Source organism: Pipistrellus hanaki (assembly GCF_964339955.1).
Source record: "Pipistrellus hanaki genome assembly, chromosome: 5".
In the NCBI taxonomy this organism is placed as follows: domain Eukaryota; kingdom Metazoa; phylum Chordata; class Mammalia; order Chiroptera; family Vespertilionidae; genus Pipistrellus; species Pipistrellus hanaki.
In genome coordinates, this window is record NC_140507.1 from 91,142,302 (window position 1) to 91,210,305 (window position 68,004).

Below are 68,004 nucleotides of genomic sequence, written 5' to 3' on the forward strand. Positions count from 1 at the left end.
TGGGTGAGTGTGTGTGTGTGTGTGTGTGGGTGAGTGTGTGTGTGTGGGTGAGTGTGTGAGTGTGTGTGTGTGTGAGAGTGTGTGTGAGTGTGTGTGTGTGTGTGAGTGTGTGAGTCTGTGTGTGTGTTTGTGTGTGCGTGTGTGTGTGTGTGAGTGTGTGTGTGTGTGTCTGTGTGTGAGTGTGTGTGTGCGGGGAGTGTGTGTGTGAGGGTGTGTGTGTGTGTGTGTGTCTGTGTGTGAGGGTGTGTGTGTGGGGGGGGTGAGTGTGTGTGTGTGTGTGAGTGTGTGAGTGTGTGTGTGTGTGTGAGTGTGTGTGGGTGTGTGTGTGTGTAAGTGGGTCGGTGCCACCCCAGACGGCTCTCCATGGTGACGGCTCCGGAAGCCATTGAGCTGGCGGAGGCGGGGTTGTGGGGGAGGCCGGGAGGGAGCCGTTTTTTAAGTTAAACTTTTCACTCGCCTCCCTGGGAAGGGTGTTTTCCTCCAGGACCCGCTTGTGTAGGTGAGCGCTGTGAGCACCAGGGGGCGCTGTGCCTCAACTTTCCGGTTCCTTTGCCCCTTCGCGCCTGTCTGGGAGCCTAGGTGACTCCGATTAGAAACATCGGGTAAGGCGGTCAGGTGTACTCAGTAATGAGCCCCAGCAAAACTCTGTTGCATAACCGCCTCGACTCTTACCCTTTATTTATACCCAGATATGTATGTCTCCAACCTGAGGAGATATATTATAATTCAATCTTATTTTTAAAATATATTTTATTGATTTTTTTACAGAGAGGAAGGGAGAGGGATAGAGTTAGAAACACCAACCAGCTGCCTCCTGCACGCATCCCACTGGGGATGTGCCCTTGACTGGAATCAAACCTGGGACCTTTCAGTCCGCAGGCCGACGCTCTATCCACTGAGCCAAACCGGTTGGGGCAGGATATTTTGACTATACGAGTATTCATGAGCCCCTATGGGCCACAGCAGCAGCGTCCCAGGCTCTGACAGCGTCCCAGGTCTCAGGCCAAGCCCTCCATGCTCATGACCCAGTCCTCAAAACGTTCCTATGAGAATAAAATCCAGCCTCCCTCTGCGTCCTGTGAAGTCCCCTCCCCAACTCCATTTCCCACTTCAGTCAGTCACAGCTGCTCCAGCAACACTAGAGTCCCTGCCACAGGGCCTTTGCACCTGTTCTCCTTGCCTACAAGGCTGTTCCTCCTAATTTTCGCATCCCTCTTTCCTCCCCATCTTAGTTCCAATGTCACCACCTCTGCTTCACTTCCTCGGGGGCATGTTTTCTTTGGGGTTCTCCTCCCATCCTGGGGAACGGGCCCCTTTCTGGGCTTGACTGGATGCTTCCTTGTGATCTACAGCCTGCTCCTTGGGCTTTCTCCATCCCAGCCGATGAAGGGGTAGCTTTAGTCTCCACCAGCTCTCCACACGGCGCTGCTAGCAGCCATCTGTTCTTGCCACTGGGCCCAGGATCTCTTGAAGATGATTTTCAACCTTACATTCCTTCTGCTGGAAAAAATGAGGTCCTTCTCAAAAGAGCTGCCTCTCAGCAACTAGTGGGTTTGTATGGAAACCCGCTAGTTGTATGATTTATTTTCTTACAATTCAAGATCCCCAGGAGGCAACTGGACACGTGAGCTCACCAGGGAGGCCTGGGGCAGGGTCGGATCTTCGAGTCTGCAGTGGTCACATTATAAGCATATAGGAAGCACCCAGGAGCTACATAGTAATAATATAATAATGTAGATTATAACAATATATTCTTGAGATAATAATGTTATGATTATTTAGCACTCTAATGGGGGCAGCCCTGGGCTGGGCAGTGATTCCCAGTGTGCTATGAAGTAGGCCCACAAGTGAGAAGAGAGGTTTTCTCAGGCTAATGTCCATGCTGTGTGCAGTCTAAGGGCTTCTGGGATGGAGGAGCACCCATGTTCTGGAGGTCAGGAACACATTCCAGAATGGGGGTGCCCCACCTGTGCTGTCTACACAGGGGCTCCGTCTAGAATAGGGGTGTCGAACTCAATCAGAGAAGGGGCCAAAATCTAAAATCCAGCCTAAATCGCGGGCCGAATGGTTTACTGAACAGTCATAAACTGACAATGTCATAAACTGACAGCGGAGTGCAGTGATGACAGCGCGGTGCGGGCCACATTGCAAGGCCTGGCAGGCTGGATTTGGCCCGCGGGCCTTGTGTTTGACACATGTGGTCTAGAATAATATCCAAGTAACAGGAGGGAAAGATCTGGGGACTTGAACTGCTCAACCTGAAAAATGTGAGGATCCTGGGCCAGATGGAGCTGCCAGGTGATGGGACGGGGAAACCTGTGAGGGGCCCTGGGGGAAAGGGGGCAGAAGAAGACAGGCGAGAAGTCTGCAGGGAGAGGAGCTTTGGGGCCCCAGGGCAGGAAAAGGAAGTGACTGTGAGTTCATTGTTAGGGTTTTGGCCAGTGACTTAGGCTGTGGAGGAATTCACAGCTGAGAGAAGAGATGCAGAGAGAAAGCTTATTTTACTTTCCCTGAAGAGAAAGGGCCAGTATTGCTAGCCAATACAGAGGCAGGTAATGAGCAGAGGCCTACTCTTTTAAAGAGTAATGGCTGCTGTTGCTAGGTGACAGGGAGGGAGGAGGGTTTGGGGCTGAGACAGTCTGGCAGATGTCCTGGGGAGGTGTCTTGTCAGTATTTCCCCAAGCCCGTAAAACATGCTGAGAGTAAAGATTATGAGGAGTTTAAAAGAGGCTTGTTTGAAGGGGGTTAGGGGAGATTTCTATTAACTAGAGACTCTTGGTGCAAATTATCCCTGAGTTGTAAAACAGCAGGGGGGAGGGGTATGCAAGAATGTAGCCTTGAGAGTAGCTTATCTTGTCTTACAGTTTGAACCAGAGGAGCTAACAATCTTAGGGTTTAATTATGCAAGTGCTTCTCATAAATTGTGCAAGGCCACAGCAAGGGAAAAAGGGCCTTCTTCTTGTCCTCACACTCACACAAATGAGCCAAAGAAAGCTTGTGGAAGTGAAGAGAGGGGAGGCCAGCGTCCTGGAGGAACCCACACATCCAGGAAGCAAGGCAAACTTCCTGGTTTTTTTTTGTAAAGTTGCTCAAAATCTTAAAACACAAGTTAACCAACAGTTACTGTCAAGGACATTGTGAAAAGGCGTCTGGGGTGAGGTAAGTGCCCTGCTAGTGGGAACGTTCTGCTCTAATGAGGCCAGAGATATGCACATTGACAGTACCTCTGCTACACCCAAAAGCCAATCAGGAGCAAGTATGCAAATTAACCCAACCAAGATGGTTGCGGCCACAGAGAGAGCAGGAGGCTTGGGTTGTCCTGGGCGATGGAGGAAGCCAAGCTTCTCGCCCTGCCCTGGCTGGCCCTGGCCTCCACTCAAAGCTCCAAAGTTTCAATTATAGAAGATAAATAAATCCCAAATACCAGGGCCTCTGCTTGGATTGCCAGGGGATGTGGCCGGCCTGCAAACGACCACATGCCCCTCGCCCAGGCCACCCCATTCCCCAAGGGAACCCCCACCCTGATCTGGGACACTCTTCAGGGCAAACCAGCTGCCCCCCACCTGTGTACCAGGCCTCTATCTTATCTAATAAAAGAGTAATATGCAAATTGACCATCACTCCAACACACAAGATCAAGATAGCTGCCCCCACGTGGTCAAAGATCCTGCCACCGTGTGGACACAAGATGGCCACCACAAGATGGGAGGGATCAGGCCTGCAAGGGAGGGCAGTTGAGGACAATCAAGCCTGCAGGGGAGGGCAGTTAGGGGTGACCAGGCCAGCAGAGGAGGGCAGTTAGGGGTGACAAGGCCTGCAGGGGAGGGCAGTTAGGGGCAATCAGGCTGGTAGGGGAGTGGTTAGGGGGATGATCAGGCTAGCAGGCAGAAGCGATTAGGGGCAATCAGGAAGGCAGACAGGCGAGCAGTTGGGAGCCAGCAGTCCTGGATTGTAAGAGGGATGTCCAACTGCCTGTTTTCGCCTTGACAGTGTGGCCCAGAGGCTGAGTGTTTACCCATGCACCAAAAAGTCCCAGTTTGATTCCCCATCAAGGTACCTGCTCAGGTTTCATGCTTGATCCCCAACAGGGGGCGTGCAAGAGGCAGCCAATCAATGTTAATGTGGATGTTTCTTTCTCTTCCTTTTTTTCTCTCTAAAATTAATAATAAAATAAAATAAAAAAGTTGAACTCAGAAACAGAGTAGATTGGTGGTTACTGAGGGATGGAGGAGGGGAAAATGGGGAGATATTGCCAAAGGGTACAAACTTCCAGTTATGAGATGAGTAACTCCTGGGACCTAATGTACAGCACAGTGATTATAGTTAACTAGAGGCCCAGTGCATGAAATTTGTGCACTTCAGGGGGATGCCTCAGCCCAGATTGTGAGAGGGTGCAGAGCAGGCTGAGGGACCTCATGGGTGCACAATCAGGGTTGGGGAGGGACTATCTCATTCAGTCCTGATCACCTGGACCCCAGTGGACTCCAGCAGCAAGCTAACCTACCAGTTGGAGCATCTGCCCCCTGGTTGTGAATGGGAGCAGTTGAGCGGTCTTAACATATTACGCTTTGATTGGTTGAATGGATGACCTGATGACCAGACAATTAGCATATTAGGCTTTTATTATATAGGACAATACTGTATTGTGTGCTTGAAAGTTGCTAAGAGAGTATAACTTAAATGTTCTCACCACAAAAAGGAGCTGGTAATTATATGAGGTGTGATGGAGGTGTTAGCTAACCTTGTGTGGTAATCCTTTCATGATGTGTACATCATCTCACTCCACATGGTATACCTTAAACCTACACAATGTTGTATGTCAATTCTACCTCAACAAAGCTGGAAAACTCTTCCATGAAAATGAATGAAATCTTATCATTTGTGACAACATGGATGGACCTAGAGGGTATTATGCTAAGTGAAATAAGTCAGTCAGAGAAAGATACAGTAAATACCATATGATTTCACTTATATGTAGAATTTAAAGATCAAAACAAAACAGATGCACAGGACAGATTGAAGCTTGCCAGGTGAGAGGAGGGTTGTGGGGGATTGGTGAAAAAGGTGAAGGGATTAAGCAGTTCAGATTGGTAGTTACAGAATAGTCACAGGGATATAAGTACAGCATTGGGAACATAGTCAATTATATTGTAACTAGAGACCCAGTGCATGAAATTTGTGCACTGGGAGAAAGGAGGTCCTCAGCCCAGCCTGTACCCTCTCGCAGTCTGCGAGCTTTCGGGGGATATCCGACCTCCATGGAGGTGGGAGAGGCTCCTGCCACCACCACTACGCTCTCCAGCCATGAGCCTGCCTTCCTCCTGTGGGAGCACACTGACCACCAGGGGGCAGCTCCCGGTTGAGCATCTGCCCCCTGGTGGTCAGTATTATCATAATGACCAGCTGTTCCTCCATTTGGTGGATTTGCATATTAGCCTTTTATTATATAGGATGACATGGGTAAAGAAAAATGCACAAATATTATAAATAAATTTGTGTGGTATGTTCTTTTGTGTCTGGGCTATTATGTTGGTGAGAATCATCCAGATTGTTGTATGTAGCTGCTATCTATACACTGATTGACCAGGATGGGGCAAAAGTCTTTTTCTGTAAAGGGCCAGATAGTGAACATGTTTGATTTTTGTGGGCCATAGGGTCTCGTCACAACTACTCAGCTCTGCCACTGACATGCCAAAGCAGCCACAGCTGATGCATTAAAAAGTGGGCATAGCCCAGCCAGCATGGCTCAGTGGTTGAGCGTCAACCTATGAACCAGGAAGTCACAGTTTGATTCCTGGTTTTGGTCTCCAGTGTGGGACTGCGGGAGGCAGCTGATGGATGATTCTCTCCCATCATTGATTTTTCTACCTCTCTCCCTATCCTTTCCTCTCTGAATTCAGTAAAAAAAAAAAAAAAAAAAAAAAAAAATATATATATATATATATATATATATATATATATATATATATATATATATATATATATATATATATATATTTAAAAAATGGGCATGGCTGTGTCCCAAGAAAAATTTCTTTATGCAGACTGGTATTGGAATGTTATATACTTTTCATCTGTCACTAAGTATTTTATATATATATATATATATATACACACACACACACACTAGAGGCCTGGTGCACCAAATTCCTGCACAGGGAGGGGGTGGGGTGTCCCTCAGCCTAGCCTGCACCCTCTCTAATCTGGGACTCCTTGAGGGATGTCTGAATGCCCATTTAGGCCCGATCCCACTGTACAGTCAGGCATCCCTTTCACAATCCAGGACTCCTGGCTCCCAACTGCTCACCTGCCTGCCTGTCTGATTGCCCCTAACTGCTTCTGCCTGCCAGCCTGATTACCACCTAACCACTCCCCTGTCAGCCTGATCAAGGCCTAATTGCTCCCCTGCTGGCCTGATTGCCCCTAACTGCCCTCCCCTGCCAGCCTGGTCACTCCTAACTGCCCTCCCCTGCAGGCCTGGTCCTCCCCAACTGTTCTCCCCTGCAGGCCTGGTCACCCCAACTGCCCTCCCCTGCAGACCTGGTCCCTCCTAACTGCCCTCCCCTGCTGGCCTGATCACCCACAACTGCCCTCCACTGCTGGCCATCTTAAGGTGGCCATCTTGTGTGTTGGAGTGATGGTCAATTTGCATATTACTCTTTTATTAGATAGGATTTTTTTTTTTTCAATAATGTAGAAAAACTGTTCAGCAGTTCCTGAAAAAGTTCAACATAGAATTGTCATATAATCCAGCAATTACAGTCCTGGGTACATGCCCACGAGAATTAACAGCAGGGACTCCAGGAGATATTTGTACACGGATGTTCATAGCAGCGTCATTCATAATAGCTGAGAGATGGAAACAACCAGACGCCCATCAGGAGATGAATGGTTATCTGAAACATGACATGAAAGGGAAGTTCACAGAGACAGGAAGCAGAATACACTTTAAAATTCCCTACCGGGTGTCCTGGTGCTCTGAAACTCTCTCTCCCTTATGGAGATCCAGAATTTAGGAGAGGCACCTGGCAATTAACTCCCGAAACTGCTGGCGTCTCTGTTCCAGGGGTGGAACCTTCCCTCTGCCAAAGGCCATTTGGATATTTATAGCAATTCTCGGGTCATACAAAATTACCAACTTAAAAATCTGCCTCTGTACTCAGTCAAACATGTAATTAACTCCCCCCTGATGCCTGACTGGGTCAGACCGAATGATTTCGAGGGCCATCTACGGCCTGGCCTGTGGGCCTGATGTCCCCACCTGATACTTCACTTCACACAGTGGGATGAGACTGCACACACACACACACACACACACACACACACACACGCCGCCCCGTCAGTTAGTTCGGGGGGTTTAAGCCCTGTGTTCTCTATGCTTCAAGGTTCCTTCCCTTCTCTCCCCCCCCCCCCCCCCCCAGCGCTCTTTGGAGAGTCGTTTGCTCTCAGGCTCCCTGGGGGGGGGAGGCGAGGGCTTGCTCTTTACCAGCTGGCTGCAGGCTGCCCAGCTGTTTGGCCTGTTTAGTTTTCTTGTCTCCATTTCCCCGTTCCTCCTGCCCTGAACTGTCCCTAGCTCCTCGCCGTCCTATGAAAATGGATGGTGGCCGTTGTAGATGGTTCTATTGAGGAAACAAACTATTATAGTTTCATTTACCCATTCTCTGCGGATGTACGCTGGGCATGAACATAGCCTGCACGTCTCCCATCGAGGCGTTGCTCTGGTCTTGTTCGCAATCCCACCCCTACACGCTCGCTCATTTCTCTACCTGCCCCTTGGACGGTGGCTTCTGGAATCATCCCCAAGCACTACCTCCTGGACCAGTCCCAACCAGAGGGGGCAGGGGGCACTCTCAAAGAGGGAGGCTGTGGCAGGAGACTGACAGCTTCCATCCCTGGTTCCTGCAATCTGCTCCAGGGCTTCCTCTTGGCCCCGGATGTGGGCAGGGAGGGCTAGGGCGCCAAGGGACATATTACCTAAGACAGGAAACCCTACTCGCAGAAGCCTCAAAGGAGAGAGATGACAGCAGCATGGAATTTGTGTCCAAGATTTGGCTTACTGAGTCTGCTGAAGGATAGTGACATGTTCTGGGGCCCGACCCTCCCAGAAGGACAGGGGCTGACCCAGCCCCCCCAGGACTAAGGCTCTCCCCCTTCCCGCCTCCCTGTCCTGGGGCCGCTGCTCTCGGTCGAATTGCTGTGTCCGTGGACGAAGCCATTGATGAGGAGATGCAGGATGTTGTCAGCTCCCTGAGCAAGGACTTAAACGGACAACCCCAGCGGGGGCCTCCAGGCTCCTCTGATTCCTGACCTGCAGGGAAGGTCAAGCCAGCCCCAATCCTAACCCAACCTAATCTCAACCTCAATCCTAAATAAACCTCAACCTTGAGCCTAAACTACATGTAAAGGTCAAACCTCAAACCCAACCCAACCCCAACCCCAACCCCAACCCCAACCCATCCAGCTCTAGCTAAAGTTAACCACAGCTCCAAGCCGTCCTTCCTCTAAAGCCACCCTCCCCCCCCCACAGACCCCAGATGAGCTCTCCGTCACGCCTTCCCTAGGGGTTTCCTGACCCCTCCCTATCTCCACGCCACGAGGGCCCAGGCCACAGGAGAATCGGGGAGAGGCGGCATGGTCTCAGAGCCCTTCTCCTGCAGGCCTGAGGGGATAAGAAATATCTGAACCGGAGAAAGGAGTGTCACTCCGGGGGCCTGCTCACCTGCGGCAGATGAGCATGAACTCGGTTTTCCATGCTCTCAGCTCTGTGCCCAGTGCCCTGACACCCTTCCCCAAGCCCAGCCTCCATTTCTCCAAGACCCTGGAGCCCCGGCCTCTACTTCCCTAGGGTCCTGGTCCCCGTGCCCAGCCTTCTCCCTGCCCCTCTGCGGGATCCATTTTCTTAGGACATGGATGTCCAGGCCCCTAGCCCCCAGCCTCCTCACAGCCCACAGACCTAGCTTTCCTTCCCTGGTGTGGGAGCCTCCAGCCCCCTACATCTCCCCCTCCCGACCCCTTTCCTCCCCCCTCCACTCCTTCTCACCCTCCCCACCTCTCACCTCCCCAAGCCAAGTTCCCTCCGCTACTGCCACTGCCACAGGCTTTGCTGTCACCGCCGCACAGTGATTCTGTCTGACCTGTGGCTATTGGCAGGTGCCACTGCCAGGGGCGTGCGGGCTGGACCGGAGCACAATGCTGGGCGTGGGGCCACCTCCTGAGGTCACTTGCGTGGGGGCAAGGGGCGGGGGTGGGGGTTCGTATCCAGGCCTCGTAGGGGCTCAGGGGCGCCTTGGAGGGGCGGGGCTGGGAATAAGCCAGAGGAGAGGATGAAGAGGGTGTGGGCGCTGCGCTGAGTTCTGTGCGGGGAAGCCTGAGCTGCGTTCCTGAGGGAGGCGGGGCAGCAGGGATGGAATGGGGAGCTCGGCTGAGACTTCCTTCTGCCCCATCCCAATGCTGACCCCCATGCTGACCCCACCTTTGGCCCCGAGAATGGGCCTCAGCGTTCTCTATGACCCATACCAAGGCTCACAGCCTCAGGAGGGGTGAGTGCTGCCTCTGAGGCACCCTGACGTCTCCCAGGAAGCTGCTGGCCCTTCTCCCTCTCACCCCACAGGGAGGCTTCACCAGGGGGCTGGGTCTGGATGAGAGACCCCTGCCCCCACCCCACATACTCCAGACCTCCAGCAGCTCCCGGGTCAGAGCGGACCCCCGAACCACCTCAGCCTGAGCCCGGAGCCGGAGCCCTGTCCTCCTCCCACCCACTGGGGGAGCCCCAGGCGCGGCAAAGCGGTCGGACAGAGAAGCCTCCACGGCTGCTGAGCCCGCTCTCCGAGGCCACGCCCCGCTGTTCCACACGGGCAGGCGCAGGTCCCGATAGCTCACCACCGCCACCCACAGCGGCACCTGCTCCCCAGGACCACTCAGGTATGAAGACACAGGGCAGGGAACTTGTTTGCTCTTTGGCGTGTCTCTGGCACTTAAAGGAAACCGTGGCACATAGTAGGCACTCAAGAAATGTCTGTTGGATATATAGCCACATAATACACACGAATACACCACGCATACACACTACGTGCACACTTAAACATGTGCACCCACAGAGTACATAACCCAGTTTCCGCCATCACACAGAGACACTGTGCCCACAGACACACGGGGACACAGGAAGGCACCCCTGAACTACACAGACAAGCCCACGGGGGTGGGGCCACAGGGACACACACACCCTGGGCCAAGTCCCACCCCAGCTGGAGAACTTGTCCCTCTCTTGACTCGATGCCCTAAAAGGCAAACCCCAGCATCGCTGGGAGCACAGATCCAGGTGCGTCAGGTCCAGTTTCTTAGGAGCCTAACCTACTGATTTGTTCCAGGATTCCAGGGCAGGAGGAATAGGGAAACTGAGACAAGGATGTGAAGCCACGGCCTGGGTGGCCTCGGGTTCAAAGACTTGGAGAAAGGGCTGATTGGCAAATTAATACACAAGACTAGAAACATACATTTGGAAATGATGGGGGAAGCCAGGGAAAACTTAGCTGTAGTAGCCAAGGTCCACTGAGTCTAGGTTCCCAGCTGCTTTTATTTACTAGAATACACAATTGCCTTTTAGAAATGCAAACAGACATATCAATGGTAACATTTAGTAAACAGTAAATTATCAGGTTAGGGGGGAGTTTGCTTTAGGCCAGTGGAAGACAAACTCATTAGTCAACAGAGCCAAATACCAGCAGTACCACGATTGAAATTTCTTTTGAGAGTTAATTTTTTAAACTTAAACTATATAGGTAGGTACATTGTTATTAACTTAATTAGGGTACTCCTAAGCTGGCCTTTGCTAAAAACTCAAGGGGCCAAAGAGCTGCATGTGGCATGAGAGCCTCAGTTTGCCAACCACTGCTTTAGACCACTGAGTCAGAAGTAGGTAATAAAATGCAAATATTCACCCCGTGAATATCAAAGAGCCCGGTTCAGCCTTCTGGTGGACATTTATATTAATTACTGTTGATCTTGGCTCTCAGCACAAGAACCTTAAAACCAGGCGGACAGTGTGGGCAATTTGCAGCCAGCTTATACTCAACGCGCATCATCTCCCCCAGCCCAGGACGTGAGAGCAATGTTTAAAAACCTTCCCAATGAGAGAACGCAGCAAGGGAGGAGGGAAGGGGAGAGGGGAAAAAGTTTTTCTCCTTAAGCAGAGAAGCCGGCAGTCTCAGGCTGGGCAAGATGAAGTTGCAGGTGCTTCTCATGAATTCTGGGAAGGCCACAACAAAGAAAAAAAAGGGGCCTTGAGAATGATTCTGCACCAAAATAGTCAGCAGAGGCGTTTTGAACCCTAGACAGGAGGGTGCATAACGCCTCTGACCCACCCAGCTCGCCCTTCGGATGAGCTGAGAGCCCATCTGCTCCATGAGCCAGATGAACAGGTGTGCTGGCTTTGCCTTTTCAATAAGGTGCCTGCATTAATTGCTTTAATAGATTGGTTTTCACAACACAGCCAAGGTCTGTTGTATAAATGCATTTATATGAGAAGATAAGGATCGCCCTAGCCAGTTTGGCTCAGTGGATAGAGCATCAGCCTGTGGACTGAAGGGTCCCAAGTTTGATTCCAGTCAAGGGCACATGCCTGGGTTACAGACTTGATCCCCAGTGAGGAGGTGTGCAAGAGGCAGCCAATCAATGATTCTCTCTCATCATTGATGTTTCTCTCGCTCTCTCCCTCTCCCTTCCTCTCTGAAATCAATTATATATACTAGGGGCACAGTGCACGATATTCGTGCACTGGAGAGGGGTCCCTCAGCCCAGTCTGCTGCCTCTCACATACTGGGAGCCCTCAGGGGATGTCCTAGGGAAGGCTTAAGCCTGCACCCCATTGGGAGCGGACCTAAGCCGCAGTCTGGCCTCCCTCTGCGGGAGGTGACCGGGCTGATCAGGGGAAGGCACCAGCCCCATCACCCCGCTGCTGCAGCCACTGCCAGCCACTGCAGCCACCAAGGTATTTTCATCAACAGGGACTCCAGTCCCTTCACCATGAAAAAATGACAACTTTCATTAGGCATTTTCAAGATGTGTCTTTCATAGGATATGCATTTCTTTCTTTATTTTTTTTATCCTCACCTGAGGGTACGTTTCCATTGACATTCTCCCCTTCCCTCCGATCCCAGGCTCAGCCCCTTCCCAAGCCTAAAGCCTCCGCCCCAGGCTGTAGGCTTGGGAAGGGCCTGGCACCTCCCTAAGCCAAAAGCCTCGCCTCCAGGTTTAGACTTAGGGAGGGCCCCTCCCTCCTGCACCTCCTATTGCAGGCTCTGCCCTTCCTAAGCCTGAAGCCTCTGCCTGATGGCGGGCTGGGAGTGACCTGGGTGCCGAGGAGGTTTCCAGGATCCAGGTATGTATGCAAATTAACTGCCACCTTTGTTGGGTTAATTTGCATAGTCACTTCTGATTCTTACATAGCAAAGGTAAGGTGAATTTACATGTTTCTCTATTATTAGGTTATATATATATATATATATATATATATATATATATATATATATATATATTTAAAAAAGAAGATAAGGATCGAGGCTGGGGACAGCCCTCTCCCAATGACTCAGGGGCTTTCTGGTGACACCTCTCTGGTGTCGATGAGAGGTGCCTGTTACAGTTTTATAATCCAGCCCCTGAGAGAAGCACATTTTAGAACCCTTGGTGCCATCTTTAAAGGAACCCAGACTCAAAAGTAACAGCCCCAGTGGCACGCTCCAGGAGCACGGGTGATGGGGCGGGGACCTGGCTTTCAGGGTGTCTGGGATTCTCCTTCCACTGCCACCCCTTCCCTGTCTGACCCTGCGGGCCATGAGCTGAGGTCACACACATCGCTGGTGCCCACAGAGCCCACTTAGATCCCAACCCAGGGATTCCCCTCTCAGGTCCTTCCTCTAACTCCGCGGTGGCCCGGGGGTTGGGTGAGACCACTGAGACAACAGTGTGTCCGGACCAGAGAAGTGAATCTGGTGTTTGTGTCTCCCTCACTGACTTGTGGGCGGGGCCCTGATGCCTTTTCTCCAAGTCCCACCCAGCTGTCCCCTGTAATTGGACAAGAAGGTTCCCCTCAGAGCCCTAAATTCCATCACAGTCACCCTCCTGCCCCAGAGTGAAGACCTGGGGTCACATCTTACTCCCTGTGACCTTGGCCTGGCGAGCCCCATTCTTGAGCCTCTCTTGTTTCATCCACCAACCGCCTAGCCCCCTGAGGTAGTCAAGATCCTTCCTGTTGCAAGCTCCCCAGACCACGCTTCAAGCTAACTTGAGCAAAAGAAGGAAGGCTCTGGATTTTGTAACCGAGAGGCCCAGGGTTAGAGCAACTGGTTCAGGTAAGGCCAACCCAGGGACTCAAACAATGTCTCCAGCACTCAACTCCCTCTAGTGTGTGCTTTCCTCAGTGCGGCCTCAACCAGGTCCTCCCCTGCACAGCTTCAGGCTTACATCTCCCAGTGTGACAGCCCGGGGGTGGGTGGGGGGGGGGCGGGGTTGGGGGTTGGAAGAGCGGGTACCTTTATTTCTTGAATAACCCAACAAAGTTCCAGGTCTGAGTTTCATTGGTGGAGTCAGACTCATTTGTCTGTCCTTGTGCCAAATCTTAGATTCTGATTGGCTGGGCCTGGATCATGTGCCCATAAACCAATCCCTGATTATGACACATTTTCTTTCTTTAAGAAAAAGAAAACTGTTACCCCATGAAAGAGGCTGGTCAGGCAACCTCACGGAGCCCTCTCAAGCCACCGTGGCATGATTGGGGGGTTTCCAATCACAGCCGCTTCTTCTCAACTTCCAGAGGGCTGGGCAGCCTGAGGCCACCTGAGCCAGGGAAATGTGCAAGTCTGTGGCCCTACCCCCGCACCTGTCCTTCAGGCACAGCCAGCTCTCCCTTTGTCTGTCTCCTCTGTGGCTTCCTATCTAATAAAGATGTAATATGCAAACGGTCGTTACGTCATGAAGGCTAACCACTGACCAGGTAAGGACCAGACCATGGATCAGCAGGAGGGTGGGGCAATGAGCTTCAGGTGGGTGGGGGAGAACAACAGGAGGGGGCAGAGCAGCAAGCTATGAGGGGGGCGGGAGGAGCTACAGCAGGGTGGCAGCGAGCTACTGGTGCCAGATTTGTGCACAGGGCTACTAGTTACATCACAAGGGGGCGCGAATTGCTCAATGGCTGGCTGCTCTCTGCCACCAGCCAGGAACTGGCGTCTCACCTTGCTAAGTCGATCTCCCCGGAGCAGACAAGGTTGGCAGCAGTTTAGGAAGGAGATCCTCACCAGACCGTGGGGACCATTCCAAAGCTCTCTCGAATTTAAGCACGTGTTTTAAACAGAACATCACACTTCCTGCACATTGTCAGAAAACCTTACATTTTTCCAAAGAGAGAAACCGCTAACACACTAGACTAGTGGTGTCTGACGCGCAGCCATTAAGCAGCTGAAATGTGGCCCTTTAAATGGAAAGGCACCTTATGTGTAAACACACATTTGATTTTGAAGACTTAGTACCTCCCAAAAGGCAACATCCTCCAGTCTAATAAAGAGGGAATATGCTAATTGACCCTCACAATGTTGCAAAGATGGCAGTGTCCACAGCCAATAAGGAGAGAATATGCTAATTGACTGCCCCACTCTCAAAGATGGCAGTGCCCTCAGCCCTGCTGAGGTAGCAGGTGCATGGTGGCTCCGCACACCTGCCTCCAGAGTCCCCCAGCCTCCTCAGCCCCACCAGCCATCCAGGGCCAGCCCAAGGGGCAGGCAAGCCTCAGATGGCAGCTGTCCAGCCAGCCAGGGCCGCCTGAGCTCAGGTAACCAGGGCCAGCTAAGGCTTGCATTGCGGGCAGTGGCAGCAGCAGAGTTGTGATGAGGCGTTGCCTTTCTCTGATCACCCAGTCACCTCCTGCCCCAGAGGATTCCCAGACTGCTAGAGGGGGCAGGCCGGGCGGAGGGACCCCCTCTCCAGTGCATGAATTTTCATGCACCAGGCCTCTAGTATATCAATAATATTACAATAACACCTATACATTGAAGAGATATTTTGGGTATATTATGTTAAGTAAAATGTTATTAAAGTCAATTTAGCCTGTCTCTTTTTTATCTTTTTAATATGGCTGTTAGGACCTTTTAAATAAAAATGTGGTTCATATTATATTTCTCTTGGAAGGCACTAGACTTACAGAGAAAATTCCCTGCACACATCGTCTCATTTTTACTCCCCATTTTCAAGGTCAGATAGACACAAAGAGGGTTTTAAGACACCTAAACAGAGTGGAGGCATGTGAATGCATGCGTACGTATATTTCTCTGAGTGAACACGTGTGGAAGCATGTGAATGGGTGTGCTCTGTGTATATGTGACTGCGGATATTTGGGAGTATGTGTACAAGTGTGTGTGTGAGTCTTGTGAGCAGAGTCTGAATGAGTGTGCCATGGAGTCTTTGAGTGGGGTCTCTGGGTGGAGGGAAAGTGGTTCCAGGGACAGTCAAGGCGTGGACCTGCCTCAGTTGCAGATGGGAGGTGAAGTGCCGGTGGCTAGCACTGCCGGTGGTTAGCACCGTTGCGTCAGATCCGTTCCTTTCCTCCAGGGGCCTTGACGAAACAGCATTTCTCGGAGAGGAGTAGAGAGATGCATTGCGGCAGGAGGAAAGCAGGAAGGAAGGCGTGGGGACTCAGGAATCCTGCCTCTGAGACCGTGACCCCTACCCCTAAAAGGTGGGACTCTGAGGGGCCACAGCTTCTGTCTTGAGAGAAAGGAGACAGGAGGATGAGGTTCATCCAGATAGACACACACACACACACACACACACACAGCTTCCTGTAAAGTTCCTGTTTGCTTAGAAAACCTTATTTTAGTTAATACTAGAGGTCCGGTGCACAAAATTTGTGCAAGGGCCTTGGCCCCCGCGGCAGCAGCTGCCTCTGCCTTGGCCCTTGCAGCCCCAGCTTTGCCGGAAGGACATCTGTAATATAATATTACACTTTTATTATATAGGGTAATTGACACACCACGTTATACAGATTTGAAGTGTACAGTGTGTTGATTTGATAGATTTCAAAATGATGCCTGTAGCATTAGCCAACGCCTCTTTCACTAGTTCCGGACCGTTCTGGCCTGCCTCCAGGTCCACGGCTTCTTTCCCGTCCTTCCTGAGACCTCTGGCCTCCTAAGACCCACCTTGACCTGGGGGTACAAGGGTGCCCCAGGGTGGGAGGCTCTGGATCCCTGAAGTTAGGAGGCTGGCCTCTCTTCCCGCCCCCAGACCCCAAACCCGAGATTTCCTCTTCTGACGAGACACCTTCCGGTGGGCGGGGTGTGTGCGCGGACAGACTGGCAGACTGGGAACCATGGAGTCTGAGGAAATCTACATAAACCAGGAGGTCGGTATGCAGGCCGCAGCCTTCAAAGACAAGCAGCGGGGGACACCAGCCCATAGTGCAGGTCAGGCACCTTGGCAGGGGGCGGGAGCCAGGAGGGAGAAGTTGGGATGGGATGGTAGGAGCTGAGAGTGGGGGTCAAAGGGCTTCTTCCCCTCCCCAAAAGATGTGAATGTGTGACCCACCCTCTTCTCTAACCAAGAAGCGAATCTTGGTTCACTTTGATCCCAGAAATGTGTTGTGTGCAGGGGTTTGGTGAGCCCCCCTCCCATCCCTACCCCGACCCCAAAGCTCCAGGAAGGTTTCCAAACCCTTCCCACTGACCCCACAGCTGCAGATGACCCCAACTATGAGAATATCGCCGTGACCTTAAGGAAACAGGACCATCCCAAGAGTAAGGGTAAGCGGCCCTGCAGCCCGCACCCCACAGCGTGGGAGGGCTGTGGGAGGCGCTGCGGGGACAGAGGGCAGCACTGGAGGGCAGGATCAGTGGGGAAGGTGTGGTTACGTCGGGGCTTGTGGGACAGTGGTGGGGGCAGCTCTGTAGGTGGTCATGGTGCTGATTGTGTAGGGGGACGTGCTGGTGAAGGTTTGGTGATGGTGGATAGGTGACAATGTAGTGGACCAGGAAGGAATCACCCAGACAGAGTTGATGAGGGACAATGCCAACAACAGTGAGCATTGATGCTGGTGGCTGCTGGTGGCATCAGTTACTGCTGATATTGGCAATTGTTGGTGATGGAGATGGGGGAGGGATGGGAGGAGGGATGGGAGTGGGCTCAGACAGTGCTGGTGGTGCAGGTCAGGGTGCATGTTGGTGGCAGTGTTGATGTCACAGCTGCTAATGGCATTGGGAAGAGTGGGTGAGGGGACAGAGCTATTATGGTGTTGGAATCAGTACCAATAGTTGAACCCTGGAGGTCACCTGCCCTGCCTCTGTCCCAGTCCCAGCCCGGGCCAGGCCACCCTCGGACTCTGCCCAGGCCCCCTGGTGGTTGCACCGAGCCTTCGCAAGCCTGTACATCCTTCTCGCCCTGATTTCCATCATCCTGCTGGTCTGGGTTCTGGTGAAGAGTGAGTGGGCTTTCCGTTGGTGGGGGTGGGGACGGAGCAGTATGGAGGGGTCCCCCAGTGTTCCCACTGTCCCCTTTCCCCTAGTTCCTTTCCCGCCCCCACCCCCTGCTCCCAGGGCTGCAGAACTGGGGCAATTCGAGTGTTTTCCTCCCTTTCCCTCCCCTCCCCCGTCCTGAACAGATTCTGAGATGTCCCAGGAGCTGCTGGTCTTGAAAAGGGAGATCTGGAATGGTGAGGGGAGGCTCTGGGGGAGCCCTGGGGTCGGGGTGGGTGGAGAGTGCAGCTCCTGGACATGACTTGATATGTGGGGATGCAGTCTCCGTCTCCGCGCGGGAATGCGAGGAGGGGCAGAGGCAGGGCTGGAGCAACGTTGAGCAAAGCATCAGCAACGCCAAGCAGCGCATCGACTCGGCCAACAGCAACGTCCAGACTGGGAACGAGAAGCTGAAGAAGCTGGCAGAAGGTGGTGCCCTGTGACCTCACTCGGGGACCGTGGTGCGAGGGGGGGTCTGGCGGGGGGACAGCAGAGGCCCTCCCTCCCAGAGCGCAGGGTTCGGAGGGCCGATGGGTGCACCTTTTAGTAATGTGGGTATTTAAATGCTGCTGGGAACCCAAGTGCAGGGCTCTGCAGCACCCTGCCTGGGGGTTTGGGCAAGGTGGGGGCCTTGTCCGAGGCTCCACCCCAGTTTTCTCCTGTCTCCTCCCACCCCCAGATGTAAGCCGAATCAAGACTCAGTCACAGCAAATCATGTCGATCCTGCAGAAAATACAAAGTCAACGTAAGCTGGGGCCGGGGGCGATGTGACCCTAACTTCTCCCCAGGGCACCTGCCTGATCTGGATCTCCACCTCCCTTCCTCACAGAGCCCCCACAGCCCACACCCCCGTGACCAAGATGACACAGGAGCCTGCCTGCAGCTCGGAGGACAGGGTGGCACCTCCCAGGATATACGACACATGGGGCCAGCCTTGTCTGAACCTGCTCGTCATCCCCACATATCAAGTCATGTGTCATGGTGAATGAGTGTTGTGGAGTTGCGTGTGTGCATGTGTGTATGTGATGTGTGTGGGGTAAGCATCTCACGGAGGGCTGGTGTTGGGTGAACGTTGAATGTGGGAGCCACAGAGGGTGTGTGTGCACCTGTCACTGTCCAGGCCCATCCTGTGTGTATCATAGCGTGTGGTGTCGTGCACACCACCGTGGGTAGCTGTGTCAGCAGGGAGCACAAAAGTGTGTCGCAGTGAGTGTGGGTGTTGGTAACACGTGCTACCCATGCATGTTTCACTGTTTGTGTGACTATGTGTGAATGTCCTGCAGCATGTTGTGTGTATAAACGTGTCCCGGTGGCAGTGTGTGGGAGCACACTGTGGGAATGCGGGTGTCACGGTGTGTGCCCTGTCACTCCCTGTGCCCCCGAGAACCACGTGTGTCCATGTGAGTGCGCCTGCTTGTCACCAGGGTGCTGGAGCACGGACACACGTGTGTCTGTTTCTGAACTCACATTTTGTGATTTGTGGAAGTAAAGGCCAAGAGAAGACAATGTGGCTTTCAGATCTGTTATTGGGGCGACTGGGGGCTTTGGGGAGGGTCTGCAAGCGTTTGGACTTGGGGTGGGGAAAACCACACTGTGAACAGGGGGGCGTAGGCCAGAAACGGGGTTGGGGGGGGCAGGCGGGCGGGTGAGAATGACGTCTGGAGTGGGTCCCCGTCCCAGGACCGTGTCCCCAGGAGTGTGGCTTGAGGGGTACATGGGTACACAGGTGCCCAGAGACAGAGACGCGTGCCCTTCGCCAAACGTGCACCAGAGCACGTGACCCTCGGTGCCGCGGTTCCGCTGACCGCGGGCCTCCCGGGCCGCCTCCGGGACACGCGCGCCCCCGAGCGGCGGGTCTGGGGAACCGCGGCCCGCCCGCCGCCCGCCGCCGCGCCTGCGCACACGGGCCGTTTACGACGCCGTAAAGCAGCTCGGCCGAGCCAGGGCCGCAGTTCCCGGTGAGACCTCGCCCGCCCGCCCGAGCCCCCGGCCCCGGCCCCGTGGGCTCCCCTCCTCCCTGCGGGCCGTGGTCCTGGCCGGGCCCCCCCAGAGGGCGCTGGGAGGGTGTGTGAGGGCCCCGCGGCCCGCGCCCGCCGCCGGCCCCCCCAGAGGGCGCTGGGAGGGTGTGTGAGGGCTCCGCGCCCGCGCCCGCCCGCCGCGCCGGGCCCGGGCCTGCCTGGGGCGGTCCCGCCGCCACCCCTGGCCGCGCACAGCGGGTGTCTGCACGGCGCCCGCCCTGCTGCTGGGCCTCCCCCTCCCTCAGCGGTGGGCCCTGCTGGCCTCCCATCCCCCACGCAGGCCTGTCGGGTTCCCAGCTCTCCCTTCCGACCTCACCCTGGGCGGCTCCCACCGGAGTGGGCGAGGGTGGAGGGGAAGAGAGGGTGCCTCGGCGCCTTGGGGTCCCCCCACCCCCACCGCACAGCCACCGCGGGGGCTTTCTCCCGTAGGACCCCTCCCCCGCCGACGGCCGAGCTCCTAGCGCCGGGATGGAGGATCAGAGCGCCCCCTTGGGGCTCCCTTAAACCGCGGGTCTAAGGTCAGCCTCCTCCCCCATCCCATCACTTTTCTGGAGAGCATGGGGGTGAAGGGCTCCCAACTTCTCTCCCCCCACCCCCGACTTTCTTACAAATGCAGGCCCATCCTTGTCCCCAGGAGGCATGCTCTCTGTCCCGCCCTTCCTGGTCCCCCCCAACCCTAGGTCTGACCTCCCCGTGGAGGGGTGCAGAGGAGCTTTTCACGCACCAGAAGTTACCTGGGAGGCGGGGTTTCTTGTATCCCCACCTTTATCCCCTCCCCCTTACCCATGCCCTTAGCCCTCTCTGCCCCCATTTGTCCTCTGGATGAGGGTCCCGGAGACAAGATTTACGCCCAGGCGAACGCCCCCTTCCCTCCCCGTCTCTCCCCGGGGGGCGGTCCGTGGCAGCACGGGGTGGGGGGTGGGGGCCCGGGCCGGGGCTCCCTCCGCCCTGACCCGCCCGGTCTCCGGTCTCCGCAGGCGGCGGCATGGAGGCGCGCTTCACGCGGGGGAAGTCGGCGCTGCTGGAGCGCGCGCTGGCGCGGCCGCGCACGGAGGTGAGCCTGGGCGCCTTCGCGCTGCTCTTCTCGGAGCTGGTGCAGCACTGCCAGAGCCGCGTCTTCTCCGTGGCCGAGCTGCAGGCGCGCCTGGCCGCGCTGGGCCGCCAGGTGGGCGCGCGCGTGCTGGACGCGCTGGTGGCCCGCGAGAAGGGCGCCCGGCGCGAGACCAAGGTGCTGGGCGCCCTGCTCTTCGTCAAGGGCGCCGTGTGGAAGGCGCTCTTCGGCAAGGAGGCCGACAAGCTGGAGCAGGCCAACGACGACGCGCGCACCTTCTACATCATCGAGCGGGAGCCGCTCATCAACACCTACATCTCGGTGCCCAAGGAGAACAGCACGCTCAACTGCGCCAGCTTCACCGCGGGCATCGTGGAGGCGGTGCTCACGCACAGCGGCTTCCCCGCCAAGGTCACGGCGCACTGGCACAAGGGCACCACGCTCATGATCAAGTTTGAGGAGGCCGTCATTGCCCGAGACCGGGCCCTGGAGGGCCGCTGACCCCGCGGGAAATAAATAAAGGATGTGAGCGCACCCCTCCCCAGCGGGTCTTGTCTTGTGTGGGTGCCTCCCAGATGCGCTCAGCAGGACCCAGATCCCTGCCCCAGTCCGCGGGAGGCCAAGGTCCAGGCTGTGTATACAGGGGGAGGGCCGGGTTGGACCCAGCTTGGGCTTTCAGATGGGGCTGAGGGGTCCAGGGACAGTGGGAGGTAGCCAGGCAGAAGGAGCCGCTGGAGGGGGGAGTTGCTGATGGATTTTGGAATCCCAGTTGGAGGCTAACTATAGGCTGCAGAGGTGTGGAGGTGGCGTGAGGACGGGGATGGGCTCAGAGACTCCTCTGGGCCAGGGCTGGCACACTTCTTCCACAAAGGTCCGGGTAGTGAATAGTTTGTGCCTCGTAGTAGGTCAGCGATTGGGTATGGCTGTGCACCTAGGAAACGGCCTGACCACTGCCTTAGACTTGGCGCTCAAAGTGCGGTCCAAGGACCTGCAGCATCGACAAATCTGGGGAGTTTGTGGGTGACACACAAGAAACCCCACCTCCCAGGTACTTTCATGTGGGAACCCCAGACCCACTGCCACAGAGGCTGCATTTTAGCAAGACACCCAGGGGGTTCCTGTGTGCCTTAGTTGGAGACTCTGTGCTAGGCACAGCGTATTAAAACGGGTGACTGGGCGCCATGACCCTCCCCTCCCACGTTTCAGATTCTGTAGGTTCCCTGGGCTGGAAATTTGCATGTCTAATGAGTTCCCAGGAACGGCTGAAGCACCGTGGGCTACCCTTCGGGCACTAGGGCCCTAACACCTGGCTCTCAGGGGAAGTAGGTGGGCTTCTTCAGAATCTGGATGCTTAAAATAGTTTGCAGTTAATTTCTAAATACACGCACACATCCGTTGTAAAAAAAAAAAAAAAAAAAAAATACACCTCAGGCAACCCTTTCCCTTCTGCCCTCTACCCTGGGCCCTAGTCACTCCTCCCTGAGGGAGGGGGACCTGTGCTGAACACGATCACTGTCCCCGATCATTAGGAAGGAGGGGACAGGGACCCGGAAGGCGGGTCACCCCGAAGCTCTGAAAGGCCAGAGCCAACCACTCCCCATCTCATTAAGAATGGTAACTGGCAACTTCCCCACCAAATAATCATAATTTACCGGCCTAACGCAGTGGGTGTGTCCCAAACCTGAACGAAAGCAATGGCAAGGCCAAAGCCAGGCATAGGACTCCCGCCTGGCCCCCAATATTCCCAAATCTTTTCTAGTCCCTTTTCATCTTTGTGTGACCTCCAGAACCCGAACCCTGAACCGGAACCCTGAACCACGCAGGATGTGAAGGGTTCTCACAAACCTTGTTCAAGTTTCCGCTGTCCCCTTACCTGCCAGCACCTGAACAAGTCTATTTCCAAAGGGGCCCTCCAGCCTTCCGGAGGGCAGAGGGCGAGACCCCGCACCTGCCCTCTGGCCACTGGGCAGGCAGCATCCCTCAGCTAACAGGCCACAAAGCAGGTTCCCAGGAAGAGGTCACTTACCCACGGTCATGCATTCATTAGTTTGACAAGTATTTATTGAGTGCCTGCCATTTGCCAGGTGTGGGGGACACAGCTGAGAATAAAACAGAGGTTCCTGCTCTGAAGGCAGAAGCTCGTGTTCCAGCCAGCAGAGACGCATCAGACAGATCAGTAAATTAACATTTTGTTAAAAGAAGGGGTGCCGAGGTGAGAAAGTACAGTGGGCAAAAAACCAGAGTTGTGTCCCTTTAAACGAGAGGGAGAGAGTGCCCAGGATGGGTCTAGCTGAGGAGTGGGGAGGGGGCAGCCGGCGAGGCCGAGGCTGGAGGAAGCCTAAATTTAAGGAACAGTGAGGAGGAGAGGCGCATGGGAGGGATTCTGCAATGGCAAAGCACCTTGAACTCGGCCTTTTTTCTGAGCTGGAAGGGAACTTCTGGAAGGCTTGGGACGGTGAAACGTGAGACCACACCAGTTCAGGTGGAGCGCGGAGGGGTAAGAAGTGGGCGGGTTCTGAATATGGTGCGAGGGCAGAGCCCATGGCCTTCCTCTGGGTTTGGCGGGAAGGGATGGCGGGGGTGACCCCACTGCTGGCCGAGGCACTGGTAGAGCGGAGTCATGAGCTCCCACCTGGAGCCTTCTGAGGAGGGCCTGGGGAGACCAGTCTGGGGGTGGGCGGCAGGGCTAGCTCTGTCCCTTCCTCTTCTGAGCCCCCAGACTCCCAGGTGTCAATAGAGTGCTTTCCCCGGCCCCTGGGTCATGGCTGGCCCTTGGTCTGGCCCTTGGTCTGGCCCTTGACTCCCCGGGTCCCAGATGGTCCAGGGTGGGCACTGCCATGATTGTCTTCCTCCTCCAGGGGCCTGAGAGTCACAGGCCAGGATCTGGGGGCAGGGCACTACGAGGGGTGGCCTGAGAGCCTGGCCTGCCTCCCTCTTGCCTTCAGTGCTGGGCTGACCTTGGCCACGCCTGGGCCTGGTGCCGCTGGGCCGCTGAGCGGGCGTGGGAATGGGGCTGGAACCTTAGCCCCCGCGGGCTGCGGGGGACCAGGCCACCCCCACTTCGTCTCTCCGGCTGGCTAGCACTAGACCTTCTGTGACTGGGCCGGTGTGGGCCCGGTCTTCTCTCCGGCAGCCTGGGCAGGGGCACAGCTCAGGGCAGTTGGGCCCCAGCTTCACCCCGCAATGTTCAGGGGGACTGGGGGTGTTCTGTGCCCCCTGGACCGCAGAGTCCTCATCTCCAGCCCTGACTAGAAACTGCTTCTTGTAATGAAGTAGGGAAAAAAGGTGGAGAGGGCCCTGGCTGGCTGTGGTTAGAGCACTGGCCCATGGGCCCAAGGGTCATGGGTTCAATTCCCTGTCAAGAGCCTGGGATGCAGGTTTGATCCCTGCGCAGGAGGCAACCAACCCATGTGTCTCTCTCTCTCCTATTGACGCCTCTCTCACTCACTCTCTGTCTCCCTCCCTTCCAGCTGTCTAAAAAGTCAAAATATCCTCAGGTGAGGATTAACAACAACAAAAAGGTGGGGGGTGCAAATGCCACTTCAGCTGTTCCCGAGACTCAGAGGCTTTAGGCTCTGGGCCGCCCAGCTCCCACCTTCCAGCCTGGAAACCAGAACTGAGGCCCCGAGGAGGGGATGTGTGAGGGGCTGCCTGCACCCCATTTTCCTGACGTGGACAGGAGGCAGGAGCCAGGACACAGGGCCTACATCAGGAGCAGACAAGGGCAAGGTCCATCCCGACCCAGCAGGAGGGGAGGCGGGGACGGGGTCCTGATGGCCTCTGTGCCCCGGAGAACGGGGCTGCCAGGCCTGTGCCCATGGAGGGGGGCCCAGCACTCAGGCTGAAGGGCAGGGTCCTGAGGTGGGAGCTTGGAGCACTGGAAGGCGGGGAGGCGGCGACAGCAGGTTGGGTGGGGGTCACAGGCGGGGTGCATGTGGGGGAGGGGGGCTGTCGGGGTCCACGTCGGGGGGACCGCGGCAGTCGGCGGGCGGCAGTCAGCAGGTGGCCAGCCGGTCGCACACCCAGCCGGTGAGATAGCTGCCGCAGGAGGCGTCGCTCCACTGCCCCGAGCTCAGCAGCATCACGCAGTCCTCGCCCTGGGCCCCGTTGTCGGGCTCCCCGGACCCCCAGTTGCTGCGGGGAAGGCTCAGGTTGGCGTGGGGGGAGGCCCACTGCCTTCAGCCTTTCCTCACCCCTCCGAACCGGGTCCTCCCCCCCACCCCAGGGCCCACCCGTCTCCGTGCGGCTCAGAGGCACCGCCTTCTCTCATCCAGCCCGCCTCCCACCCGGACCATCTCCCGCCGGGACAGGCCAGACGCTCCCCAGGTCTGGGCCTGGGCACCTGTCTCCCCCACCCCCATCTCAGAGACGCCCCCTCACAGAGACGCCCCCTCACAGAGACGCCCCCTCACAGAGACGCCCCCTCACAGAGACGCCCCCTCACAGAGACGCCCCCTCACAGAGACGCCCCCTCACAGAGACGCCCCCTCACAGAGACACCTCATCACAGAGACGCCCCCTCACAGAGACGCCCCCTCACAGAGACGCCCCATCACAGAGACGCCCCCTCACAGAGACGCCCCCTCACAGAGACGCCCCATCACAGAGACGCCCCCTCACAGAGACGCCCCCTCACAGAGACGCCCCCTCACAGAGACGCCCCCTCACAGAGACGCCCCCTCACAGAGACGCCCCCTCACAGAGACGCCCCCTCACAGAGACGCCCCCTCACAGAGACGCCCCATCACAGAGACGCCCCCTCACAGAGACGCCCCCTCACAGAGACGCCCCATCACAGAGACGCCCCCTCTCCCCGTCAGCCGGGGCAGCTCCCTTCTCACCTGTAGCCCAGGGGGCTCTGGTCCATCCAGACAAACTCTCCCTCCCTGTCCAGGTCCCGGAGGCCAATCCAGGTGCCCTTCCTGCTGCTGTGTCTGGCCAGGAAGTCCTGGGGGGCAGGGCAGGGCTGGCGGGCGGCGGGCTGAGCCCGGGTCCCCGCCGGCCGGGAGGCCGGTCCCCTCTGGGTCCCCGCCATCCGGGAGGCCGGTCCCCTCCCCATCGCACGCAGAGCCGGCCCACCTGCTCCTCCGGGCTGTGGATGCTGGCCAGCCTCCCGCCGAGCCCGCGGCAGGCCTGCCGCGCCTGGAACCAGCGCTTGGGGCCCTCCCCGAAGTAGTAGCACTTCTGCCGGAAGCTGACCCACCTCTCAGGGCAGGTGCTGCACGCGGAGCCTGCGGGAGACAGGGCTGTGGGCACCGTGGCGCACGGCGGTGCAGCCTGGTGGGTGCTGTGCTGGGTGCCCTGGGTACAGCGGGCAGAGTGGGTGGCAGCCTGTCTCCTGGGGCCCAACAGGGGCGCGCCGGCCCCTGCTGCCTGGGCCTGGCAGGCTGACGGGTAAGACCAGCCCCCACGCAGGAGCATCAGCCGCCAACGCCAGCGCCACAGAGGCCCCGGAGCCGAACAGCACCACCGACAAGCTGCCACAGACCCCCGGCCACCGCACGTCCGTCATCGAGGATGCCAGCTCAGCTGCCGCCCTGCCCGGCGCTCGCCCACTGCCACCGCGTCGCCAGCACCGGCCGCAGCGCCTCCATCACCCGTCCGGACCACAGACATGCTCGTGGGCAGGGCACTCGGCCACCAGCACCCTGACTGCCAATGCCACCGGAGCCAATGGCATCTCATCGGCCAACCATATTCCCGACGCCACCCCTGCCAGCAACACCTTCACCACTAGCCACGCCACAGCACTGGCACCACCATGGCCAGCAATGTCTGTCCACCAGCACCACGGCAGGCACCGCCCTCACCGACACCAGACAGCCATGCCTTTTTTTTTTTTTTTTTCTACAGAGAGGAAGGGAGAGGGATAGTTAGAAACATCGATGAGAGAGAAGCATCGATCAACTGCCTCCTGCACACTCCCTACTGGGGATGTGCTCGCAACCAAGGTACATGCCCTTGTCCAGAATCGAACCTGGGACCCTTCAGTCCGCAGGCCAATGCTCTATCCACTGAGCCACACCGGTCAGGACAGGCCAGCATGTCTTAACCACCAGTGCTGGTGGCAGGGCTGAGCCAGGCCCTGCACTGTCCCCGCCAGCTGCCGATGACGCCGCTGCCAGCAGCGCCAGCACCCCAGACCAGCCCTTGGCCACTTTGGGGATACTTTGATTTCCTTCCCCTGGCCAGGCGAGGCTGTGGGAGGGGGAAGGGGCTGAAGGGTTGGGCCACCTTGGTCTCTCCCCTGCTCCCACCCCAAGGACACGCCCAGGCACTGTCTGCCCAGCATTTCCGGGGGAGGGCCGGGCCCTGAGACTGGCCCGCTCGAGCAGGATTAACCGGTTTTCAGAGGCTTTGGGAGGGTGGCTGTCAGAGTCTGGGGTCCACAGGAGGTTGTGAACCGGGAGGAGCAGAGCTGGGTGCGCGTCTCGCTCAGGAAATGGCACCCAGCGTGCAGCCCCGGGTGCCACGTGAAGACAGAGAGAGCATCGCCGGCCTTCGAGGGAAGCGTGGCGAAGGTGCCGTGGCTGTGTCACCTCGCACTGAGAGACAGCCCCGGAGCTGCCGCCCATCGGAGGCCACCCCTGAGTGAGCGGGCCCAGACCCCTCCCGGCCGGCGGCACCGGGGCTTCCTGCTGGGAATCCCACAGCCGCCCTGGTCCCCGGGGACAGCACTCCTCCCAGCACAGCCTTCCTCCTCTCACTCAGCCCCCGAGGGGCTTCCCGGAGGCAGAGACCAAAAGCCAAGGGGTGGTGGGTGGGACTGCAGCTTAAAGGCACAGTGGCTGAATATGGATCCCCCTGCAGGGGCTGGCCTGCTGGGGCCACCCATGGCCCCGCCACTCCAGCATCGCCTCCATCTCTGCCCCCTCCGGGGCCTGTGCCAGGACACTCGTCATCCCCTCTGCCCCCGCGGTGACCGGCTACGCCCTCCGGCTGGGCTGCACCGTCTTGGGCGGGGGGGGCCTGTGGCTGAGGGCCTCCTACTCATGGCCCTCTGCTGAGCCCTGTGGACAGAGGACCGGTCAGTAAAGAGCCCAGTGACAGGCCGAAACCGGTTTGGCTCAGCGGACTGAAAGGTCCCGGGTTCGATCTGGTCAAGGGCATGTACGTTGGTTGCGGGCACATCCCCGGTCGGGGGTGTGCAAGAGGCAGCTGGTCGATGTTTCTCTCTCATCGATGTTTCTAGCTCTCTATCTCTCTCCCTTCCTTTCTGTAAAAAATCAATAAAATATATTAAAAAAAAAAAAAAAAAAAAAAGAACCCAGTGACGGCCTTACCCGGAGGGAAACGTGGAGCTCCGCCCTCAGGTGTGGAGGGTGCAGCTGGACTCAGCACAGGCGCCCTCGTGTGCCCTCTGTTAGCCCTGCCCCCTCCACACCCCTCCGCACTGTCACTCACACACCCTCCTTCACAGCCATGCTCCACCACCACACTCCTGTGCTGTCACACGATTATATCCACACTCCTGTGGGCACAAACGCACGCACTCACCGTTGGACACCCGGAACTCTATCCTCAGCTTGGCCACCTCCTCCTGGAGTCTTTCCAGCGAATCCAAGGCCGCGCGTCTCTCGTTTAAGCCTTGGGTGGTTGGACGGGGCAGTGGTCACAGACAAACGTGTGGGCTCTCCTGGTCCCGCCCGGCCCCGCCCCCTCCCAAGCCTCACCCTGGGACTTGAAGTTGCTCAGGTCCTCTAGCAGTCCATCCAGGTTCCGAGAGAGATCCGAGTCTGATGGGGGGGAGAGGGGCAAGACGGGTGTCAGGAGTGATGCCTGAGGGTCTCGAGGTCCCCATGGCTCTAGAACACCCCCCACCCCCACCCCCTACCACCCCCAGCTCTCACCCTGAATTTCCATTCTCTTCTGTCCTGCCTGGAGCTGCTCCTGTCCTGATTGGAGCTGCTCCTGTCCTGATTGGAGCTGCTCCTGTCCTGATTGGAGCTGCTCCTGTCCTGCCTGGAGCTGCTCCTGTCCTGATTGGAGCTGCTTCTGTCCTGCCTGGAGCTCCTCCACGCTCTGCAGCACCTGGGCCACTGGCAGGGCAGAGGCTCAGTGTGAGCACGGCTGTCAGGCCACCCCTCCCTGCACAGGCCCTGGGCTCTGGCAGGGCTCAGGGCCGTGCAGCTCGGGTGGCCTGCAGACTGTCTCCGCATGCTCACCACCCCCTTCCGCCCTCTCCCAGCCCCCGCTGAAGCCACTCACCCTGGGTCTGCTGGGCCCTCTGGTCACCCTTTTGTCTTTCCATGTCCTTGGAAACCTGAGAGACTGGCGGGGGGGCAGTGAGTCCTCAGGAGCCAGGCAGGCAGGTCCTTGAATCCCCAGCCCATCCTCAGCCCCGAGTGCAGGGACCCCCCACACAGTCACTGTGGCTGCAGCTTTTGGTTTTAAATTCTGGTGGCAACAGTCCTCAGGCAAGTGCCGGCATAGAAAGGATTGTGTGCCGTTCCTCCCGCAGGGTTACATGTAAAGCAGCAGGCCTCTCTGAGAGCTCACTGGGGTCAGGGGCCTTCTCGGGCTGCACAGATCTCACCTCACAGCGCCGATGAGGCCCATTTTGCAGGTGACTAGGCTGAGGCCGGAGCTGTTCTGTAGCCTTTCATCAGGCGCCCCTCAGGGCCCTCCCCTGCCCTCCAGGAGTCACTGGGCTTACCCCCCACAGGGGAGGGAGGAACACAGGCTGGCCCTGGAGTTCCTGGGGGACACTGGAGCCCAGTTCTCCGCCCACATCCCACAGTGGTGAGCGGCAGAAGCAGGACAAGAGCCTGGTTGTCCCCCATACCATTCCGGGCAGCGATGTCCTCCAGCTGCCTCAGGCCCTGCACGGCGTCCCGGTCTGCGCAGGGGAGAGGGGAGGGAGGAGAGGAGGGGTTTCAGCTTGCCCACCGCCCACAGCCTACCTGCCAGCTGGGGATGGAGGCCTGGGGAGATCACGCCGAGGTGCCCAAAGGGTGGGAGAGGGGGTTGCCGCGTGGGAGGGGGGCCTGGGAGGGAGCAGGAGATGAGAGGGGCCTGCAGGGGCCAAGGGGGAGACGGGAGGAGAACTGGCCCCCAGGGAGTGTGGGCCCCAGGGTCTGGAGTGGGTGTCGGAGGAACAGGAGGGTGCCCGGGGCTGGGGGTGCTCTCACGCCACAGGAGCAGCAGGGTCAGCAGCCCAGCCCACAGCGTGGCCGTCACCAGCCCCAGCAGCACGACCTGCGTCCCGCGCCTGCAGCACGGCCGCCGCCCTCGCCCTCGGCGAAACTGCAGGACGTCTGCCAGGAGGGGGGGAGGGCGCGGTGAGGCTGGCTCCCACTCCGTCCCCTCCCCAGGGCTCAGGGCCCCAAGGCCGGGGAGCCCGCCAGAGCCCACCCCACCCCTCTCTCTACATTCCGTCCATCTGCACATCCAGCCTGTCTCTGCCCATCCAGCCGCTCCTTCTGCCCAACCACAGCCACAGCGAGCCTGACTGAGGGCCAGGCCCTTCCGGAGAGACGCACGGGGCTGGGGGGTCCGGGGAGACCCCCTCCGTGTGCCCCTCCGCAGATGGCCAAGCCCACCCAGGTCAGCCACCCCCACTAACGTCAGAACCCCCAGCCTCACCCGAGCTCCTGCCCCACACCACTCTACCTGGAGGCTCCACTGCAGGTGCAGCCCCCCTCCCCTCGTCCTGGCCGTGAGGGTTCATGCTGAACCCCACTTGCTCTGCGTCCCGTCCCTGTCCCGGGGGGCCTGCTCCTCCACCCGCAGGGCTGCGGTGCCCCAGCTGGAGCCGCCGGCTGTGGGAGGCTGTTGAGTCAGAGAAGGGAGGTAGCCGGCTTCCCTTTCTGAGCGGCTCTGTGCCCGCCCCCCCATAATGGGCCTTTCCTAGAAACTCACTCTTCTTCCCAGGGAGGGCCCGGAGCCGGCGAAGGAGGTCAGGGCTCCGGCTTTTGCCAGCGGCAGCTCCAGAGAGCCTCTCACCTGAGTACGCGCCCTCCTCCATGGCAGTGCTGGTTGGGTCCTGAGCGATGGTGCTCTCCACCTGCCAACGCCGTCTGCTCGAGGGGCTCAGTCGCGGCGGCGGCGGCGGGCCCTGTGTTCTAAGAGGGTCAGGGAGGCGTCAGCCCGAGGCACTGGCCCAGGACAGCATCCGAGGCCGAGAAGCTCACGGCACCACGGCTGCTGCTTAGCTCACGGCCGGGGTCAGTGCCGCCGTAAGGAGACACAGCGGGGTGAAGGGCCCGGGCCGTCCCAGGGGCGGTACGCGGCCTCTGCTCCGTAGGCGTGCACCCCAACCTTGGCAGGTGGCGGAGCCTCAGAACCATCCCTTCTTTACATGACTGTCTGAAGGCCCTCTGCTGCGGCAGAGCCGGCTCTGTGAGTGTGGAACGCGCTTCGAACAGGCCTGGCACAGGGTCCTCCTGCAGCACTCGTCAGCTTGCTGCCTGTGCACCCTGGCCTGGGACACGCCGTCTGAGCCTCAGTTTCTCCCGCACTAACACGGGGCCTGTGACAGCGCCCGACCCGTGAGCCACGGTGGGATGGCAGGGAGAAGACTGCACACAGGCCGCCAGCACAGGTGAGCACACGGGCCTGCAGGCACGAAGCCTTTGTCAGGCACCTACCCTGGCAGGCCTGCTGGCTGCCGCCCCGCCGCCAGGCCTCAGCCACATCTTCTGCCAACCTTCCCAGACACCTTTGAAGTCGCTTGGTTTTATTTAGTTACTTTTTTGGTTAATGCTCACTGAGGATTTATGAAGTTATTATTTTTTGTTGTTGTTGATAATGCTCACTGAGGATTTTCCCACTGATTTTTAGAGAGTGGAAGGGAGGGAAAGAGGGGGAGAGAGAAAAACGCCGATGTGAGAGACACACAATTGGTTGCCTTCAGCAGGTGCCTTGACCTGGGCTTGGGATCCAACCTACAACCCAGGTACATGCCCTGGACCGGGAGCTGAACCTGCGACCCTTTGGTAGGAGGGGCTGACGCTCTAAGCACTAGCACACTGGCCAGGGTGAAGTCACCTGACTTTAAAGCACCTACTATGTGCCGAAGAGCATGGACTTTGGGTCAGACAAGCCTGGGGGTCGCTCACTGCCACTCTTGCTGTGTGACTGTAGGCAAGTAGCTTCCCCTCTCTGAGCCTTGGGGAATGAAGAGGTGGGGCTGTCAGGCTCCGATTACCGGCAGCTCGAACTAGGTATCTGGCCATCTTGGGGGAGGCCTGGATGTCCCCGTTGTGTGGCTGGACATGCCTGAGCCCAAGCTGGTCAGGCCTGCGGCTGAGTCCTGGCTCCTCCCCGACAGTGACTCCGTTGCTCTCTGTCCCCTGGGTGAGTGACAGTGCTGACTCCGGGCTGAGGCACAGTGGGGTGTGAGAAGCCGGCATGCAGCAGCTGCTCAGTAACCCCCTGTGGGTGCTGACAGCTAAGAGGATACGTGGTTTGTCCAATTCCCAGTGCTTGACCCCAGGAACTGTGACCTTGAAGCCTGTTTGCTCAGCCACCGGGCCATGGCCTCCTGGGGGGCGTCTGCCGGCAGGCGTCAAGGTGACGGTGCAGAAACCAGGCCGTTTCCCAGCACGAGAACGCCCGCCTCTGCTTACAGCCTTCCCCGGCTCCCAGGGCCTCCGCCATCGCCCCCTGCACACACCACACTCATCTCTTAGCCTGGCTTCCCCTTTGCCCAGCAGGTCCCCGCACACCTGAGAGCCTGCAGGACACCCCCCAGCACTGCCCACTGCCCTTCCTCACACAGATCTCCTCTCGGCTGCCCCTCGAGACTCAGCCCAGAGCTCGTTTCTTCTAGGAAACCCATGTCCACTTCCCACCACCAGCCCCGGCACACACACACGGAGTCACACACGTGCACACATATCCACACTCACACAGGCACACGTTTGCAGTGACAGCATCGCACATCCCCACTCACCGCGCTGCGAGCTCTGGGATTGAGGTCCTGTCCGCTGGGGCCGCCGGCAGAGGAGGTGAGAGGAGGTGAACCTGGAGGCACTTTCTCCTGAAAGCAGAGCCGCGGGCGCTCTGCACACCCCTAACTGTGGGCACCCAGCTGATGGCGCCCACGCATGGCTGCCTCGGTGAGCCACAACCGGCAGCCCCTTCTATTATTACCTCCACGTCTCAGGTGAGCAAGCAGGCTCAGAGGTGCCACCCCTCGTCCCCAGACTGCTAAGGGAGGCGGGTGGTAGAGTCAGGGTTCGAACCAGAGTGACTGGGCAGGAGAGGGGAGAGAATGGAGAGGGAAGAAGAAAAGAGAAAGAAAGACACGTGAGATAACATGTTAAAATCGTGGTCAAATGTTGGCAATTTTGTTGTACAGTTTAATTTAGTAGTACATGTACCAAGCACACTCAGCAGCCTAGAGGTAGTAACACATTTAATGTTCATAATCACCCTGCAAGGTAGATGCTTTGTCCCCCAGGCTGCCTTATGGGTGAAGGACATGAAGCACAGAGAGGTTAAGTAACTTACCCAAGGTCACACAGCTCTTGCGTGGCAGAAGCAGGATCTGAACTCGGGCGATGTGAGCATCAAGTCTAAAGCGCTAACCATTATGCAACCCAGCCTTGTATTTACAGGGACTCCTTGGCACGTTACCACCTCACTCTTTATCCCTAGACCAGCGGTCACCAGCCTTTCAGACCTCGCAGATCTCCAGTGGCCTGCGGATGACCAGTTGGCGACCGCTGCCCTAGACCATGTCCCCTGACCCAGCCTCAACGGGGGACTGCCCAGCACCACACCAGGCTTCCCCAGGCTCCACACCGGCTCTCACTCTGTGCCCATGCCCCAGCCAGACCTGAGCGGGCGGCCACCAGAGGGGAGGGCCTGGCGGGAATGTCCCGGGAGCGTGTGCTCCATGACAACAGGCACGCGCTGCCCTGTCTGTCACCGTGTCCCCAGCGTGGGCATCGGGGCCCTCTGCTCATGTCTGCTGAACGGATCCTCATTCTGCACCCCACCTTGATCTGGGCTAATTGTGGGGGTTGAACCCATTGCGTGGCTGCCAAGGGACAGAGGGTGACCACTTTAAACAGGGATGAGCGTCAGTGGGCGTCAGAGAGAGGCCACTGGGGCTGCTGGGCAGACAGAGGACAGCATGGGGCCTGGAGGGACCTAGGAGCTGTGGGGGGGGTGGGGGGGAGGGAGGGGGGAGAAGGAGGGGGAAGTTGCGAGGACTGTTTTTGGAGGGCCTGGCCGGGGTGGGGACAGCGGGGGGCTGTGGCTGGGTCCAGGGCCAGAGGCGGTGGCCCGGAGCAGCGGCTCTGGGGTGGGGAGAGCAGGCTGATTTGAAGGAGACAGGCCTGTAACGGGTGCTCAGAGGACGCTGTGGGAAGTGACGGTGTCAGCCCAGGGTCTGGGGGACAGCGGGCTGTCCTAGCGATGGGGACACAGAGGAGACGGTGCTGGGCGCCATGAGAGGGTGGGGCTGGTTGGAGGGTGGTGTTTCCAGACCTGCTCCGCCCCGGGCTCTGGCCACAGCCACACCCGGACCCACCGTGCTCACCCCGGCTCCCCGGCTCCGTCCCTGCCAACAACCAGTTTCCAGAAGCGATGCCCTGGCCCCTCTATCCGTGGACAGAGCCTCGGCCTGCAGCTGAGGGTCCTGGGTTCGATTCTGGTCAAAGGCATGTACCTTGGTTGCGGGCACATCCCCAGTGGGAGGTGTGCGGGAGGCAGCTGATCGATGTTTCTCTCTCATTGATGTTTCTAGCTCTCTGTCTCTCTCCCTTCCTCTCTGTAAAAAACCAAATCAATTAAAAAAAAAATATATATATATATAAAGAAGCTTTGGGGGGGTGAAATCTCAGCGGGGGTTCCCGTCACGCGATCGCCCCTTCCTTCCCCTCGGCAGGAACCCTGTCCCTCCCCGCTTCAGGGGAAAACAGGAAGCTGCGGCTGCGGACGGCCATCTGAGGTCACGGTTCTTCTTTCGGGGCTGGGATCCGTGAGCACCCTCTGCGCTCGCCCAGCGCCAGTCGGTCAGGGGTCTTGCAAGGACTCTCTGTGGTCCCCAAACCAGCCCCACGCCAGCCAGCCCTGGCCCTGCACAGCCCCCTCGCCCCACCGGTGCTCGACGCTCGGATCTCCAGCGCTAACCTGCGCTCGGTGCTGCGCGGAGCCCCACCCACAGCACCGACCTCAGAACCTCAGCAAGCGTGATGCAGGACCCGCAGCACCTGATCCGAGCCCCATCTTGGAACTGCCCTGGACTCACCCACCTGCTTAACTCCCCCCCCCCCCCCCCCGGGATGCCAGGGGAGAAGGGAAAGGGATATGAGGCAGTAGGTGTGTCAAACCCAGGAGGGCTTCCGGGAGGAGGTGTCTCTGAGGCCGGCTTCTCTTCCTCAGCACTGACATTGTGGCTGGGTGATTCCTGGCGGCGGGCTGTCCTGTGCATTGGAAGTTACTTACTCTCCTGCTCCCTTCCACCGAAAGTGAAAACCGCCAAATGCCCCGGGCAGAACCACCCCAGGAGAGCCACAGCTGGGAAGCACGGTTTAAGGCGGAAGGGAAGGTGCTGGCTGTGGGCTTCACTTTCCCTGTCTCTCCGTTTCCACTTGTCTCTCTGCAGACCCCCTCTCTCCGCTTTCACTCCCTCAGCCACCACTGCCTCCTGCTGCCTGCCGGGCTCTGGAAACAAGCTAACGTTCTCCTGAGGGGCGAAGGCAGAATCTTGTTTTTACCTGTAGTGAAATACACAGAAAATACACAGAAAATACACGTACAATTGAGCATTTTAATCATTCTCAGTGGCCTCAGGCACGTTGTTGTGCAACCACCCCCACCACCGGACTCTAGAACTTTATCATCTTCCCAAATGGACGCTCTGTCCCCCCTAAACACTCACCCCTCACTCTCCCCGCCCCGCTCCCTCCCTCCCCTGTCGCCGTGGCGGCCCTCGAGGGCCCTCCCAGGAGTGGGCCACACAGGTCTGTCCTGGACGCGGGACTGTTTCCCTGAGCACCATGTCCTCAGGGTTCATGTCGTGGCAAAGCCCACCCGTCCGCCCGCGGTTCCCGGTGGGGAAGGGGATGGGGACGCCGAGGCCCAAAGAGCCTGGGCCGGGGAGCCTCTGAGCGGGCCTCTCAGGGGAAGCGGAGGCTGTGGCTCCATGTCCATCCTCCCCGCGGCCCCGGCCCTCCCTGGCTGTGCAGCCTCAGGGGCTGGAGCGGGTGCCCCCCTCCAGCCGGGGAACTCCGCACCCCCCCCCCCCCCCCCCAGCTTCAGCCGCCTCTGTTCTCTGGGGCCTCAGTTTTCCCCGAGAAGGGCCTGGCCACCGTCTCACCTCCTCGGCCCGGTGCTGGGAGCTGGCAGTTCCAGAGAACTGGGCTCCCCGGGGACAGCTGCTGGACTTGGGAGGGGAGGGACTCAGCGTGCAGGCTCTCAACACATAGACACACACACACACACACACACACACACACACGTGTGTTGGGTGGAGAGAGGTGGGGGGCTCAGGAGGAGGGGACCCAGAGGCTGGCTTATCCACAGCTTTCCTTCTGGTGGCCTCCCTCGGGAATCCCGGCCTGCTCTGGGTTTGGGGGTTTCTCTGTCAATGCCATGGCTCAGTGACCGGGTAGGACGTTGTGGGGGACCAGGCTGGAGATGGCTCCCAGCCCCCCAGGCATCCAGAAATTCCTCAGGGATCCATAAGTCCAGGACCTCAGGACCCCAGCCCCTCAGGGACTCCTCTCTAGGATTGTGTGTTTTCTAATCCATCCCAACGGATGAGAAAGCTGTTTTGCAGGCTAGTGCATCAGTGAGACAAAACAGTAGGGGTGCTGCCCCCTGCTGGACACTCCCAGTCACTGTCCCCCGCTGGGTGTAAGTGAAAGGTGGAGTCCTAGCTGCAGGCTGCCCACCCTGTCCAGGCCTCAGCCTCCTCCGCTGTGAAGTGGGAGAAGCACAGTCCTCACACATGGGCTGTCCTGTGCGTGGAGGCTTCCACACGTGCCGGCTGGAAGGAGCACATGGGAGGGTTATCGGTGCTACTTCCCGAAGCACAGGGCTGTCCTGTGCCTCCCACCATCAGTCCCACCCCCTGCAGAGGCCCTCAGACAAACCCCAAACCCCCTGCAGCCAGCAGGCCCCGTGGGCTGGCACTCGCCCGCAGGCGTGGCTCTCTCTGCTTCGGCCACGCCCGCAGGCTTTCCCTGGCCCTCCTCATCCTCCAGGACTCTGCTGTCAGCGCAGTGACCCCAGCGAAGGGGCCCCTAGCCCCCAGGCATCCCTTCACTGGTCTCTGTGACCCCTGGCCCCTGTGTGAATGTGTCTGCTTTGCCAATGCTCATCACCAAGTTCCGGCTCATCGCCCAGGGCTTGGCACACAGTAGGTGCTTTACAGGCATCACATCTGAATTCGTGTCCTGCGATCGTTGTAAGAAATCACCGGGACAGGGGGGCTTTAAGCCGCACACAGTTACCACCTCGCAGCTGTGGGGTGAGAAGTCCAGAGCGGTCTCTGGGCGGGGACGGGCTGTTCTGGAGGTTCCGGGGAGAATGTGGCTTCCTGGGGCGCCGCTGTCCTGGCTGCGGCCCCTTTCTCCACCTCCAGTCAGAGGCGCGACACCCTCCCATCTCTGTGCTTCTGCTGCCTCGTCTTTTTCTCTGACTCTGACCCCAGTCCCTCTTATAAGAACCCTGTGGCAACAGTCCCGCTGACCTCCCCCTCCCTGAGCCCCCGGAACCCAGCATCTCCCATCTCCAGATCCTCACCCCCGTCTGCAAGCCCCTGTGCCCACGGAGCCACAGCCACAGAGTGGGGCTGGGATGGGCCTCTCTGAGGGGCGTGCTCAGCAGACCTAGCGGCGGGCGCTGTGGCTGTTTTATTCCCACTGGAGAGAGGCACACACTGAGGCCCAGAGAGGCTCACCCAGAGACCAAGCGCACGCACCGATTGGGGCCTGGGCATTCTGTCAGCATCTGCCAACCTCATCCGCCCGCGCCTCTGAGCGTGGGTCTGGGGACGAAGGAGAGGCGGGGAGGGGTGTTGAGGAGGCGCTGGGGCAGGTGGGGGAGGGCTGCCCAGGGAGGAAGAGAGGGTGCCTGGCCCACCCTGGGGGCTTCCCTGGCACCTCAGCCTGGGATCCCAGGGGTTTTCCTGGAATCGGAGGAGAGAGGCGGGAGGTTGGAAAGGACAGGCTGCTCTGTCTCAAGGCCATTTCCCAGGAAAGAGGTGACGTAGGACCAGTTTGTCCAGGAGATCCTGGCTCCTGGCTCAGCCCCAGAAAGTGCTGTCACGTGGCCGCCCCGGGGAGGCTGGGACACCGCGGGAAGAAGGCAGAGGGAGTGCAGGGACCGCTGCTGCCCACCCCGGCTTCCCAGCAAGACCATCCGCCCGCCAACCCTCTCACTCCTCAGGCAAAAGTTGGGGGGGGGGGGAGGTTGATTTTCTAGAAAGTTCCACCCCCACCCTCCCCATGTGGGCACACGAACTTCTACTCCTCCTCCTCTCCTCCTCTCCCTGCCAGACTGTGAGCCCAGGGAGGCAGCCAGCATTCCATTCATGACAGCCGCCATGCACACAGAAAAGGTGAGTTTTAAACCTGGCCAGTGGCCGAAACCGGTTTGGCTCAGTGGTAGAGCGTCGGTCTGCGGACGGTAAAGGTCCCAGGTTCGATTCCCGTCAAGGGCATGTACCCTGGTTGCGGGCACATCCCCAGTAGGGGGTGTGCAAGAGGCAGCTGGTCGATGTTTGTCTCTCATCGACATTTCTAGCTCTCTATCCCTCTCCCTTTCTTTCTGTAAAAAATCAATAAAATATATAAAAAAAACCCAAACAAACAAACAAAAAAACCCGGCCAGTGTGCTCAGTGGTTGAGCATCACCAGTTTGATTTCTGGTTAGGGCACATGCCTGGGTTGTAGGCTCGATCCCCAGTGAGGGGTGTGCAGGAGGCAGCTGATCAATGATTCTCTCTCATCATTGATGTTTTAATCTCTCTCTCCTCTCTCTTCCTCTCTGAAATCAATAAAAGTATATATATTTTTAAAAGGCCTTGAGGTATCACCTCACACCTGTCAGAATGGCTATCATCAACAAAGCCACAGCCGAGACTGGTTTGGCTCAGTGGATAGAGTGTCAGCCTGTGGACTGCAAGGTCCCGGGTTCAATTCCGGTCAAGGGCATGTACCTTGATTGCGGGCACATCCCCAGTAGGGGGTGTGCAAGAGGCAGCTGGTCGATGTTTCTCTCTCATAGATGTTTCTAACTCTCTATCCCTCTCAATTCCTCTCTGTGTAAAATCAATAATACATATATATATATATATATATATATATATATATATATATGCCACAAACAACAAGTGCTGGCAAAGATGTGGAGAAAAGGGAGCCCTTGTGCACTGCTGGTGGGAATGCAGACTGCTGCAGCCACTGTGGAGAACAGTATGGAGTTTCCTCAAAAAACTAAAAAGAACTTCCATTTTACCCAGTAATCCCACTTCTAGGAATATATCCTAAGAAACCAGAAACACCAGTCAGAAAGAATGTATGCACCCCTATGTTCATAGCAGCACAATTTACAATGGCTAAGATCTGGAAACAGCCCAAGTGCCATCAGCAGATGGGCGGATTAAAAAGTTGTAGTACATTTATAGTACCATGGATACTACATGGCTGTAAAAAAGAAGGAACTCTCACCCTTTGCAACAGCATGGATGGTCCGGAGATTATTACACTAAGTTAAATACGCCAGTCAGAAAAAGGCAAATACCATATGACCTCACTTATATGTGGAATCGAATGAACAAAATCAACTAATGTACAACATAGAGTCAGAGGCCTGGATCCATGGAACAGACTGACTAATGGCGGGGGGCGGGGGGGGGGAGGGGCTGGATAAAGGAAGGTTAAGGGATTAGCTCAAGGACTAATGCAGGGACACAGACACTGGTGTGGGGAGGGCCAAGGGAGGGAGGGTGGCGGGGCTGATGAAGGTGGCAAAGTGGGGAATGGAGGATGTCTGCAACAGTGCCAGCAGCGACAAAAAGTTGGTTGTGGACTTCCATTTCACTTCCCTGAAACAGTCCAGCCTGCAGAACGTGAACTGAAGTCCAATGTCTGCCTGCCACTCTCCTTACTTCTCTTCCTTTTGAGTAAAATGGCATAGAATAAAAGCACAAAGCCCAAGAGTTGTTGTGTGTTTTTTTTTGTTTTTTTGTTTTTGTTTGTTTTTTTGAGCTTTTTCTAAATCAATTTTAGAGAGAGAAGAGAGAGAGAGAGAGAGAGAGAGAGAGAGAGAAACATTGATGAGAGAGACACACCAATGGGCTGCTTCCTGCCCACTCCCCCACTGGGGACTGAGCCCGCAACTGGGAATTGAATCATGACCTCTTGGTTCATAAGTCAATGCTCAACCACTGAGCCACCAGTTTTTACAAATGCATTCACCTTGTAATTCAAATGTCTATCAAGATTGCAGAACATTTCCATCGCTCCGGAAAGTTCTTTGATGTCCTTTCCTGGGAAATCCCTGCCTCTGCTCCCAGACAACCCTGGTGCCACATTTTTTCTAGCTAGCATCCCTGTACCTGTTCCAGAACTTCATATAAATGGGCTTCTAGAGTCTACACCATTTTGTGAATGGTTGTTCCCACTCAGCCTAAGTATTTTCAGAATCCTCCGTGTCCAAAGATCCTGACCTCTTGTTCTCCCATTGCATGCTATGTCTGATGTATAATCTTACCTAATAAAAGAGAAACATGCAAATCAACGATCACTGCGCTATGCCCACAGCCAATCAGAGTGAGTATGCAAATTAACCCAACAAAGACGGATGTTAATTTGCATACGCAGGTGTGGAGTGGAGTGAAGCCTGCTATGAGGGGAAGGGGAGGGGGGCAGCAGAGGGAACTACTAGAGTGGTATTCCAGACAGAAGTGAGGACTTGCTGGCTCCTGGGCGGATGGGAGCAAAGCCAGGGGAAGAAAGGCCTATTTTTAAAAAAATATATTTTATTGATTTTTCACAGAGAGGAAGAGAGAGGGATAGAGAGCTAGAAAGATCGATGAGAGAGAAACATCAATCAGCCGCCTCCTGCACACCCCCCACTGGGGATGTGCCCGCAACCAAGGTACATGCCCCTGACTGGAATCGAACCTGGGACCTTCCAGTCCACAGGCCAACGCTCTATCCACTGAGCCAAGCCGGTTTCGGCGGGAAGGCCTATTCTTGCACGAATATCGTGTAACAGGCCTCTAGTAATCTAATAAGCACTGGAAAATGTTTGTGGATAAGAAAGTAATTATATTGAATGAATGTAAATGATTTCATTGCATAAATGAATGAATGAAATGGCTTCTTGTTCCCAGGAGACCTGATCTCACTCCTGTCCAGCTTCTCTTGCCAACCTCCTCAGTCATGATCAGGGGCTATAGTTCCAAAGAGCAGAGAAACCCCCCCCCCCCCCCCACACACACCTCTTGTTCCCCACGTCCCAGTCTTCCCACGACAACATGTTGTTGGGGGATATTATCCCCAGCTTCCTACCTTCCCCATCATCTGCTTCAACTTCCAGCTTTACTCCCTTCCCTCCTGCTCTTCTCTAGACAGACCTTCCCCCCCACCCCCCAACCTGGCTCTAGAACTGCTGAAATGTCTCCTGGGTCAAGAGTGCCCTCCCTGAGCAGCCAGAGCCCTGGGACATTGCTGATGGGCCAAAACCAATGCAACCACTTTGGAAAAACGGCCTGACAGTTTCTTATAGAAGTTCAACACTCATCTGCTCTCTGACTCACTGCCGGTATTTACCCAAGAAAAGTGAAAACGTAAAGCCATAAAAAGATCTGTACAAGAATGTTCACAGCAGTTTAATTCATAGAAACGTACATGGGAAACAATGCAAACATCAGTCAACGGGTGAACGGATACAGACAGTGGTCCAGCCACACAATGAAAGGGGTCCACAGTGAAAGGAGCACGCTGTGGACACACACAGCTGTACGGTGAATCTCAGACATTGTGCCTAGAGAAAGAGTCACAACATACGGTGATTCAATTTAAAGGAAATTTGAGGAATGATGAGTCTAGGCAACAGTGGTGCAAGCAGATCTTGGGATCACGTGACCTGGGGCAGGGGTGGGAAGGGAAGTGAGGGAATCATGGAAATGACTTGTATCTGGAATGTAATGGTGACTACACCGCTGTATACTCTTCTCAGAACTCTGACTTGGAGCTTGAAATGGGTGCATTAAAATTAAAAACATTTATATGGTGGGATAAAATTCACATAATATAAAATTTTCATCTTAACCATTTTAAAGTAGGCAATTCAGTCCCTGGCCTGTGTTGCTCAGTGGTTAGAGTGTCATCACGTACACCAAAGGATTGTAGGTTTGATTCCCAGCCAGGGAACACGCCCAGATTGTAGGTTCGATCTCTGGTCGAGTTAAATATAGTCACATTGTTGAACGACCAATCTAGAAGTTTTTTTATCTTGAAAAACCGAAGCTCTATACTCATTAAGTGACTCCCCACAGGTCCTGGCACCCACCATTCTGCCTTTTGTTTCTGTGAGTTTGGCCACTCTAGGTACTTCAAGTAAGGGGAATAACACAGTGCTTGTCCTTTTGTTGCTGGTTTATTTCATATAGCAACAGAAACTTGGCAGATGTGACTAAGGACTTAGAGACGGGGATGGGGGGTGTTAAGTGTTAAAGAATTTGGTTGGTTTTTGTCCGTTTTTTGGCAAGGTGCACTAAACCCTTGGGGTTTCCCAAGTGATAGGAATGTCTTTGATCTTATGGGGACCCGTTGGCTCAGACCTGAGTTTATAGCCAGGAGATGCTCAGGGTGGGGGTTGGTCGTGCCAGAAAGAGCAACCATGAGGGGTGGGGCTTTCAGACACCCAGCCTCTGGGGAGGGATGGAGGTGGAGATGGAGTGCAGTCACATGACCAATGATCCCTTTAAGCACCTTCATAATGAAGCCTCATACAAACTCTGGACACCGATGCCAGGATGGTGATCTGTCTGGGAACATGGAAGCTCTATGTTTGAGACCCTCCCAGCCCTCACTCTATGGTCTCCTCACTGGCTAGTCTGAATTTGTGTTCCTTATAATAAAACTGTAGGTCTAGGGCTTTCCTGAGTTCTGAGCCATTCTAGAAAATTATAGAACTAATTGAAGGGGATTGCTAGATCCTCTGAATTTGTATCGGTAGGTAAGAATCAATTGGTCAGAGGTGTGGGTGGCCCAGGTACCCTCAAATGGTAGTTAGGGCAGTCTTGTTAGGAACTGCGCCCTTAATCTGTGGGTGCTGTCTATACTAACTTGGGGTGGTTAGTGCCACAATTGCATTGCAGGATGACAAGAAATCATCCTAGATTATAGGCTGGGCCTGAAAGTGCAATCACAAGTGTCCTTATAAGAGGGAAGCAGAGGGATACTGACCCAGAGAAGGCAAGGGGATCACTAAAGCAAGATGCTGCCCTATTGGCGTTGAGATGGAAGCCACGAGCCAGAATATGTGGGAGATGCAGCTGTGGAAGCCGAAGACAAGGACACAGATTCCTTGGAGCTTCGGAGGGAGCCTGGCCTGGTGACCCTGATGTGGCTCAGTGAAACTAATTCTGGGCTCTGACCTCCAGAATGCGCTCTCAATCCATCAAGTGGTGGTCATTTGTTACAGCCACCTTCGGAAACCCACACACTCCTCCAAGCTGACCACCTGAAAACCCACCAGTGTGGCTGCCAGTCCGCCAGGTGTGTGTCTGTCTGGGAGTCAGGCGGCTCCTGGGGCTGGCCAGTGCCTTGCTCTGAGCTGTAGCTGAGGGCCCGGGGAAGGGTCGGAGGGCTGGCTGGTTACACCACGGAAAGGCTTCCCCTGGGTGTCATTCTCTCTTCTTCCAGCTCAGTCGATGCTCTCCGGGAGGGGCATCCGAGGGCGCAAGCAGCTTTGGACTTGAACTCGGTTCTACACCGTAAAGGCTGCTTGCCCATCACACCCTTAGACCTGTCCCCATTGGAAATCCCGGAGAGAGCCCAGCCCCCAGGACAGGGGCAGGAACCTGGGAGTACAGAGTGAATTCAGGTACAAGTTCCCGCATTTGGGGGGCACCCTGCACCCCCAAATGTGTTCAGCCAAACTCAACACCCTCCAACACTCCCCCACCTGCAAAGCTTCCTCTTCCCAGCTCCACGTGCTGGAATCCCATCATTCCTCGAAAGTCCATGTTCCCTGGGGCGGATTTTCTGATCACCCCCCCCCCCCAGCGGCCACAGAAGCAAAGTGCCCCTGGACGTAAGGGACCTACACCTGCCTCGGGGCCTCGACTCAGGTGCCAGAATCTCCAAGGACAGGGGCCACCCCTTGGGCAGTTCAGCACAGACCCTCTCCCCGACACAGGCACTCCTTCAGATGCATCGCTGTCACTCACGCATGCATTCCTCCACGAGTCACTGCTCACGTGGCTCCTGTGGCCGGCTGGAGTGGAGTGAGCCATCTGGGTGGGTAGGGGTGGGTGAAGGACTGGGTCTGACTCACTCCCATGTCCCCAGGGCCCCACGGCCCTTCTGGCCCAGCGCAGGCTACTCACTGGGTTTGGGAGCATCAGAGAGCATGGGGTCACTTGAGGAGGTTGGAGTGCCTCACGGGCATCACGCCAGGGTCTCTGGGATAAAGCTTAGAAGAGCCAGACGCTAAGATTGACATCTCAAACATTTATTGATGCTCCTTAGGGCTTCATAAAACCCGTCTTTGAGGCCTCCCAGTCTAAGAAAAAATGCAAGGAAACCAGACAGCTCCGTCTCCCAGTCGCCGGGTCTTGGCCAGGGAGGAGGTGGGTCTGACCAAAGGGCCAGGAGCCAGAGTTTTGGAAGAGGTGGAGCTAACTTTAGGCTCGTGTGGGAGGCCAGTGGTCAGGTGGGAGAGGGGGATCCAGGGCACATGCACTGGCCTCGCTGAGTGGGTGGGCAGCTTTTGGTGGGGGCGGGGCGGATCCGATGGTGGTGGCAATCCCAGCGGCGGGTGTTGGCGCACTGGTGGGCTCAGCAGTTGTTCCTCTTCTCGCAGATCCAGTTGTCCCTCTCGTTGCTGCAAGGGGCATCGTTCCACAGCCCCGTGTGCAGCATCATCACGCAGTCCTCCTGCCCCCGATCGTCGTTGGGCTCTCCCCGGTTCCAGTGGCTGCAGCGGTTTGGCGGGGTGTTGTGGGGTCTAGGCTGAGGGTGTCCCTGGGGTCCAGCCTTCAGGCTGTAGCCTGTTTATGGCTTGGACCTCTCTGGACACCCTGAGCGTCTAACTTAAGCATGCACCGGGGATATAACTTTCTATCGCCCAGAATGTATCCCTCAGCCGGCTCCCAATGGCTGGACTGCCCGTCCCCAAGGAGCCCCTGAGGTCTGCACAGGACCGCCTCAGGGCCGGCCTGGCCCTTCCCTCACCTGAAGCTGAGCGGGATTCCGTCCACCCACTGGTAGCCCTGCACCTTGCGGCCGCGGCGCACAGCCCTCAGGCCCAGCCAGAAGCCGAGGCCTCGTGTGTTCCGAGTCAGGAAGCTCTGGATGGAGGATGGAAGCGGAGACTGGCACCTTCCGAGCTGCCCCTCAGGGAGCTCCGCCTCCGCCCGCCCCCGCCGCGCACCTGCTCATCCAGGTCCCCGACGATCACCATGTGCGCGCCCGCGGCTGCGCAGAAGCTCTGCGACTCCACCCACGTGGCCTGCTGCTCCGAGAACAGGTAGCAGGAGCCCCTGAAGGGCAGCCACTGCGCGGGGCAGGGCTCGCAGGAACCTGTGGGTGGCAAGGGCCAGGGGTAGACTGCTCCCAGGTGGAGCAGAGGAAGGGGTTCGGGGGCGCAGGTGCAGGTCAAGGTCAAAGGGCGGTTCCGGGTGGATCAGGGAACCAAGGGGCCATCGGGTAGGGTCCACTTATCCCCTCCGCCACCCGGCCCTGCTCACTGTTTCCAAATCGGGCGGCCTCCAGCGCCCGGAACAGCTCACTGCGGATGCCCTCGCGGTCCCTTCCCGCCTCGGCCAAGCGCTGGGTCACTGCGAGGTCAAGGGAATCCAGATGACAGCTGGGGTTAGTGTCAGGGGTAGGTTGTGATTAGGTTACGGTCAAGAGTATCACAGTCAAGGACTGCTGTCGCTAGGTATGGTCCCCTGTGGTTGGGATTAAGAGTTGTAGTCAAGGGCAGAGCCCCAGGGTCAGGGTCAGGATGTGAGACACGATCGGGGTTAGCGGTCAGGATCACAGGCTAGGGTCTGGGCCACGGAGGGATCAGGATGTAAATAAAGATCGTGGCTGGATGGTGAGGGGCCCCGCCCTCACCGCGCTCGTTCAGTTCTCTCAGGGCGCTCTCATGCTGCAGCAGCTTCTCCTGCGCCGTCTTCAGCTGCTCCTGGGTCCCCAGGCCTGGATGGGGTGGGACACCTGAGACCTCCAATCCTGCTGCATGGCCCGCCCCCAGCCCCCAGGCTCCGCCCCGCCCCAGGCCCCGCCCCGCCCCAGGCTCCGCCCCGCCCCAGGCTCCGCCCCAGCCCCAGGCTCCGCCCTGCCCCAGGCCCCGCCCCACCCCAGGCTCCGCCCCAGCCCCAGGCTCCGCCCAGCCCCAGGCTCCCCCCCACCCCAGGCTCCGCCCCGCCCCAGGCCCCGCCCCACCCCAGGCTCCCCCCCACCCCAGGCTCCGCCCCGCCCCAGGCTCCGCCCCGCCCCAGGCCCCGCCCCACCCCAGGCTCCGCCCCAGCCCCAGGCTCCGCCCCGCCCCAGGCCCCGCCCCACCCCAGGCTCCCCCCCACCCCAGGCTCCGCCCCGCCCCAGGCTCCGCCCCGCCCCAGGCCCCGCCCCACCCCAGGCTCCGCCCCAGCCCCAGGCTCCGCCCAGCCCCAGGCTCCCCCCCACCCCAGGCTCCGCCCCGCCCCAGGCCCCGCCCCACCCCAGGCTCCCCCCCACCCCAGGCTCCGCCCCGCCCCAGGCTCCGCCCCAGCCCCCAGGCTCCGCCCCGCCCCAGGCCCCGCCCCGCCCCAGGCTCCGCCCCGCCCCAGGCTCCGCCCCAGCCCCAGGCTCCGCCCAGCCCCGGGCTCCGCCCCACCCATGCTCCACTCCACCCAGGCTCCGCCGCAGCCCCCAGGCTCCGCCACCCCATCTCCAGGCTCCGCTTCACCCCAGGCTCCGCCCAGCCCCCAGGCTCCGCCCCAGTTAGGCCCCGCCCCGCCCCAGGCTCCGCCCCGCCCCAGGCTCCAGCCCCGGGCTCACAGCAGCTGTGACAGGCTCCGACTTCTCCCTTCAGTTCGCCCAGCATCACCCTCTGCTTCGAGGCTGGAACGACGCCCGCCCGACCCAGACACGCCAAGTCACCTCCGGGGCCTCACGGGGACACCCTTCCCCACTCCGGGGCCGGCCCCGGGACCTTGGGGCACCCACCCACCTACTCACAAACCCAGGAGCCCCTGGTCTGCACGCACCGTTCGCTCTCAGCAGGTCCTGGCCGCCCAGCAACGCCCCTTGCTGCTTGGAGGCTGCGGAGAGAGGCTCCTGCGGACGCGGCCCGGGAACTCGGGCCCCCTCGCCCCAGGGCTGCGGGAGCTCCCGCTTGGGACGAAAAGAGAGGTGGGCAGGGGCACAGCGCACAGGACGCGCCCAGGCGCCCAGGGGAGACGAACACACAGGCCACACACACACATCCATGCGTGCGCAGGCACTCTCAGGGGGTGCACACAGCCCAGGATGCACACACACTGTTCACGTGTGTCCACACGCCGCCACAGGCAGGGTGGGGGGTCCAGCTGTTCCGCCTGGGGTGGAGGGGAGGGGAGAAAGTGCGCGGGGGGATGAGGGGGTAGGCGACTGGGACACGGTCTTCCCATCGCACCCACCACTTACCCTTGGAAAGCAGGATGCTCAGGATGAGGGTCCACAGGACTGTGGTGGCCAGGAGAGCCAGGGCCAGGAGGAGGACTCGCCGTACCCAGGGGCCCCAGCGGCCCCAGGACCCTTGAATAACGAAGGACTCGTGGGTCCCCCCTGTACCAGGACAGTCCTGGAGCCCTGAGCCCCGAGGACCCAGCCCTGGACGCTGGGGTCCCAGGAAACTGGGATTCAGAGAGGTTAAGCAGCTTTCGGTGACAGAGTTAAAATCCGAATCTATGTCCAGTTGGCTCTGGGGCCTGTCTCTCCTGCACCCAGGACTTGCTTCCTTTCTTGGATGTGGTCCTCCCTTGCTCATCAAATCCCCCACCAGAGAGACCCAAGGGGGCCAGCGAGGCAGCCCCATGACCGCTCATACCTGCGGGGACCCCCTCCAGCCCGTCGCCCACGTTGCAGAACTCCGCAGTGTCCATGGTGAGCGGGCTCCCGGCCTGGGCATTGGTGTAAATAAAGCCCTCCCGCACCCTGCCCCACTCCTCCCTCTTCCTTCCTTTTCATGTCTTTCCTTCCCATTGCTGGTACCAAGGATCCATTGACCAATCACAGGGCTGGGCCTTTCTGGGTTGAGCTAGGGGATAAGGGTGAGGTGGAGTAAAGGAAGTGGGAGAGTAAGGGGGTGAGTGGGGTAGAGGGAGTGGAGGGGGATGGGCAGTGGAGAGTGAGCACTTGCTGGTTTGTGTGTGTGTGTGTGTGTGTGTGTGTGTGTGTGTGTGTGTGTATCTGTGCACAGTTAGTACCAACCTCCTTTGCCTGGTAGCTATAGCAACATCTCCAGGCTGGTGCTGGGGGCTTCGCTTTGGTCCCTAATCTCTTATGGGTCAGAGGTTGGGTTTCCTCCTTCTGGGCCCCTGAGAAGGCCCCCTCAGGCCTGGACTCCTGGGTCAGCTCAGCTTCACTCCTTACTCTCCCACAGATCACCTCCCGGAGCTGATCCTGAATTCAGTTCTCGGAAGGGAGGAACAGATGGCCAGCTAAGCTCCTGGTGGAGGGGTCTATGTAAGCAGCTTCTAGAAGCCTCAGTTTTCTCCCCTGGGCGAAGGAGGACCTTCCTCCAGGGGCGCTGAGATAAAGAAACGAGGCTGTGGATGTGAAGCCCTCACCGTCCCCAGGCTCAAAACCCACCAGATGTCCGTTCATTCTTTCCACGGACATCGAATGCCTCCCGGGTTCTGGCATCGGTCTAGGAACCGGACTGGTCCTGCGGCGGGCAGGGTGTGACGGCCATCGCATTGCGAAGTTCAGGTCAGACCGAAGGAGAAGGCGGGCGGCGCTATAGAATGATAGAACTCCCTGCAGCGTCCCTCACTCACGGAGGACGGCGCTGAGCCGGACAGATAACCCGGGGCCTGTGCAGGTTATTTCCGCTGCCAGACCCTGTGGCGGTGCTGTTCATGGTGTAACAGGTGCTGATGGCGACAGGACAGGGACGGGGACGCAGGAGCGCAGGGCCAGTCTCCCGATGGTCTTGTGATGGATGGTTGTCTAAATCGATGCTGTCACCAGTTCGGTATTTATCTTGGTTGTCATGCCATTCTTTCGTTACTAACAAAAATATTTATGACTCAATGAAACCGGTTTGGCTCAGTGGATAGAGTGTTAGCCTGCGGACTGAAAGGTCCCGGGTTCGATTCCGGTCAAGGGCATGTACCCTGGTTGTGGGCACATCCCCAGCAGAGAGTGTGCAGGAGGCAGCTGGTTGATGTTCCTCTCTCATCGATGTTTCTAACTCTCTATCCCTCTCCCTTCCTCTCTGTAAAAAAATCAATAAAATATATTTTAAAAAATATTTATGACTCCACTTTATGGAGCACAGATAATCACCAACTAGAAGGTTTGATATGCTTGCTGAAGACAGTGAGGTTGGCCACAGCACAAAACTTAAACATGAAATGAAATCCGGACACAGAGATGGAGTGGGCTTTGCTCGCACCCACACCGGTGCCCAGGTGAGCAAGGTCCTCCTCGGAGCAAACACCGGCAGGCAGGGGCAGGGCCAGACCGACAGTGAATGATGGACAGAATGAAAAGGGAGCTGTAGGGAGTGCCCACTACAGCCTCTCACTAATTCATTTACAGAGCACCCAGTATTTACAGAGCACCCACTATGTGCTCTGTTAAACCTCTTGGTAAGACAGCCAACCCCTGCCCAGCTGGACCTAAATCTAAATATTTGAGAAGTGAAATGATAGGAAGAATATCTAGGTAGAAACAATTTCTTAGTCAAAATATCAAGAAGACAACAAAAACTGATTAATACATTAAGCCACATTTTAAAAATTTCTATTTTGATTTGTGTCATGCTTTGTTAAGAAGCCGATCTTTAAGTTTATTGTCATGCAGGCACACTTACTGTTTTCTTAATTTCTAATTGCTGCTGTATTTTCTTTCTCATTCCTGGCTTATCTCAAGGATATCCCATTTGTGAGTACTTTGTCTTAAAAAAGAAAAAGGTTTCATTTATTCTTTCTTCTATTTTTGGTTTAAAGATATGGTATTGCTTACTAGCTAAGGGTCAAACTTCCTGGGTTAAATCCCAGCTATACTAATTATGAGCTATATAATCCCAGGAGAATAAAAAAACAAAAACAAACCCTTCTTCCTCGGTTTCCCATCTATAAAATAGGAATAATCTCACACTAGTTCCTACTTCTTTGGATTATTGTGAATTTATATGAGTTAAAACATATAAAAGCTCTTTGCTATTTTTCTTCAATTTCTCACCTTTTATTTAAAAAAAAAATCCCTACTACTACCTTCTTTTGGTTTATTTTTGCTTTCTAAAAACTAATTTATCCAGTGAAATCCTTAATTTCTTCCTTTTTAATATATTGCTTCCATGTCCTTCCCCATTCTCTCACTCACTTTTTATTCCCCTGAGTTAAAACAAGTCTTTAAACACTTTTTGCTGCTTCTCAGATTTTGACTCCTGAGATGGTACATATCCACAAGAAGCTGACTCACTCTCTGCTCACTCTTCCTGTAATCTGTCTTATTAATTTAGAGAAGTTTCATAAGTATTATAAATGCAGATGCAATCATCATTTCCCATGTGGTGGCTGGCTTCCCACTTTATGGTACCTTTTTTGATGTTAATCCTCATTCAAGAGTAATTTTTCATTATTATTATTTTTTTTTTAGAAAGAGTGGAAAGGAAGGAAGGGGAGAGAGAGAGAGAGAGAGAGAGAGAGAGAGAGAGAGAGAGAGAGGGAAAGAAAAACCGATAGAGACACATTAATTGGTTACATCCTATATGGTAGTTGGGGATCAAACCTGAAAATCCAGGTACCTGCCCCTTGACCAGAATCGGATACAAGACTCTGTGGTGTTCAGCAGACGTTCTAACCACTGAACAACACAGGCCACAGCTCTTTATGGGGCTTTTTTATGTTTAATAAATCTTTATTGTCAGATTATTACAGTTGTTCCTCTTTTTCTCCCCACATAGCTTCCCTCCACCTGGTTCCCATCCCACCCTCTGCCCTTACCCGTCCCCCGTCCCCCCCGCCACTGTCCTCATCCATAGGTGTACGATTTTTGTCCAGTCTCTTCCCAAACCCTCCACACCCAATTCCCCTGAGAATTGTCAGTCCACTCTCTTTCTATGCCCCTGATTCTATTATATTCACCAGATTATTCTGTTCATCAGATTTTTTATTCACTTGATTTTTAGATTCACTTGTTGATAGATATGTATTTGTTGTTCATCATTTTTATCTCTACCTTTTTTTTCTTCCTCTTCTTAAAGAATACCTTTCAGCATTTCATATTTGTTTGGTGTTGATGAACTCCTTTAGCTTTTTCTTATCTGTGAAGCTCTTTATCTGACCTTCAATTCTGAATGATAACTTTGAGTTATCTTGGTTGTAGGTTCTTGCTATTCATCACTTTGAATATTTCTTGACACTCCCTTCTGGCCTGCATACTTTCTGTTGAGAAATCAGCTGACAATCGTATGGGTGTTCCTTTGTATGTAACTAACTGCTTTTCTCTTGCTGCTTGTAAGATTCTCTCTTTGTCTTTTGCTCTTGGCATTTTAATTATGATGTATCTTGGTATGTCCTCTTTGGATTCCTTTTGTTTGGGGTTCTGTGTGCTTCCTGGACTTGTAAGTCTATTTCTTTCACCAGGTGGGGGAAATTTTCAGTCATTATTTCTTCAAGTAGGTTTTCAGTATCTTGCTCTCTCTCTTCTTCTGGCACCCCCATAATTCGGATGTTGCTACACTTACAGTTGTCCCAGAGGTCTTTAGACTATCTTTATATTTTTTGGATTCTTTTTTCTTTTTGCTTTCCCAGTTGGGTGTTTTTTGCTTCTTTATATTTCAAATCTTTTACTTGATTCTTGTGATCCTCTAGTCTGCTGTTGGATCTCTGTATATTATTCTTTATTTCAGTCAGTGTATGTTTAATTTCTATTGGTCCTTTTCCATAGAGGGTCTCACTAAATTTATTGGCGGTTTCTAGAAGATTCTTTTTTAAAAATATGTTATTGATTTTTTTACAGAAAGGAAGGGAGAAGGATAGAGAGCTAAAAACATCAATCAGCTGCCTCCTGCATACCTCCCTCCCACTGGGGATGAGCCCGCAACCAAGGTACATGCCCTTGATCAGAATTGAACTTGGAATCCTTCAGTCCACAGGCCAACATTTTATCCATTGAGCCAAACCGGTTTTGGCATCTAGAAGATTCTTGAAAAACCTTATAACTGTGGTTTTGAACTCTATATCCAGTTGTTTGTTTTCTTCCATTTCTGTCATTTGTGACCTGTTTTTTTGCCTCTGCATTTTGACTGCTTCCCTGTGTTGATAGAGTGGCTTTGTGTGCTAGGTGTCCTATAGGGCCCAGTGGCTCAGCCTGCCAATTACCTTAGGTGGACACTCTTGGTGAACCCCTTTGTGGGCTGTGTGCACATTCTTGTTGTAGTTAAGCCTTAATATGTATATATGTTATTGATTTTTTTTTTTTACAGAGAGGAAAGGAGAGAGATAGAAAGCTAGAAACATCAATGAGAGAGAAACATCCACTAGCCGCCTCCTGCACACCCCCCCACCGGGGATGTGCCCGCAACCAATGTACATGTCCTTGACCGGAATCGAACCTGGGACCTTTCAGTCCATAGAGTGATGCTCTATCCACTGAGCTAAACCTGTTTTGGCTGTAGTTAAACCTTGATTGTTGTTGGTATCACTAGGAGGAATTGACCTCCAGGCCAATTGGCTGTGAAGATCAGTTGTGTCTATGATGGGAGAACTGTGCTGGAGACACCCTTATGGGGCAAGACTTGCTTCAGTGGGGCTTTGGTGCTCACTGAGTCTGCCCCCTGAGTGTCTCCCTTATGGATCTGAGGAGTTGTAATCTGGATGGTCCTACTCAGACCCCAGGGTACACTGGCTCTTGGATCTCCAAGGAGGTGCTAATTTAGCCTCTGCCTGAGGCCACTCAGCAGGAGCTATAGAGAGATATGCAGATTCCTCTTCTTTGTTTGGGGTTTGGAGATGCCCAGATGAGGTCCAGTTTTGAAGCAATGCAAGCTGCTATAGAGCCTTAGACCTTATTTTGGAAGTTCTGGTCTCTCTGACCCAGTTGCAGTTTGTTAGGTAATTTTAGATTGCAAAGGGCCAGGCCATTCATATGCAAAAGCCTCTGCACACAGCTGGGATGGGGTTGTAAATTGGGTGGGGTGGGGTCTCAGGGAGTCAACAGGGTGGAGCAAACAGCAATGGCTTCCAGTCAGTCCTGCCCTAAGAGGCCCCGGGTCTCAGTGTCCTGTGGTAATCACTGCAAGCACCTCTGAGAAAAAGCTTCCCTTGTGTTCCAGCTCAATGACAGACAGTCCAGTTTCCCCCTGTATGAGTCTGAGTCCCCAGAGTCTTGCCCAGAACTGGAGTTCAGAGCAGTCGAGAGCTTGTGTCTCCCTCACAATTGAGAAAGACAACCACGTACTCAGTCGCCAGCCCTTTCTGCGCTCGAACGCCTCCATACCTACACACTTCTGACCTCCTCTGAGTCTCAGTGTGCTTTTCTCTTTCCTTCTAGTTGTGGAAATTCCATTCAGCCAGCCTTCCCTTGGTTCTTGATGTCTGTTCTGTCTTTTTTTTTTTTACAGAGAGGAAGGGTGAGAGAGAGTTAGAAACATCGATGAGAGAGAAACATCGATCAGCTGCTCCTGCACACCCCCAAATGGGAATGTGCCCACAACCAAGGTATGTGCCCTTGGTTGGAATCGAACCTGAGAACCTTCAGTCTACAGGCCTACACTCTATCCACTGAGCCAAACTGGTTTTGGCTGTTCTGTCTGTAGTTTTGAAGTAGTTGTGCGAGGCAGCAAGTTCAGGTGTTTACCTATGCCACCATTTTGGTTTCTACTCTTTATGGGGCTTTCATTGGTTATCAATGAGTAAGTAAATCTTGGTGTGCACCCACTCTGAGTAAACTAGTAGTAAACTTGTTGTATAAGCAGTGGCGTGTCTAGATATCAGTAACTTGGGGTCTCAAGAAGCAGAAACCATTTGAGATTCATGGCACTGTGGCATTTATGTAAATTCACACACACACATGCACACACACACACACACACACAGCCACATAACTGTGTACTTAAGCACATGTATCACACAGCTAGTGGATGTCCCCTGTACAGAGAGAGGAAGAGAGATTGGACTTTAAAGATCAGCAGTGCTCACAGGACAATGCAGAGCTGAGAAAGGTTATCTTCCACAAAATGGGGAGGTTCTGCTCCTCTTCCTAAAGTCCCTTTGTTCCAAGACTCAAGACCCATCTTGCCCTCATATCAGAAATGGAGCTGGAGTCAACTGGCCCGCCAGCTGACTTAGCAGCAGGGCTTTGCTGTGAGCAGAAGGTTGTGTGGACACACCCTCCCTCTGGGGCTCTGGAGAACAGCAAGTGGGAGGAAATGGAAATGGAAAACCACAAGGATTTCACAGTCTCATCAGAATGTGCTTTCGGGAAGGGACCTAGATGGAATTGATTTATCAGCCCTTATGGAGGAGAAAGAATGAATGTGCTTGGGGATCATGGGAGGCTTTCTTCAAGAGTTAGCATTGGAACTAGGCCACCAAGAGCATGCATATTGTTGTTGTTTTTTAAAATAAATCTTTATTGTTCAGATTATTACAATTGTTTCTCCCCCACACACACACATAGCTACCCTCCACCTGGTCCCCACTTCACCCTCTGCCCTTACCTTCTCCCCCCCCCCCAGCTGTCCTCATCCATAGGTATATGATTTTTGTCCAGTCTCTTCTGGTACCCCCCACACAGACACCCCTTCCCCCTGAGAATTATCAATCCCCTCCCATTCTATGCCCCTGATTCTATTATATTCACCATTTTATTCTGTTCCTCAGATTTTTAATTCACTTGACTTTTAGATTCACTTGTTGATAGATACAGTGGTGCCTCGCATAAAGAATGTCTCGCACAGCGAACGCTGCACACAACGAACTTCATTTCATGATTCATACAACGAACTTCGTTTCACACAACGAAGTCGCCCGAGCTTCCACGACTGCTTCGCCCGAGCTTCCACGATCGCTGCCGATGTATTGCATCCTTCCGCGCAGGCACTGCAGGCAGTCGTTAGTCACTGCGCTTAACTTAAGCACGTATTGCGGCAATCGTTCTTCATTACGAATTAAATCACGCACATATCACGGCAGTCGTCCTTTTAAGTTAAACTCAATACGTATCCGGATTCAGCTGAAGCAAATAGGATCAACGATCTTTACTCCGATACTCTTGTCCGTTATTTCCGGCAGATGTTGGAGAAAAGAGAAAAACAAACGACTTTGGACAGGTTTTTCATGAAACCATCGGCCAAAAAGCAGAAAATGGATGAAGATGTGCAAGATTCGGTAGACTCTACTTAGTCTGTCTTAAAATTAAAAAAATGTGTGTTTTTTTTAAAAAAATTATGTTTTTAGATGTATCTAAATAAAAATAATAACAAAAAATTTATCTTTTTTTATGTCATCTTAGCATATTTTATGTTACAGAACGAATTATTTTTTTTAACATGTATTGTTATGGGAAAATGTGTTTCACATAACGAACTTTTCGCATAACAAACTTGCTCCTGGAACGAATTAAGTTTGTTGTGTGAGGCACCACTGTATATATTTGTTGTTCATAATTTTTATCTTTACTTTTTTCTTCTTTTTCCTCTTTTTAAAGAATACCTTTAGCATTTTATATAATACTGTTTGGCGGTGATGAACTTCTTTAGCTCTTTCTGATCTGTGAAGCTCTTTATCTGACCTTCAATTCTGAATGATAACTTTGCTGGCTAGAGTAATCTTGGTTGTAGGTTCTTGCTATTCATCACTTTGAATATTTCTTGACACTCCCTTCTGGCCTGCATACTTTCTGTTGAGAAATCAGCTGACAATTGTATGGGTGCTCCTTTGTATGTAACTAACTGCTTTTCTCTTGCTGCTTGTAAGATTCTCTCTTTGTCTTTTTTTTTTTTTTTTAAATATACTTTATTGATTTTTTTACAGAGAGGAAGGGAGAGAGATAGAGAGCTAGAAACGTCGATGAGAGAGAAACATCGACCAGCTGCCTCTTGCACACCCCCCACCGGGGATGTGCCCGCAACCAAAGTACATGCCCCTGACCGGAATCAAACCTGGGACCCTTCAGTCCGCAGACCGACGCTCTACTACTGAGCCAAACCGGTTTCGGCTCTCTTTGTCTTTTGCTCTTGGAATTTTAATTATGATGTATCTTGGTGTAGTCCTCTTTGGATTCCTTTTGTTTGGGGTTCTGTGTGCTTCCTGGACTTGTAAGTCTATTTCTTTCACCAGGTGGGGAAGTTTTCAGTCATTATTTCTTCAAGTAGGTTTTCAGTATCTTGCTCTCTCTCTTCTTCTGGCACCCCCATAATTCTGATGTTGGTATGCTTAAAGTTGTCCCTGAAGCTCCTTACACTATCTTCAAATTTCTGGATTCTCTTCTCTTCTTGCTTCTCCGGAAGAGTGTCCTTTGCCTCTTTGTATTCCAAATCTTTGACTCGATTCTTGCGTTCTTCTAGTCTGCTGTTGGGTCTCTGTATAATATTTTTTTTATTTCAATCAGTGTATGTTTAATTTCTAGTTGGTTTAATTTCTTTTTCATATTCTCGAGGGTCTCATTAAATTTATCGGCCTTTTCTAGGAAATTCTTGAAAAACCTTATAACCGTGGTTTTGAACTCTATATCTAGTCTTTTGTTCTCTTCCATTTCTTTTGTTTGATTCTTGGCATTTTTGCTGCTTCCCTGAGTTGGTAGGGTAGCTTTGTGGGCCTGGGTATCCTATATGGTTCAATGGGTCAGCCTCCCAGTTGCCTGATGTGGACACTCTTGGTGCACCCCTTTGTGAACTGTGTGTACAGCCTTGTTGTAGTTAAGTCTTGATTGTTGTTGGTGTCACTGGGAGGAATTGACCTCCAGGCCAATTGGCTGTGAGGATCCGCTGTGTCTATAATGGAAGAATTGCTGTGCTGGAGACATGTTTATGGGGGGAGGACTTGTTCCCATAGGGCTTTGGCACTCACTGAGTCTGTCTCTTGAATGTGTCCCTTATGAGAGGAGTTGAAATCTGATGTCGTCTCACACCAACCACTAGGTACACTAGTTTCCGGATCTCCAATGGGGTGCAGTTCAGTTACGTTTGAGGCCACCCTGCAGGAGCTACAGTGAGAACCACAGTCCTCTCCTCCCTGCTAGGAGCTTGGAGGCTTTGGAGCTGTCTGCACCAGGTTGCAAGTTTGCTAGGTTATACTGCAATAGAGAAGGCCATTCATATGCAAAAGCCACTGCTTGGAGCTTGGGTGTGTTTGTGGATTGTGCCTGGCAGAGTCTCAGGGTGGAGTCTTAGGGAGTCTCTAGGCTAGGGCGTGGCAAACAGCGATGACTGCCACTCAGCCTTCTCTGCCTCTCTGATGGTGTTCCCATGTCTCGAACCCCAGCACTGCAAACAATTATTCTTGCTCGCAGCTCTGAAAGCAAGCCACCCTCACTTTCCTACCTGATGGCAGACAGTTTAGCTTCTCCCCAGAAACTGGATTTCAGAGAAATTGGGAGCTTGTCTCTCTTTGGGTTGAAGAAAGCAATGCCCTCCGCCAGCCGGGATCCAGCCGGGATCCGCCGCCAGCCCGTGTGGCACTTGCACCCCTGTACCTCAGTTTTTCAGCTCTTGTGCCCTGAATGCTCCTTTTTCTTTCAGTCTAGTTGTAGAGCTTCCTTTCAGCCAGTTTTCCCGTGGTTCTGGGTGATAGATGTTTTGTTTTTAGTTGTAGTTTTAAAATTGTTGTGCATGGAAGCAGTTTAGGTGTGTTTATCTAAGCCGCCATCTTGGATCTGGGCATGTATATTGTTGACAGGAACCAGGTAGAGTATACAGTGGAGACACAGGCAAGGAGGCCCTGCAGTGATGGTGGGAGCCAGGCGGAGCTGTCCAGCAAGTGAAGCTGCTTGCCTCATGCCTCTTGCAAAGGGAAGGAAGGTCCCAGGTATGAGGATGGCTACAGACCACTCTCACCTCTGGCCATGACCCATAACTGGGAAGAGAGACCCGTTTTGGGTGGTGGCAGGGAACCTGTGACTTGGGAATTTAACACAATGTAATGACTCTAGGAAGCACAGGGAACTATGAGCCACCCTGGAGGCATCTAACTCATCCTGGAAAATCTAGAGGAGGCAATGCCTGAAGAAGTAAAATTATAGACACAGTCCATCTCAAACAAATTTGGTTCTCAACCAAGTTGTTCATGGAAAAAAAGTCTTGGTTGTTGAAGAAACTTCAGTTCTCAACCTGACAACCTTTCAGGTTGATGCATCAGCAGGCCACAAACCAGAAAGAATGTGCAGTGTGAGTCAGCTTGCCACTAAAACTCCCGCTGTTAACATCTCAGGAAATTGTGCTGTGAGTGTGTGTGTGTGTGTGTGTGTGTATGTGTGTGTTTGCTGCTGGTGAAATGAGCCATTAGCACAATTTTAAAACATAAAGAGGCCATCAAGAGTGCTAATGTTGCCCTGGCCGGTTTGGCCGGGATAGAGCATTGGCCTGGGGACTGAAGGGTCCCCAGTTGGATTCCGGTCAGGGGCAGATGGGGGTGTGCAGGAGGCAGCTGATTGATGTTTCTCTCTCCTCGGTGTTTCTAACTATCCTTCTCCCTTCCTCTCTGTAAGAAAATCAATAAGATATATATATATTTTTTTTAAAAGAGTGCTAATGTTGCTAGGGGTCTGAAAGAAGCAATGACCACAGGCCATTGCAGAGGTAGAAGAACTGTGCTGATTTGGATAAAGGAGAAGCAGCTCGCTGGTGACAGCATCTCGGGGCAATGACACGTGAAAAGGGAAGGTGCTGCGCGTCCTGAGAGACAGCCAGGCCGCTGCTGGCAGTGCTGGGCGGGTGGTTCGATGATTTCAGAAAAGAGGTGTTTGCTCCGAGATTAAACAGTACATTGTATGTGTACTGTATATAAGAAAGGTTAGAACAGGGAATCATTTGGGGGTCTGCAACAAATTCATTTAGCTTACAAGCAGTGAGAATTTAACAAATCGCTTCTCAAACAGTCTTCTGAAATGAATTAAGTTCTAGAACTGGGGCTCCACTTCAGACTGAATTGTTTTATTGTGGGGATGTACGCAATATGTGGGTGATGAGAGAGTTTCCTAACATGACATCAACACATGGAAACATTGGGAGTCGGGAGGGGCAGGGCTCTTCAGAGAAGCTGAGAGCAGCCGCCTGGGGCTGGGGTATCAGCTGGGGCCAGGTCGCACTGGGACTTGCAGAGTGGGGACAGGGGTTTGGACTAATGTAGGAAGAAGCAAAAGCCACAGGATTAATTTAGCCCCGAGGCCACGGGCACCCTGTGATTTCTGTTCTCTCCCAGCAGGGCACCCAGGTCAGTGCAAAGGGTATGTTATGCTTGTGTTGTTGCAGTTAATTTTGGGTTTGCTTTTTTACTGTTAAAAATTATGCATGCAAACATGTATGTAGGAGAAAAAAAAAGCCCATGAAAAGCCACCTCTTTCACTCAGCTCTTCCAAGTTCTGACATCTTCACAGAGGCCAGGTCCTTTTAAAAGTCAATAAACCATCCTACATAATAAAAGCCCAGCGACCATAATGGCATAATGACCAGAATGACCAGTTGACCAGTCACTATGAGGTGCATTGACTACCTCTGGGTCCCTCCCCCAGCTGATGGCAAGCAGCAGTGGGGTGGGACTGACGAGGGGAACTGGCTGGGTGGTGGCAGCAGGGTGGGACTGGGGATTGGCGAGCAAGCACAAGATGGCCCTGATTGCAGGCTAGGCCTAGGGATCCTACTGGCACATGATTTTGTGCGCTGGGCCTCTAGAAACAGAGAATGGGAGTCCCATGTACCTTTATGATCCTATTTGACTCCTTCATCCTCCAAGATAACTGCCCTCTCCCAAACTTGATGTTTATCATATTAAAACATCCTGGAACTATGTGTCCATAGACAATATATTGGGCTGCGTTGCATATCTGGAGGCTTTATACAAATGATAGCACGTGGCCATGTCCTCACACAATTTGTTTTAGTTCCTCCATGTTAGTTATGAAATGTGAATACCCAATACTCATTCTTCATTAGAGAAAAGATAAACACACACAAAAAAAATGCTTAGTAAACAAAAACCCGGATAAAACTTCCTTAATTTGATAAGTGGTCATTTCCAGGAAACTACAAATATGTTGATGAATAGTGAATTCTGAGAACCAATTTTGGTAAAACTAAGAACAAATTAAAGATGCCCATCTGGTTATTTTGACAATGCAATAAGAAAAGAAATAAGACCTAAAAATGATTGGAAAGAAAGAGTCAAAGTTGACAGTATTTCAAAGCCATGATCATCTACTTAGAAAATTCTAGAGGCTTCCCTTTTGGACTAATGAATGGATGCAGCGAGATTAGGGACCAGCTTTCTCGAAATGAGCTCCTGAAAATGAGAGAAGGAACAGCTCTGGCTGGGTGGCTCAGTTGGAGCATCCATACAACAAAAAGTTTCAAGTTCAATCCCAGGTTGAGGTGAGTACGAGAGGCAACCGATTTCTCTCTCTCTCTCTCTCTCTCTCTCTCTCTCTCTCTCTCTCTCTCTCTCTCTTCATTTCTCTCTAAAAATCAATAAAAATATGTTCTTGGGTCAGGATTAAAAAAAGAGAGAAAAGGAGCAAATCCTCTTCCCAATAGAAGAAAACCCTAGAAAATTAAAGAATAATTGTAAAAAGAGTAAACCTATTAAACTCAACTAAGATCCTGGCACCAGTAAGCCAGGACAAGTGGAATAGGGAAACTGAGGCAGAAAGCTGGACAAACTGACAGAGCAATCTATAGCAGGTACAGAAGATCACACCTAGAAATTACATCCAGGCCCCAGCTGTATTTTAGCTCCAGACCCAGAAAAGCAGCAAAACCTGGTGGGCGACTAGGAACAGCGGGGATGACTGACGATCCCCTGCCCTGACACTGACCAATCACTGAGGCCTAGAAACTGATGACCATTCTGTTGAAACCCTCCCCTGAAACCTCCCCTAAGATTCTCACCTGCGTGAAGGAGATAAAGCCTCAAGACAAAAGCCCTAGCCCAGTGGTCGGCAAACTCATTCATCAACAGAGCCAAATATCAATAGTACAAAGATTAAAATTTCTTTTGAGAGCCAAGTTTTTTAAACTTAAACTTCTTCTATAGCCCCTTCTTTAAAATAGACTCGCCCAGGCTGTGGTATTTTGTGGGAGAGCCACACTCAAGAGGCCAAAGAGCCGCATGTGACTCGAGAGCCGCAGTTTGCTGACCACAGCCCTAGCTGGTTTGGCTCAATGGATAGAGCATCGGCCTGGGGACCTAAGGGTCCTGGGTTCAGTTACAGTCATGGGCACTTACCTCAGTTGCAGGCTCCTCCCTTGCCCCCACCCTGGTGTAGGAGGCAACCAATCAATGCTCTTCTCTCCTATCGATGTTTCTCTCTGTCTTTCCCTCTCTCTTCCATTCTAAATGTCAACGAAAAAATATCGAGTGAGGATTCAAGAAGAAGAAGAAGAAGAAGAAGAAGAAGAAGAAGAAGAAGAAGAAGAAGAAGAAGAAGAAGAAGAAGAAAAGAAAGAAAGGAAAGGAAAGAAAAGGAAAGGAAAGGAAAGGAAAGGAAAGGAAAGGAAAGGAAAGGAAAGGAAAGGAAAGGAAAGGAAAGGAAAGGAAAGGAAAGGAAAGGAAAGGAAAGACAAAGGACCCAGCCCGCGCTCTTCCTCGGGGAGCAGCCCTGCCATTCCTTTCCCTCTTCCTCCCCCACAGACATGCATCTCCTGAACGCTAAGAGAACTGCAACCCGGGGAGCAATGGGCAGCAGCAGCTCGTCCGGGCTAAGCCCTGAGCCTGTCCCCATGGCCCCCTTTCCCCTGACTCCCCGAGAGCGAGGACGGCCCCGCCTGGCTCTCCTGCTGCTTCCACGCTGAGCCCTTTGTTTCCTGCCCCAGCTTTACTAACGGTCCCTCGTGGTCCCCGGCCTCCTGCTGTGAAGTGTCCTGCACCAAGAGCCCACACAGCACCAGCTGGCCCTAGGCAGACCCACTCCTGGCCAGTCCCCTTTCTGGCAACAATCAAGACACAACACGAGTGAACTGAGCATACTCGGTGTTTTAAAGAGTTTAGTTCTTCCCAGATTAAGTTATAAATTCAATACCGTCATGATAAAAATCCTGACGATTTTAATAGAGTTGTTTTATTGTGATAAAATACACAAGACATAAAATTTGCTATATTAATCATTTTAAATGCACTGTTCAGTGGCATTAAGTACCTATTGTGTGACATCCCCACCATCCACTTCCATACCTATTCCATCACCCCGAATCGAAACTCTGTCCCAGCTCCCCCCGCCCTGCCCCCCAGCTCCCAGAACCCACCATTCTACCTGTCTCTAAGAATGTGACTATTCTGTGTGTCTCATGTAACTGAAATCCTAAATAGAATTTTTTCAAACACTTTAGTTTGAAACAATTTCAAATTTACAGACAAATTGCAGTGGTAGCAGAGTTCCGTGTACCCTTTGTTCAGCTTACTCAGATGTTAACATCTTACATTACCATCACACATGTGTCAAAATGAGGAAATCGATATTGGTACAACACTGTTAACTAAACTACAGGCTTCATTTCCCTTTTTGGTACTTGTTGGGGAGCGCAGGAGACTGGTAGGGAAGTTTTTAGGGAGGACGCACTGAGGAAAGGGAAGTGTGTGGAAGGCCGCCTGCCCTGTTTATCAGAATTCTGACTTAGGGGTGACTCAGGGGAGTGTCAGAGGTGGCACCCCTAAGCAGGCCTTGATCTTCCCAAACAAGCCTGTGCATATGCAGCCTCCCCCCCCCCCCCCCCAGGAATTTACTGGAACCTCATTCTTAAGCCCTGGATGCCCTTGCCTAGAGGGCAATGTGAACACGCGTCCTCCCAAGATTACGCACCCCACTGATTGTATCTAAAGACAGAAACTGTGATAAAAGGCTAACAAGGCAGGCGATCGGGGCTGCGTGGACCCTGAGCCAGGCCATCCCTTAGCCCTCGCCCCGACAGTGACACTGTGTCTGAGTAATCTGTCCATCCCCCATTCGGGGGCTGCTGGCCAGCCCCGGCAGAACTTCACTGCATTTTTCTTTTGAGCATATTTAATTTATTTATTTTTATTTTTGAGAATATGATGGCCCTATTTTGTTTGTCGGTTTAGTGTGTTCATTAGATTTCACATAATAGTGAGATCAGGTGATAGCTGCCTTAGGTCGTTTAGCAAAAAATCTCCAGCTCTACCCAACAGAATCTTATTCCTTAATTCTTAATACAGGGGATGAGTAGGGAAATGTTTATCAAGGTCACTTGGTTAGGGATGAAAACGGGGAAAGAGGCTGAGACACACGGCTCTGTTCATGTGGGGGGAGGGGGTGAAGCCCCTTCCAACAGGGAGCACAAAGTGCGACCGACAAAGTCAGCCAGAAACGAAGAGCTGTCTCTCAGGGCCAGACATCTGAGGCTCTGAGAGGTCCCGTTCCTCCTGTGAAAGCCACACCTGCGCACGGCAGGGCTCTGAGAAGCTGGCCTGCAGCGGTCAGCGCCATGATGTCCCCGGCGATTTCCATGTCTTCATTGCCTCCACACTGAACGGTTCTGTGAGGAAAGCCAGGCCGGTCAATTTGATCCAACTTGATGTTTTCAAGTGGGTTTAGATTCGTAGCCAGATTGAGAAGGGACAGGGAGTTTCCATGCACCCTCTGCGCCTGCACAGGCCCCACGGCCACCCCCACCGGAGCGGTGCCTCGGTGATGATGGGTGAACTCACATTGACACGTCACCGTCACCCAGAGCCCCAGCTTACACTGGGCTCTCTCCTCTGGAGTCCATTCTGCGGGTTTGGACAAACGTATCACGATGAGGCAGACCAGTAAGCCAGGGCAGATGGGACCGGGAAGCTGAGACAAGAAAATGAAACAAGGCCAAACAGTTCGGGCAGCTCGCAGGCAGCTTGTGGATGGCGAGCCCTTGTTCCCCAGCCACTGGGAGCACATGGTTAACACCGCTCCTCCCTAATCAGAGGGCACAGAGCTTAAACCACCCGGACTGCTGAGGCAGGGGCGTTTTCCTTCACCACTGACAAAGAAATCCTGGAACTCTCCAAACAAGATGGCCAGGCACACACACAGACATCCCAAGGAAAGCCACAACAAAGCGAAAGGGGGGCTTTCAAACCGAGTCTGCTACCTAAAGGAAGGGGTATAAAACCACTGGACCCCACCAGGTGTGTGCTCAGATTAGCTGGGTGCCCTCTTGTGCTTTATGCCAAGTGTAACTATAATAATAAAAGCATACTATGCTAATTAGACCGGACGGCCTTCGGATGGAGCCGGAGCTGCGAGGGCCAAGCCCCTTCACGAATTCCGTGCATCGGGCCTCTGGTTTTAATAAATTTGCTTGCCGTGCTTTCTGAATAAATTTGCTTGCTTTGCTTCCTTAATAAATGTGCTTGCTGTGCTTCAGCGCTGGTGTCACTGGTCTGAACACTTTCTAATGAGACTGACAAGAACTGAGCAGGGGACAGCCCTCCCCCTCCAGCTCAGGGGCTGCCCGTGACAATGACGTGTCCACCATTCCCATGTCACATAGAGAAGTTTCACTGCCCTGAGCCCCTGGGCTCTGCCCAGTCACAAATAGATTTTTAAACATGTTATTGAAAGATTGTCAGTCATATTTTAAAGTGAGCTTGACAAGTGGATTATTTGGAATACAGAGGTTACATCTAGGCGGGTGACATTTGGGGCTAGGACGATGGGGAGGGAGCTATAGTTTTTTCTGTATACTAGTAGACTAATATGTTTTGGTTCTGTGTGCATGGATTACTCATTCAAGAACATTTAAGCTGTGGTACTTTTTTTTTTTTTTAAATCCTCATCTGAGGATAGGTCTTCATTGATTTTTAGAGAGGAAGGGAGAGAGAAAAATATTGATGTGAGAGAGCAACATTCATTAGCTGCCTTTCATAGATGTCTCCACCATCCAGGCATGTGTCCTGACTGGGAATCAAAGCTGCAGCTTTTGGTGTATGGGACGACGCTCCAACCAACTGAGCCAATGGCCAGGTTAAGTGAGGTAATTTTTAAAAAATATATATTTTATTGATTTTTTACAGAGAGGAAAGGAGAAGGATAGAGAGTTAGAAACATCGATGAGAGAGAATCATCCATCAGCTGCCTCTTGCACACCTTCTACTGGGGATGTGCCCGCAACCCAGGTACATGCCCTTGACCGGAATCGAACCCGGGATCTTTCAGTCTGCAGGCCGACGCTCTACCACTGAGCCAAACTGGTTTCCGCTTAAGTGAGGTAATTAAAAAAAAATTTTTTTAAAAAATATATTTTATTGATTTTGTACAGAGAGATAGAGAGTTAGAAACATCGATGAGAGAGAGTCATCGATCAGCTGCCTCCTGCACACCTCCCACCGGGGATACGCCTGCAACCAAGATACATGCCTCTGACCGGAATCGAACCCGGGACCCTTCAGTCCCCAAGCCGACGCTCTATCCACTGAGCCAAACCAGTTTCGGCTAAGTGAGGTAATTTAAAAACAATAATCTTGAAAAGACATTGCACAAGAATGGCCCGGCTGGCGTGGCTCAGTGGCTGAGCACCAACCGGTGAACCAGGGAGTCACAGTTCAATGCATGGTCAGGGTACATGCCTGGGTTGCAGGCTCCATCCCCAGTATCAAGTGTACAAGAGGCAGCTGATCAATGATTCTCTCTCATCTTTGATGTTTGTCTCTCTTTCCATATCCCTTCTCCTCGAAATCAATAAAAATATATTAAAAAGAAAAGACATTACATAAGAATAGCCAAGGACATTTTGAGAGAGAAGGCACATTCCTAGCAACTGGACTTGGATTTCCCCAGAAGCAGAGCCTGAGATAAGGACTTGGATTGATCTAGGTTGATCTAGTAGGTGATTCCAAGAAGCACCAGCAGAGGAGTGGGGGAAGGGGGCAGGGAAAGGAGGACACCAATGCAGGGAGCATTGACGAGCAGCTGGCTGACCAGGCAACTGGGCTCAAACTTATTAGGGCCTCTGGGACATGGCCTAGACTCGAGCAAGCATGTCAAACCAAAGGCTACCATGGGCCAAATACACAAGGTGTGAGTGTGTGCAGCCCCAAAAAACAAAAGCTTAAATTTTCATAGAAATGTAGGTCTTTTTCGATAGAGACATGTTAATACAAAGGGATGAAATAAAGAAATCATAGTTAACATAAAATAGAACATTTTAATAAAAAATCATATTTTTCTTTTTTTACAAGGTATTTATTTATTTGTTTATTTATTTTTAAATTTAATAAATGTTTATTGCTCCGATTATTACAATTGTTTCTCCTTTTCCCCCCCATAGCTCCCTTTCACCCAGTTCCCACCCCACGCTCTGCCCTTACCTCCTCCTCATTGTCCTCATCCATAGGTGTACAATTTTAGTCCAGTCTCTTCCTGCACCCCCACACTCTTTCCCCCTGACAATTATCAATCCACTCCCTTTCTTTGCCCCTGATTCTATTTTACTCACCAGTTTATTCTGTTCCCCAGATTTTTAATTCACTTGATTTTTAGATTCACTTATTGATATATATGTATTTGTTGATCATAATTTTTATCTTTACTTTTTTCTTCTTCTTCCTCTTCTTAAAGAATACCTTTCAGCATTTCACATAATACTGGTTTGGTGGTGATGAACTCCTTTGGCTTTTTCTTATCTGTGAAGCTCTTTATCTGACCTTCAATTCTGAATGATAACTTTGCTGGGTGGAGTAATCTTGATTGTAGATTCTTGCTATTCATCACTTTGAATATTTCTTGCCACTCCCATCTGGCCTGCATAGTTTCTGTTGAAAAATCAGCTGAAAATCGTATGTATGGGTGCTCTCTTATAGGTAACTAACTGTTTTTCTCTTGCTACTTATAAGATTCTTTGTATTTTGCCCTTAGCATTTTAATTATGATGTGTCTTGATGTGGTCCTCTTTGGATTCCTTTTGTTTGGGGTTCTGTGCACTTCCTGGACTTGTAAGTCTATTTCTTTCACCAGGTGGGGAAGTTTTCGGTCACTATTTCTTCAAATATGTTTTCAGTATCTTGCTCTCTCTCTTCTTCTGGCACCCCCATAATTCTGATGTTGGTACGCTTGAAGTTGTCCCAGATATTATTACACTATCTTCAACTTTCTGGATTCTCTTCTCTTCTTGCTTCTCCAGAGGAGTGTCCTTTGCCTCTTTGTATTCCAAATCTTCAACATGATTCTTGCGTTCCTCTAGTCTGCTGTTGGGTCTCTGTATAATATTTTTTTTTCAGTCAGTGTATGTTTAATTTCTAGTTGGTCCTTTTTCATATTCTCGAGGGTCTCATTAAATTTATCGGCCTTTTCTAGGAAATTCTTGAAAAACCTTACAACCGTGGTTTTGAACTCTATATCCAGTCTTTGTTCTTCTCCATTTCTTTTGTTTGAGAACTGTTTCCTTGTCTTGGCATTTTCACTGCTTCCCTGAGTTGGTAGGGTAGTTTTGTGTGCTTGGTGTCCTATCTGGCCCGGAGGGTCAGCCTCCCCAGTTACCTGAGGTAGACACTCTTGGTGCTCCCCTTTGTGGACTGTGTGTACAGCCTTGTTGTAGTTAAGTCTTTTTTTTTTTTTTTTTTTTAAATCAATCTTTATTGTTCATATTATTACAAAGGTTCCTCTTTTCTTCCCCCCTCCACCAGGTTCCCACCCCACCCTCTGCCCCCTCCCCATCCCCCATTGTCCTCATCCATAGGTGCACAGTTTATGTTCAGTCTCTTCCTCCCTCCCTTTGCCCGATAGTAAATCCCTTTTCAGATAGTAAATCTGTTACTTAGCATTTTCTCATATCAATAATACCTCCACATGCCCAATGATACACTTCACACAAAAGACATTTCCAAATAGGTCAACCAGCCTCATCCAGGCCCCACCCAAGGCACTCACAGATCAGCACCCCAGCGCTATACTAACTCAAC

At 53.9% G+C, this 68,004-nt stretch overlaps 4 protein-coding genes across 9 annotated transcripts; 2 read left to right on the forward strand and 2 right to left on the reverse strand.

The window, feature by feature from the left end:
* Positions 1-15,621: 15,621 nt before the first annotated feature.
* Positions 15,622-18,997, forward strand: MCEMP1 (mast cell expressed membrane protein 1). 2 transcript variants are annotated; one of them, XM_084883265.1, is made up of 8 exons: positions 15,622-15,721; positions 16,337-16,448; positions 16,716-16,784; positions 17,330-17,458; positions 17,639-17,689; positions 17,775-17,921; positions 18,172-18,237; positions 18,322-18,997. In XM_084883265.1, the coding sequence occupies exons 2-8, from the start codon at positions 16,355-16,357 to the stop codon at positions 18,345-18,347; spliced, it is 582 nt and encodes a 193-aa protein (XP_084739391.1). In that variant the 5' UTR covers positions 15,622-15,721; positions 16,337-16,354; the 3' UTR covers positions 18,348-18,997. The 2 variants fall into 2 exon arrangements, with proteins under 2 accessions (XP_084739391.1, XP_084739390.1); XM_084883264.1 differs by having other exon boundaries at positions 15,630-15,721; positions 16,270-16,448.
* A 393-nt stretch (positions 18,998-19,390) lies between these two features.
* Positions 19,391-21,102, forward strand: TRAPPC5 (trafficking protein particle complex subunit 5). 3 transcript variants are annotated; one of them, XM_084885500.1, is made up of 3 exons: positions 19,391-19,450; positions 19,940-20,028; positions 20,488-21,102. In XM_084885500.1, the coding sequence occupies exon 3, from the start codon at positions 20,496-20,498 to the stop codon at positions 21,060-21,062; it is 567 nt and encodes a 188-aa protein (XP_084741626.1). In that variant the 5' UTR covers positions 19,391-19,450; positions 19,940-20,028; positions 20,488-20,495; the 3' UTR covers positions 21,063-21,102. The 3 variants fall into 3 exon arrangements, with proteins under 3 accessions (XP_084741626.1, XP_084741628.1, XP_084741627.1); XM_084885501.1 differs by having other exon boundaries at positions 19,441-19,556; XM_084885502.1 differs by lacking the exon at positions 19,940-20,028 and having other exon boundaries at positions 19,395-19,450.
* A 1,531-nt stretch (positions 21,103-22,633) lies between these two features.
* FCER2 (Fc epsilon receptor II) lies at positions 22,634-32,576 on the reverse strand. 2 transcript variants are annotated; one of them, XM_084885395.1, is made up of 11 exons: positions 32,458-32,576; positions 30,507-30,625; positions 29,693-29,818; positions 29,347-29,400; positions 28,770-28,832; positions 28,412-28,600; positions 28,235-28,297; positions 28,059-28,148; positions 25,641-25,792; positions 25,403-25,509; positions 22,634-24,695 (listed from the first exon to the last, which is right to left on the reverse strand). In XM_084885395.1, the coding sequence occupies exons 2-11, from the start codon at positions 30,526-30,528 to the stop codon at positions 24,557-24,559; spliced, it is 1,005 nt and encodes a 334-aa protein (XP_084741521.1). In that variant the 5' UTR covers positions 30,529-30,625; positions 32,458-32,576; the 3' UTR covers positions 22,634-24,556. The 2 variants fall into 2 exon arrangements, with proteins under 2 accessions (XP_084741521.1, XP_084741520.1); XM_084885394.1 differs by having other exon boundaries at positions 25,403-25,792.
* An 11,621-nt stretch (positions 32,577-44,197) lies between these two features.
* CLEC4G (C-type lectin domain family 4 member G) lies at positions 44,198-47,969 on the reverse strand. 2 transcript variants are annotated; one of them, XM_084883991.1, is made up of 9 exons: positions 47,778-47,969; positions 47,375-47,485; positions 46,957-47,010; positions 46,748-46,810; positions 45,824-45,907; positions 45,451-45,540; positions 45,135-45,283; positions 44,936-45,051; positions 44,198-44,678 (listed from the first exon to the last, which is right to left on the reverse strand). In XM_084883991.1, the coding sequence occupies exons 1-9, from the start codon at positions 47,830-47,832 to the stop codon at positions 44,540-44,542; spliced, it is 861 nt and encodes a 286-aa protein (XP_084740117.1). In that variant the 5' UTR covers positions 47,833-47,969; the 3' UTR covers positions 44,198-44,539. The 2 variants fall into 2 exon arrangements, with proteins under 2 accessions (XP_084740117.1, XP_084740116.1); XM_084883990.1 differs by having other exon boundaries at positions 47,769-47,875.
* Positions 47,970-68,004: the final 20,035 nt, after the last annotated feature.

What these genes read in the sequence shown, in the direction of transcription:
- FCER2 (XM_084885394.1), bottom strand. Translation starts at nt 30,528, where the DNA reads ATGGAGGAGGGCGCGTACTCAG. An exon ending in GGAGGAGGGCGCGTACTCAG is followed by an intron (nt 29,819 to 30,506) that starts GTGAGAGGCTCT and finishes CCCTCCTGGCAG; the next exon opens with ACGTCCTGCAGTTTCGCCGA. An exon ending in GAGGGCCCAGCAGACCCAGG is followed by an intron (nt 28,601 to 28,769) that starts GTGAGTGGCTTC and finishes CTGCCCTGCCAG; the next exon opens with TGGCCCAGGTGCTGCAGAGC.
- MCEMP1 (XM_084883265.1), top strand. Translation starts at nt 16,355, where the DNA reads ATGGAGTCTGAGGAAATCTACATAAACCAGGAGGTCGGTATGCAGGCC. An exon ending in GAAAAGGGAGATCTGGAATG is followed by an intron (nt 17,690 to 17,774) that starts GTGAGGGGAGGC and finishes GTGGGGATGCAG; the next exon opens with TCTCCGTCTCCGCGCGGGAA. An exon ending in GCAGAAAATACAAAGTCAAC is followed by an intron (nt 18,238 to 18,321) that starts GTAAGCTGGGGC and finishes CCTTCCTCACAG; the next exon opens with AGCCCCCACAGCCCACACCC.
- TRAPPC5 (XM_084885500.1), top strand. Translation starts at nt 20,496, where the DNA reads ATGGAGGCGCGCTTCACGCGGGGGAAGTCGGCGCTGCTGGAGCGCGCG.
- CLEC4G (XM_084883990.1), bottom strand. Translation starts at nt 47,832, where the DNA reads ATGGACACTGCGGAGTTCTGCAACGTGGGCGACGGGCTGGAGGGGGTC. An exon ending in GAGCATCCTGCTTTCCAAGG is followed by an intron (nt 47,011 to 47,374) that starts GTAAGTGGTGGG and finishes CTCTCTCCGCAG; the next exon opens with CCTCCAAGCAGCAAGGGGCG. An exon ending in TCGGGGACCTGGATGAGCAG is followed by an intron (nt 45,052 to 45,134) that starts GTGCGCGGCGGG and finishes TCCTCCATCCAG; the next exon opens with AGCTTCCTGACTCGGAACAC.